This window comes from Megascapheus bottae, unplaced genomic scaffold (assembly GCF_031878675.1).
Source record: "Megascapheus bottae isolate mThoBot1 unplaced genomic scaffold, mThoBot2.hap1 HAP1_SCAFFOLD_58, whole genome shotgun sequence".
Lineage (NCBI taxonomy): Eukaryota > Metazoa > Chordata > Mammalia > Rodentia > Geomyidae > Megascapheus > Megascapheus bottae.
In genome coordinates this window covers 15,371-87,459 of record NW_028327477.1, presented here as the reverse complement: position 1 = coordinate 87,459, position 72,089 = coordinate 15,371, and the positions used below count along the sequence as shown (strand labels likewise).

Here is a 72,089-nt window from a genome sequence, read left to right as displayed (position 1 = left end):
TGGAGGACTGGGCCCCTCCTTCCTGCAGGCGGCCAGCTTGCAGAGGACCCCATGCAGCCCGCAGGCTCTCCCAGCTGCGGTCACATAGCGTGGATCCCATGAGCACCTGGGTATTGTCAAGGTGTTCAACCTTGCCCTTCCTGTCTTTAGGAATTTGTACTCAGGACCTGGATGTTGTTCTAGAGCTCTTTTTGCTCAAAGCTAGAGTGCTACAGCTTTAAGCCCCATGGCTACTTGTGGAGTTTTCAGTGGCTATGTGGCAGGAACATTTCATGGGGACTTTTCTGCACAGGCATCATGATCCTCTGATCTCAGCCTCCCACCAGCACCAACCAGGCTGTCACTGTGGTTTTTATCCCTATGTAAAGAAGTTACATTATTTTCACAGATGCGTAGAATGGTTACAGTTACATAGGACATGGATTGAGTTCTTTTCCTTTTGTCCAGTGTCATTCCTTCTGCAAACTATCAGTTTCCTACTTCTGTTTCTACATGTGACTTGTCTAGATGTCTTTCAGTACAATGTCTATTGAACATCACTGATGAATATTTTCACACTTTTGTCCTGAGTTCTATGTTCCTACCCAAGATAGACACCGAAACAAGAGTATAAAACGAAAGAAGAAAACAGAAAAAGCAAAACCCCACAAGAAAAAAATGTTTTTCTATACAGTGTCGTTCATAGAGATATGTTTCTGAGTACGTATATATACCTACTGTTTAACACATGTATACATCAGTTTATAGCTGTCTATCTATCTATCATCTATCTATCTATCTATCTATCTATCTATCTATCTATCTATCATCTATCTATATGGCAAACAGATTAGTATATGGGGTAATTGTTTTGTCTTATGTTTCAGCCTGGTCTTCACAGATGATTTGGTTGGGTTAACATTTACTTTGCTGAGAGTAGATTGTTAACATCTATTGTTGAACAGAGCCATCGTCTTTGGGTAGCCTCAAGACACTGTTTTAAAGTGTACATAGTTGATTCATGGGTTTGTGCATCAATGTTTATTTACCTCTTCTTGGGTGTTTTCCCCTTAGATCATTCCCATAATTAATATGCAGTGTCCTTCATTATCTGTATCCACTGGTTTGGATCAGAAGTCTATTTTATGGTGCAACCTCATACAAACCCCACATTCAGCCAGATATGAGGAATGATGTGCATGTTTAGTATTTGTTTAGGCAATTTGTGTATCCTAGCAGTGGATCATTGCTGGAGAATGTTCTGTGTGCAGCTTCTTGAATGTGAGTTTCATGGTCATCTGGTGACATACTCCTTTCAGGCCTATTAGCCCCATTGGCATTATTTGAATTCAGAAATATGTTTGTCCATTTTCTGCAGTGAAATCACTTTTCTAGCAATTATTGGACTGCATAGAAGTCAGCATTACAGGACATCATATGACATGGAACATCTGTACAAGAATGAAGCTTGTTTAACAGTGGAAGGGCCTACACACTGAGGAGAGTCATTAGATCTAGGGATGCTGTAACTCTCAACTACATAGAGCAGCTGCTTTCTATCTCCACTGTGTTACATCATACCCTTGAGTTTCTTGAGAACACACATACACACACACACACACACACACACACACTTATATATACTTATATATTTGTGCATCTCTCTCTTCTATGGATATATGCAAGTAATTCTCAGAAGCCTAGACTGAATTGCCAAATCTAATTTTGCTTTTGTTTTACCAGTGTGGATATCTTTAAATGTATGCTTGAGAGCTGTCCTTAAACTTTATATTTTCCTATAACTATTAGTATAGCATTTGAGCCACAGGGTCACTGCCTGCTTTTTGGAGTAGTTATTTGGGGGCTGGTGTTTCCTAGAGAATCTGGCCAAGGCTCTACCTCTTGTTTCTCAGCACCTCTTGCAGGTTTTCCTGTTTCTGTTGTACTGAGGAGTTGAACCTAGGTTTTTGTGCATGCCTGGCAAGCACTCTACCCCTAGGCCACATTCCCGGCCCTGAGCATTTAAATGGAATACCCTGTGATGTAAGTCCAGTGTATGTTCTCTGCAATTCCAGTGACATTTTCTGAGAGGCTGCAGTCCTGCGTGGGTGGGTGACCACGGGTCTCTTGAACCTCATGCCGATGGGATGACCACCATTCATAAGGAGGATTGGATCAAGGAACTCTTATCCCATTGAGTATCCTCCATATTCAACAATGTACTAACGAGGAGTCCACTTATTGAAAAATGAACTGTGATTAAGTTTTACAGGCTCATGGCTTGTCTATCTTACAAATGAGGTCTAGAGTTCAATGCATAACTGAAAAACAAACAAGCAAACAATCCAAAAATCAATCGTCCTGTCATGATTTCATTCATTCCTTTTCTAAGATGAAAGAAACAGGCTCAGTGACAGTGGCTCATGCCTGCACTCTAGCTACTCTGGAGTCTGAGATGTGAAGGAGATTCAAAGGCAGCCTATGGAGGAAATTCTGTGAGAGTTACATGTCCAAGTATCCACCAAGTATCATAATAACGTGTGTCATATGCAGTATGGTACTAACCTGAGAAAGGAAAGCCTGGCAGTATCTGTGTTCCCTTAGGATGACTTTCACCTGGCCTTCCCTTTTGAGACCAAGCATACTCCTTATTCTTCCTCCTGAGTAGTGTGTCATCACATGTTTACTGGAGTGGGGATTACCCAGAGAGTCAATGAATATGAGTACATATCTCTAATTTTTGTTTGTCATTCATTTAGTATGCATGCACATGACTATTGACAAAAGCATACTTAATAGCTCTGTGCTAAAAGAAAAAGGCACGTGGAATATGCAAACATAGGGTCAGGTGAATTACTTAAAAATTATTAACCACACAAACACCTAAGCACACACACATGCACACACAGACACACACACTAACACACAGGGAGAGGAGAGCTGTTAATGACCAGGGGATTTAGATATGTTCAGCTCCCTAGACTCTCACTGCCCTGAACCTCCCCATGTCACCTGTGGGGTCCAATGAGAGCATCTCCAGAAGTGTCCACGGCCAGGCCTGGACTTGTTTGGACACAGGTGGGCCAGGCACCCTCTGTGCTCTTCCATTAGGCCCGAGCCTCTCCCATTTGTGAAAAATCAGGCAAACATCTCCTGAACCTCTGCTAGCCACACAAGTGAGCAGTTGGGGGCTTGTGTTGACTGTGGGTGCCGGGATACCAAGGTTCTAAGTTCCACTGTGAAGGAAGTGAGGTCATCGCTGGAGGTCCCTTCAGTTGAGCCCTTCCTTCTGACACACCATCCCCAGATGACCCCTTTTCTCACCACTTGCTAGTCCTGAGCATGAACTCATCCATTCAGGGTTTCAGCAACTGTTCAATACTACTCTCCCCAGGTAGACCTGGTGCAGCAGCCACATCACCTTAGAGGAGATACAGATGGTCTCTGTGCTTCCTGGTGCCCAGTCCTGTTTCCCTGTAACCACAATTTCCAGTGTACTAAGCTGGTGACTTGTAAGAGATAGAACAGGCAATGGAAATTTGAGGAACCATAAAGATTCTATGGGATGCCCAGTGGACAGGCCTCAGGGCTAAACTCCACCCTGTCCCAAGCTGCCAACAGAAAAGCACTGAGGCTCAGCCCAATATGTTCTGACCACTGATACAGAGTCTCTCAGTCTACAGCCACAAGCCGGTTCTCACAGGGCCCTGAGATTGAGGCCTGGCTAACGCACGTCTGTCTGATGGAGTTAGGAAACTTTGATTTCCTCCAAATGTGTGGCTATCAGCAGTGGGTTAGGGGACACTGTATTTCAGATTGGAAAGGTGATATCATTTCCAGGCCCTATGATATTCCTTGGACACCTGTCCCTTCATGCCCTCTCATCCACACTTACCTCTGGACTGGGAAGATCCTATTTATGCCTCCAGTGGAGCTTGGAAGACAGATATGAAGTGGTTAATGTTTGTGTTTTTTCCTGGTGCCAGTTGTGAGGCTTACATTCTGGTTCTGGGCACTGTCCTTGAGCTTCTTGGCTCCAGGCTGGTACTCTGTCACTTTAGCCACTCTTCTCTTTTTGACCTTTGAGTTTCAGGAACTTTTCTTCTGGAGACAGCTTGGAATCTCCGTCTCCACATCTCAGCCCCTGAGAAGCTATTAGTACAGTGGTTCCTCATTGGCGCCTGGTTTCTATAATGAATTTTCACTGTTGTGTATCACATCTCCTTTTCCTTTCAACTGCTGGACCCACTGTTGTTGTCGTGACTTTCCTGACAGGCCAATATCTGAAGGTCCTTTCCCGGACTCTATGTCATAGACCTTTGCATGGCCTGCTGAGGAAAATACAAGCAGTGATGATGCCATTCCACTCCCTAGGATTCTCCCCTCTGCTGCTTGTCGTGAGCCTGAGTCAGTTCTGGAGTAATTTTCTTCGATACGTCCATGATGGACCTGATATAGCCCATGAACACATGGTATTAAGTTTTTCCAATGCTTTCTTGGATGTTTGAACTCAGGTCTATTTTCTTCCACTGGTCCTCAGTACTGGGGTAATTGAGGAGTAAGGGAAGAAATTAGGTCATTGTGAGTGTGCCCTTAAATGGGATATTGGGATGAGGGGGTCTTGTATTTGCCTGTCTCTGTCTCTGTCTCTGTCTCTGTCTCTGTCTCTGTCTCTGTCTCTCTCTCTCTCTCTCTCTCTCTCTCTCTCTCTCTCTCTGTCTGTCTGTCTGTCTTACTCTCTGTCTCTCTCTGTCTCCTTGTCTATCTTCCTGACACTGTGAGGTATATAGGTCTCCCTTTTTATTATTTATTTATTTTTATTATTTTATTTTGCCAGTCCTGGGCTTGAGCTCAGGGCCTGAGCACTGTCCTTGGACTTTCTCAAGGCTAGAGCTCTACCACTTGAGCCTCAGCACCACTTCCGGCTTTTCGCTATGTATGTGGTACCGAGGAATCGAACCCGGGTCTTCTTGCATGCTAGGCAAACACTTTAACCACTAGGCCAAACTCCCAGTCCCAGGTCTCCCTTTTTAATTGTATTCTATTGTCAGATGGTTGGGGGATTAATGTCACATTCATCACACATTGGATACATAACTTCTTGAACACTGATTCCCCTTCCTATATTGTTTTTTCATTTTTCTTCCCTCAATCCCTACTCAATCATTTTGTGTTTCCCCATTCCTTCTCTATTTCAATTAAACAAGTAAAGTATATACAATATACCATATGCCTCTTTTTCAACTCTCTTGATGTACTGTGCACAAAGCAATATAGCCAACAGATACATTGACCTGAACCATGAGGCAATATAAACAGTTTTCCTTTTCAGTGGGTGTTCTCAATTGTTTGGGGACAGGTATCTGACTCTCCAGGTGAAGTGAGTTTTCCATTGAGATCCCTACAGGAGGCCTTCAGGATACCAATCAGACAAGATCAGAAAAAAGAAGGACTCGATACTTTATATTTCAAACACTGAACATACACAACATGGAATATGAAAATTACAAGAGACAAACTGAAGGAAACAGGGGGACATCATTTCAGATTAATAAAGAAAATGATCTCTTAAGAAGTAGTAACAAGGCTTCCCTGGCTTGGGCAGCCCAGGAGCTGTGCCTCGCGGGTGCCAGGCCCTGCTCGCAGGCCATGGGAGAAGGGGACGCCGTGGTGCGCTGCCGGCCCTTCCCTGGGGCGCTGCGGTGGCACTGGTAGTGGCAGCAGCAGCAGCAGCAGGAAAGGGAAAACAGCTCCTCGGAAAAAAGCTCAAGGAAAAACACAACAGAACCGAAAACTCACAGACTTCTACCCTGTTCGAAGGAGCTCGAGGAAGAGCAAAGCTGAGCTGCAGTCAGAAGAAAGGAGGAGGATAGACGAGCTCATTGACAGCGGGAAGGAGGAAGGCATAGATTGACCTTATTGATGGCAAAGGCAGAGGTGTCATCGCCACCAGGCGGTTCTCCCGCGGCGACTTCGTGGTGGAGTACCACGGGGACCTCATGGAGATCACTGACGCCAAGAAGAGAGAGGCGCTGTACGCACAGGACCCCTCCACCGGCTGCTACATGTACTACTTCCAGTACCTGAGCAAAACCTCCTGCGTGGACGCCACTCGAGAGACAAATCGCCTGGGGAGACTGATCAATCACAGCAAGTGTGGGAACTGCCAGACCAAGCTTCACGACATTGCCGACATTGCCGGCGTGCCTCAGCTCATCCTTGTGGCCTCCCGCGACATCGAGGCGGGGGAGGAGCTGCTGTATGACGATGGCGACCGCAGCAAAGCTTCCATTGAGGCCTACTCCTGGCTCAAGCATTGACCGCAACACCCTCCTGCCAGGACTAAGTGCCCTCAAAGGGAAGGGATTTTTTTTACACATTTAATCTTAGCAGATTACTTCAGATGTTTTTTTTTAAAGTACTTTAAGATGCCTTCTCACTGTAGTATTTAATATCTGTTACAGGTTCCTGAGTGGACTTGAACAGATGGCCTTATATTTCCAAACTTTTATATTCTAGTTGTTTTGTATCTTTTTTGCATACAAGTGGAACGTTTGTGCTTCCCGTGCATGCAGTCCAGGACTCAGCACAGGTTTTAGAAGGAAGAGTCAGACATGAACTAGGAAGCTGGGCGTGCGTGCCCCACCCCTGTCCCGGAACAGGCAAGGGCCCTGCGCCCGAAACTGGCCTGGACGGGATGTCTCCAAGCTCTTGTTCTCGTGTCTCGGCAGGCGCACATTGAAGTAGCAATGTTTTTTCAAAAGGTTTCACAGTAAGCTAGTCTTCCCCTCTGCTTTCTCAAGCTTTCTGACAGCGCTGGCTGGCAAGAAGCATGGCTGGCCCCGAAGCGCCTCCCCAGAGGCCACTGCTCCAGGCCCTGGCCTCGGAGCGTCAGGGTGGAGGCCCCGGGGAAAGGCACTGCTCCACACCCCGGCAGGCCTTCCTGAAACGGGGCTCTTTCTAGAAATGTGAACACTGAGTTTAATTTAAAGAAATCATAATAATAAAAGCTGAAAAAAATTCAAAAATCCACAGAAAACAACTTCCATGTTTATAGGTCTTGCAGTGAGTGAAGTGGCTGCGGTTTTTTGTTTCATTTGGGGTCTTCTTTTTTTGGTTTGGTTTTGTTTTGTTTTGTTTTTGTAGAGGAGAATGAGATGGTACTCTATTCTAATCAACAATAACGTTTTGTAGTGGGACCAGAAATTACTTAGCCATGCCCCACCCGCCCCCTTGAGCTCGGTTGGAGTTCCCAGCCTGCTGTGGAGCCTTCTGCCTGTCAGGAGCCTTGTGTCCTGAGAACACAGCCAGGAAATGAAGCGGGACCCGAGGACTCCCGCCCTGGCTACCACCACCAGCCGTGGCCCAGGACTGAGGGTAAGCTCAGGTGTTCTCGCAGTGTGACAGGTGACAGCAGGCAGCGGAGGCTGCCTCCTCCCCTGCCAGTGGGGACCAGTTCTCGAACTGCTCAACTCCAGGCCAGGGCTCCTGCCTGCCCTGCACCAAGGTAAATGTGAATAGAGACAGGTATGAGGAGTGGCCCTGTCCTCGATCCCCCACCCTGGACCTCACCACGGTGCTACCTAAGAAAGTCTTCCCCCGCAACCCCGCGAGCCTGGTCAGTGATCGTCAGACTGGAGGAGGATCCGACAAGGGTGTGTAAATGAGATGAAATGGCTTGATTGTACCCATTTGTGGTTTAACTTTGTACTTAAGCAAATGAAAAAGGAAATAAAACTTGAAAATGATTTGTCATCATAAAAATGAAAAAAAATTAAAATACTTATTGCCAGGCAAAAAAAAAAGAAGTAGTAACAATTTTCACACATGTACTTTTCATGTTGGTGCATCTAAACTAATGAAGCAAATAGCACTGCATTTGCTAATCCAACCTAGTGTTAGTGGGGTGTGGTGATACCTCAGTCTCTAACAGGCAGGATACCCAGACTACTCCTGGCCTCAAAACATGAACCAAGAAACATCAGAATTGAATGGCACTATGAACCAAATGGACTTAATCGACAGATACAGGCTATTTTTTATTTTTATTGTGATTAATAGAGGGTTACATTATATTCACCAGATAAAAAGTACATAATTGAGCAAACCTTGATACCCTTCTTATGACATGGTCCCCATTTCCCTCCCACTCTCCCCCCGCTTATCTTGATTTCCCCCCTTCCCTATCCAATTTCAAATAACCAATTAAGCACATATAGAATATATCAGATAACAAGATGAAATATTGTACCAATATGAGATAACCAAGGGATGGCAAAAGAGATGAGTGATAACATAGTACATTAAGGATAACAGTCACTCATTATATGGCTTTTGTTTCCTTCTCCTGGAGGTCCTTACATTTAGTGTTATACTATTTGGTCTAATGTCTCTAGATTTTCTTCTATGGTAAATCTCTGCTAGGAGAGCCCAAGGTTTCTACTGATTATAGCAAATGAGGGAGACTTGGTGTTAGAGTGCTATAAACTGACTTACTTCAGTGTTGTCCCACCATACCTTATATGATGTATACATGGTGTAGATTGTTATGCTTTACGCAAATGTATGTTTTATGTTACATTTATTTTTCATTTCATTGTATAGAGGGGTCTTGAACTCTCACTTGGCTTTTTATTTTCTTCAGGATGGCAATCTACTACTCGAGCCCCACCTCCATTGTAGTTTTTTTGTCTGCCTCAGCTGGCTTTGCATGACGATCGTCCTATCTCATTCTCCTAAGTTGTTAGGATTCCGAGTTGTGATGGATCCTGGTCTTTTCTCCCTGATCTGTGCTGTGCCCTGCCTGAGCCTCCAGCACAGCTGTGAACATCTACTTCTTCCTCAGGTCTGTTGCTGGCGCCATGGTCATTACCAGGCAGGCAGTGGATGCCTGCTTCAAGCTGGAGTTTGAGCACCTTGTCCTGGGGAATTGGGTCATTTGAAGTACCAACCTGGATGAGCAGCTGGTGCAGGAGCTGGTGCTGCAGACCTGAGCAAGCTCACTACTGTGGTGGGAAACACCATGTGCACTTTGGACTTGTATGAAGGTACATGGTGTGTGTGGGGGGGTGTGTGTGTGAAATCTAGACTCAAGAGCCCCTCCTTGCCCTGATTCTGCTTCTAAGGATGTCCAGGGTGAGCTGTCGGCACCTTGGCTGTCACCCCATCTCAGCCTTTTCCTGGTGGAGATAGCAGTGGCTAGGAGCCATGCTAGGAGCAGGCAGGAGCTGGGGAGCCACCCCTGCGTCCATGCTGGGTGTGGGCAGAGCGCCACTGTGTGGCAGCAGCTGACAATACAGAGTCCCCATGTCTGTGCTGCAGGAAGAGGCCGCCTGGATGATGCCCTCTGCTCCTACATGGAAATGGACAAGCAGGCCTCCCTTCAAGCTGCCCACGCATCTGGCATCTGAAACATCGAGATGGAATCATTGCTGTTTGCAGCCATATGGAATATGTGTGGCCTTTGTTGTAAGCATGTACATGGTGGCCCCTGGGCATCCTTCTTCCACCATCTCTGCTCTGCTGGCCAATCCTGAAGTCCAGGCCACCTCTTCCTACCCCACCCCAATCTATGTTTTGGGCTTTTATGCACTGGGCTCACAGGTCAGTGTCACACCGAGCTGATACCCTTGCAGCCTTGGGGAAAATGTTGTGTGATGGTGACAGCATCGTTGGTGTCCCCGTAGTCTTCTCTTGGTCAAATCACCTTTGCCTTGTAGGGTGTACAGGACAGGTGAGAGCCTGCCTTGCAATTGGCTCAGACATTAACTTATGTCCTTCTGATAGGCTAAGGTATAAACTCAGAGTTTGATGCCTTGTCTTGCCATGTAGGTGCGCTACCAAGTGAGCCATGCTCCTGTCCTTTTTATTGCTGTGTGTATATTTCAGATAGAGTCTGGAGTTTGGCCAGGCCACTTTGCATTGTAATCTTCTACCTATCTTGTAACTGGGAGTGTAGCCCTGAAACCCCACAACTCCTTTGAGACAGGATCTTAAACCTTTACCCTATTGGCTATGAACCATTTTCCTCCTCATCTCCATCTCCCAAGTAGCTAGGATGACAGGTGTAAGCCACTGTCCCTGGCCTAGTAGGACTTTTCTTTTAGAAGCGAGGAAAGAGGTGGATGAGACCTAGGACAAGGTGATGCTTGTAAGGGCAAAGCTTCTAGAGTTCCTGAGCCAACCATGGTGCCTTTCCCTGCTTGCTTCATCCCCCATCCTCTCCTGAGTCAGAGTGGACATAGCAGACTTGCCTAGGGCATGCACAGGCTGAGGCTCCCAGCTCCCTGCTTGGTCTGATTCTTGTGAATGAAGCTAGAGATCTGTCCCTGGGGTTGACAGGGTCTTTGTGTTTGGCAGTTGCAGTGGTGTGCATCAACCTCCTGGAACACCTACAGGAGTCCAGATCAGCAGCCCTCATGAGGTGCTTGCTGAGTACCAGCAGAGGCCACAGCACTGGTGAGCTACTTCTTCAAGAAGAGTCTGGGAAAAGCCTGAGGCTTAGAGACAAGCTGTCCCCAGTCTGTCCATTCTAATGGATCTCCAATGTCTCCTTGAGTGTGGGCTGGTGGCCCATGCTTTAGGAGGCTGAGATCACATTCTACTTCAGAGCAGACATCCAAGTCCCTACTCAACTAGTTTTTTCAAGGTGACAGGGGTCTCACTAAAGTTTTTTCCATGCTTCCTTTGAAGTGTGATCCTTCTGGTCTCCAGATCACTCAATCTCTGGTTCCAAATTAGTGTCTCCATACATGGGATTACCTGAGTGTTCAATTTCTATTTCATATCCTACTTTGATTAATTTGGAAGAACATATGCCATAAAGAAAATGACTTACATGTCAGATGGTTGATTTATGTGTTCATTTATTTCCCACTGATGGCTTACTGTGGAGCAAGATTACATGAGATACTAGACATGAACGAACAGGATTTCATTTTGCTTCTTCCCTTCAGAGCAGTTCCATTCAGTTCACGATCTCCTAGAGAAATACGAGGCAGAGACCCAAATGTTATGGAAGACAATAGTCTACATTCTTGTGTCCCAGACACAAAACCTCTCAGTTCTCATGTCTTCCCTCGAGAAAGAAGTCCATGTGTGGGGTCCTATTGAAAGATGGGTGGACATCTGACAAGTGCTGGAAGGTCAGTTTTTGAAGCAAACACGGGACAATGACAGCCACAGTCCAGAGTGGGCGACCCCACTAGTAAGAGTGAGAGTATGGTCGTCTAAGCTCCAGCCTCTGTGGGCTGCTTAATATACTGTACCAGACTATGCAAGAATAAAATGCAACTGCTATTCAAATTTAGCTTGTGTCTGTGCCCTGTGTCACGCCTGTCACCCTAGCAGTTCAGGAGGCTGAGTTGTGAGGATCTTGGTTTCCAGCCAGCCTGGGCAGGTGACACATCTCCATTAGCCATCAAAAAAAACCCCTGAACTTTGAGCTGTGTTTCAAGAAGTAGAGTGCTAGCCTTGAGCAAAAGGAACAGTGCCTAGGCTCTGAGTTCAAGCACCAAGACTAGCACACACACACACACACACACACACACACACACACACACACACACACACACACACGTCCAACGAAAAGTTTGACTAGATCCTTGATTTTTCATTACTTTTTTTTTATTTAAGACCTTTATTAACAGGTGCTTGCAAATTGTTGACTTTTTTGAAAAATGAAGTTGTAAACTTTTATTGTGAATTAAAAATGAAGTTCTTAAAAATCTCAACTTGACCAGATATGAAACAATTTAAAAACTTTAAAGGTGTATTGAGAAAAACCAGGCTTTTTAAAAAAAAACACGTTTGACATTACGAAAAAGAGACGTGTTTAGATAAAAATAATAAAAACCCCATGCTGCATAGATAATGCAGATAGTTCTAGTTATCTGGTCAACGGGCAAAAAGCAAGCACTTAAGGTCTCCAGCTGCAATCTTTTGTTCATTTCTTATCGCTGGAATTTCACATTCATGTCTTCGTTTTGGATGACTAAACCGGATGATGGTAAAGATGGTAGGCCGGCTTTTCCTCAGCCCCGCCCTGCTCAGCCTCGGTTTGAGGACAAATCCTCAGCTGGTGGATCGGCTGCTTTCCTCTCTTTGCCATCTGGTGGTTGAGGGTTCTCCGGGCGTCTTGTCGGTCATTGAAGTACCTACAGTGCCAACGTTGAGGTGGCTGCTGGCCTTGGGTCTCACCTCCTCGATTTTCCTTATCCTCTTCATTCCCACCCACTCTAGGCTGTCTTTGGCGAGGAGGCCTCTGCGGAATTGTGGTCTGTCTCCCTGGTCCACCTTGTTCTTCTGTGCCCTGGTTGTCAGCACCCTCCATCCCCTCTCCCTGCACAGGAGGGTTGGAGTACTGTGGTCGATGCCCAGAGGGTCTCCGAATGGAGTAAGGTGGGAACCTGCATCTGCGGTGGGGCCGGCGCTGTTGGGCCTGCCTTCGGGAGCACTCTCGGATCCCTCCTTCTTCTCCCCATGCTCCTCTTCTGGAGGCTCTGCGGGTAATTGCGCGGAGGACCCCGACTAGGTGGATGGCGTCTATAATGGTTATGGTCGGCTGCACATTGACGGCCTTGCCCTGCTGCCCTGGTGCTGGTGCTGAGGTCAGGGCCTCGGGCAGCTGCTGGGTCTCTGCCTTGCTGCTCCCAGCTGAGGTGATGGTGACCGGGGCCAGCTGTGGCAGCTGTGGCTCCCCCAGGGCTGTGGTGGTAACTAGGCCCGCGGCGGTGGCGGGGCTGCTCAGGGCTCTTGGGGGTCGGATTGTTCATTACTTTAATAGAGTTCACTGTGCAAGCCTCTACTTTATGATGATTCACTCATCCTGATAATGGGAGAACAAGGACACAATGTGGAGGGAAGGCAGCTTCTCTGGGCTTGAGGATACCATGTGCAGAGGGCAGAGCCACAGTGTGAATGGAAAGAGGAGCTGTGCAGGAAGTACCCTCAGCCTTTGCCACATTTCCCTCCTTGGCCTGACAGATGTGTCATCGGCTAAAACATTTCAGCTCCTGGAAAGGTGTGTGAGCTGGCAGGGTCACACAGGGTGAGGATAGCAATGGCCACCTCACCAGAATATAGGGAAGACCTCCAGATAGGTGTGAAAGACTTGGTAGGGACTGTAGCCCACAGTAGCATCTCCTAGATGAAGACAGCAGCATTTGCATGCTGGCCTGGTTGCCGTCTCCTTATTCAGAAGACTCTGCTGGATTTTCCCCTTTATTTGTATCTACAGGATCTTAAGCTTCTATTGGCCATAAAAGAAATGCAAAGCAGAACAACTCTGAGATTCCACCTCACTCCAGTTAGAATGGCCATGATCAAGAAATCTAATGACAACAGATGCTGGAGAGGATGTGGCCAGGAGGGATCACTACTACACTGTTGTTGGGAGTGTAAACTCATTCAACCACTTTGGAAAGCTGTATGGCAGTTCCTCAAAAGACCAAACCTACAGCTCCCCTATGACCCAGCAATTCCAGTACTTGGCATTTACCCAATTGTAAACACTAGCACATACTAAAGCCACTAGCACAATGATGTTCATTGCAGGACTATTTACTATAGCAAAGATATGCAACCAACGCAGATGCCCCTCAGTAGATGATTCGATCAAGAAGATGTGGTAATCATACACAATGGAATTCCATGCTGCCATCAGAAAGAATGTCTTTGCCTATTTGTAAGGAAGTGGAAAGATTTGAAAAAAATCATATTAAGTGAAGTAAGCCAGACCCAAAGGAACATAGACTCAATGGTTTTCCTCATTTGTAATAATTGGTTCAAACCTTGGACTCTCCTAGCAGAGGATTACAATAGCTCAAAACCTAGATACATAAGGCCATATAGGATGAGGCTAAATGAAAGGACTTCCAGGATATGGAATCAAGAGCCATATAATGTGTGATTGTGTTCTTAATGTCCTATGTTATTTCTCACCTCTTTTTTTGTCCCTTGGTTAATCTCATATTGTTACTGTATCTGATTTTGTTACCTTGTCATTGTATATCCATTTATTTGTTTATTTGAAATAGGAAAGGGGGAAAACAAGATGAGGAGAGGGGTCAGGGGAGGGAAATGTGGACAAAAACATGAGAAGGGATATCAGTGTGTGAAAAGTAATGCACCTTCTATCTGACAAATGAGACTGTAACCCTTCTATTAATTAGAATTTAAAGTTTATAAGGCCTAGATTCAAGATGCAAGGAAGCATGGAATGTTTCCAAGAAATGAACCAGGAGTCTTGTGATAGATGGAATGCAGGGAAAACTGTGATGAGCACAGAACTTCATGCAGAAGATGAACAGGCCCCACGGGCACTGGCTGGGGAGGATTTCACACGCTCTTGGGCGGCCGGCCGCAGTGTGAAATTCTTACACACTCTCATTTCACTGATTCTGAATCCTCTGAGATAACCAGACATGGTGTGTAAAACAGGTGCTGCCCTAAACACGGTGTAGTTGAGCAGCATGGCCAAAACTCATGGAGGGGAACCCTGGCCCTGTGATGTGCCTGAACTCCAGTCCCTAGAGACTGGAAGAAAGGCTATATCAAGAACATGGTGAACCTCAGGGGTTCCCTGGTCGGAAAATAAGCGCCAGCAAATACGATTATAATGAGAGAGCTACTTCATGGAGTGACAACAGGAAGATATTGGATGTGGGAAGATGTGTTTCTTGGTCTCACTTTCTAGAGGCCAACTGAAGGACTTGGGGTAAACTCTGGAGGCCACAATTGTGTGAGGGAAGCCAGAAAGGTGCATGTAAAACTGTGCACCTGGGAGCCAAGAGAGGGGCCTAGGAGTAGACTGGCTCCCTAGCCAGCACGAAGCCCTAGGTTTGATTCCTCAGTACCACCTAAAAAAAACAAGCTGGAAATATTTCTGTGGCTCAAGTGGTAGAGCACTGGACTGGAGAAAGCCCAAGGACAGTGCTTAGGGCCTGAATTCAAGCCCCAGGATCTGCAAACAAAAGTTCTTTAATATAAATAAATGAAAGGACTGGAAGTTTGGCCTAATGGTATAGTGCTTGCTTAGCATGCACGGACAACCCGGGTTTGATTCCTGGGTACCACATACATAGAAAAGGCTAGAAGTGTTACTGTGGCTCAAGTGGTATAGCTCTAGCCTTGAGAAAGTCCAAGGTCAGACATCAGGCCCTGAGTTCAAATTCAGGACTGGCAAAAAAAATTGAAAAAGAAACTGCACCTGTCCAACTATACCAAGTCCCACACTCTCCCCAAACTAGACCAGAGTTGGATGGGGCTGGGACTGCAGGAGCAGACTCCACCCATTCTGCCTGGATCACAAGATTCTGGCCACACCCCCTATTAGTTCCTGTTTCTCCCTGACCAATGGGATAGGAGATTTGGGGCCACGCCCACATTCCACGCTGCCTAGCAATACTGGTATTCTGTCTGTTGACTTACACCACTACCAGCAACTGTTGAAGAGAGAGGTGGCTGAGTGGTGATCGAGAGAATCCAGGTGATTTGGCGATAGACTTGGATACTCGCTACTTGTTAGTGATTGGGAAAGTGCAGGAGATTTCGAAGAGCCTGGGAATGTGGCTGGTCCATCTTTCCCATCCCAGAGCTGGCACGTCTGAAAGATCAAAACCAAGAAAGAAATGACTGCAGGAACATCAGCAGAACTATCTTCATGGGTCTGAAAAGATAAGGAAGAAAAATAAAAGGGGAGGCAAGCCCACGACCAACACCAGTGGGGTCTGTAATTCACGTGAGGGTGCAGCCAGAGACCAAGCTGACCCTGAGCCTCGCCTGCCTTCAGGCACAGTCGGAGCAGCCAGGGTCAAGAGTGTAACAGGTCCCAAGAACAACAAGGATCTGGACAGGGGCTACCAATACCTGCTGCTAGCCCTGGACTGGAGCAGATTACGACATCAACAGCTCTTCAGTGAAATCCACCAACTAAAGCAGGTAAAGAAAGAGCTGCAGGAACAACAGCAGGAAGAAAATGAGAAGCTGGCCCAGGTGCAAGAAACACTGAAAGTAGAGTTAGAAGACCACAAGGTAGCCACACAGATGTTTCTTTCAGAAAAAGACCACTTACAATCTGCCCTGGCCCACATGGAACAGGAAGTCAAACGAAGTCAGGTGGAGCATGAAGATCTGACCAGCCGCCTGCAGGCTTCTCAGCAACGCAGCTTAGACCTAGAGATGGCCTTGTCTGCCCTCACCACCACGCAGAAGGACATTGAGCAGAAGAACAGACAGCTCATCCAAGACCTGGGTGATGTGAAGCTGCAGCTCGAGGAAAAGAGCAGAAGCTGTGACAACCTGCAGGAGCTGAATGCAGACTTACAGGGGAAGCTGGACGTGCTCCGCACCCAGAAGTCCAACATGAAATTGAAAATAGAAAAATTCCAACGAGTGCTAGAGGAGCGGGCAGTGCTGAAAAGAAGAATAGAAAATGTGCAAAGTGTGGTGAGTGCATTGAGGTTGGAGAGGGACAAGATTGCGGAGGACCTGAGGGTGGAGAGGTCCACGTGGACGGAGAAGGTGTGGCGGCTCTCACAGGAGATGAACCAACTCACAGACGAGCGCGAGGAAGACCTGTGGCAGATGGTGGATCTAGAGAACAAGCTGGCAGAAATGGAGAACAAGCTGGCAGAGGCACAGCCCCCAGCAGGACCATCTCAGGCTGACTTAAAGAACCTGGAGCAACAACTTCAATTCCAGGTTCAGGAAAACCAAAGCCTCAGTCTCCAGAACCTGGAGCAACAGGAACGGCTGCTGATACTGCAGAAGAAAGTGGACAACAAGGCTCAGTCCAACATCTTTGAGACCCAGAAATGCACAGACCTGCAAATGAGAGAGCTGAAAGAGCAGCTGGAGCAGCTGCAGGAAGCTTTTCATAGGCTGAGCACGGAGAAGGACCAGCTCACCAGCCTCCTGACCTCAGAGCAAAAGGAGAATGGACACCTTCTGGAGAAGCTGGAGCAGCGAGAGATGGAATTAGGAGAATGGAAAGAGGTGGCTGAAGGAAGTTTTCAAACAGCCCAGAGTCTTCAGGAGCTCAATGCTCAGTACCTGGCCCAGCTGCAGGAACTCAAAACCACCTGTGAAGAGAACATGGCCTCCATTCAGCAGCTGAGTGCAGAGAAGGAGGAGCTGCAACAGCACCTGCTGAGGCACGCCCAGCTGCTGGAGCAGCAGCAGCAGCAGCAGGACCTGACCCTGACCCAAGAGTTGCAGGACACTCTCCAGTGCCTGGAAGCCACTACACAAGAGAAGGAGCAACTCCAGGCCCAGCTGAGCTTCCTGGCTTTCCAAGAAGGTAAAGAAGGGGACAAGGAAGAAGCAAGGGCTGAGGAGGCAACTCCAGCCGCCGTGACCATCCCAGAGGCTGTGGACAGCCCACAAGTCATGAAAGCCTTTTACCGAAAGCAAAATCAGTTGCTGAGGTGACAAAAGTGAAACTCAGCCAACAGCTGCAGGAGCAGCAGGCCCACTGCCAGTGCCTGGCCAAATTGGCAGCCCAGTGCCAGACCAAGCTGGAGCAGCAGGCCCTGTTTCCCAAGAGCAGGAACCATGGTCCCTCAGGGGACAGGAAGCAGGACACGCGGGTGTCTAAGAAGATGAGAATGTGCTTCCTCCAGGCCCTGCCTGACAAAGTGGAGCACCAGAGTCCAGCAGGGGGCCTCCAGCACCGGTGTGCCCAGCTGTCCAAACACATGAGCACCCTCGACGACTCCACAATGCTGTACAAAGAACAGATGGAAGTCCTGGACCAACTCTATAAGGAGAAAGATGAGTGTGTCATGGAACTCTCCCAGGAGAAGATGCAGAAGGAGCTGCAGGAACTTCTGGTGCTCCTTGTGGGTGAAGGCACACAGTGCCAGGACCAGATGCCTGCAGACCCTGAGACCCCTGCTGCTGAGGTCACTTCACACCTGCCAAGCCCCTCAAACATTGAAGACAGCAAGGAGCAGAAAATCTTTGCAGATTCGCAACTCAAAAACAGTGTGCAGCCTGCCCAGGTCGGGGAAGGGGGGCCTTGTCCCCAAAAGGCCTCCACCCCAGAGCCCACTGTGATGCTGTTGCATGATAGCCAGCCCCCTGAAGAGCTTTCGGGCCAGGGCAATGAGCAATCCCGATCCTCTCCTTTCTTCTCCCGGCTGAGGAAAATGATGTGCTGGCGATAATGGTTCTTTAAAGACTTGTTAGCCACCATGGCAATCTTTTAGGCCTGCACCTAATGGGTGATGACTGGACTTCAACCTCAGGCCAGATAGGACAGAGACTGTGGGAGGTGGCCCTAACTCTAATTCATCTAAACAGCCACTGGTTGCCGGGGAAGGAGGGCCCTTGATATAGTTTTCACAAATAATCAATTTTTACAAAGAAAAGTAAAATGTTATATTTACCGAATCCATCATGTTCCTTTTTTATGACTAAACACAATGTATTCTGTGAACATAAAAACAAACGACTCAGAGATTGGGCCAGACAAGAAAGAAAAGTTGCATGCAGCAGTATCCTGAGGATCACAGAACAGAAATAGCTCCTTAACTAAAAAACTGAAGCAATCCCAATAAGCTGAAGTTTACTTACCAGCATGGTATCAATTCTAATTGTCTGTTTTTATAATTATACAATGTTTATGGAAGATTTTGACATTAGGGAAAGTAAAATGAAATGCTCTACTACTGCCTATGGACACTGTTACCAATTACTTACTAGAACTTTCTGAATAGCATTACAATAATTCTTTCTTTCCTTCCTTCTTGGTGCAGGGGCCTAGGTACTCTCTCTGAGCTTTGTTACTTAAGGCTAGTGCTCTACCACTTGATCAACAATTCTACTTCTAGCTTTTTTGTTGGATAATTGGAGACACGAGTCATATGCTCTTTCCTCTCAGGCTGGCATTGAACTGAGTTCCTTGGATCTCAAACTCCTGTGTAGCTAGAAATACACGTCTGAAAATCCAGACAAACTGGCTTCTTTAAAGTTCTGAAACTCAGAAGTATCACTAAGTGAACGTCAAGATGTCAGAAGAGCTGCCTTACTTCTCAAAACTTAATCTGATAACTGTATGATAAGCTACATCAGACAGACATTACTTTAAAATCACAAATTCAGATTTTCCAGGTTGAAAGACATAAAGGTCTTTCTCTTATCAAACTTGGGAGTCTTTAATGGTAGTGCTGTCTGAAAACTACCCCAGAAGGTATCTGTGAAAAATGCCATCACTGACCTGAGACTAAGAGTTCCTTTAGTGCTACAGTGCTTGGCTTAAACCCAGCTGTCCACTGAGACCTATGACTCCCTGCTCTCTATAGAAAGACCTGTAACTTTCCATAGCCTCCCTGAGTCTCCAGATACATAGTCTGACATAAAAATATCTGATATCAGATATTGTGGACTGGAGATCAAACATTTCCCATGATACACCACTATTGAACAATAAAAGAACTAGAAATAAGAAGTTGAAATCTGTGCTAAATCCTCTCCCCAGGAACATAGCCACAATGTGTCACACTTTGGCTCTGCCATGCACTGTTAGCTCACACCTGTAACACCAGCTACTCAGGAGGCTGAGAGCTAAGAATTGCAATTCAATCCATATGAAGCAGTGAAGCTTGTGAGACTCTTATCTCCAGCAAAAATCCCAGAGTTGAGCTGTGGCTTAAGTGGTAGAGTGCTAGCCTTGAGCGAAAAAGCTCAGCAACAGTGCCCACATCCTGAGTTCAAGCTCCAGCACTGGCATGAAATAGACTCTTGGCCCAATGATATCCTTGAAGAGTATCAGTGGGAAAAAGGCTGCATTTTTATGTCTTATCTTATAACATCCCCTAATATCTTTATTTTATTTCAGCCCCAGATATGCTTATTATTTATTATCAAAACCTCTCCTGAAGAAATTATTTTTATTATCTTTGAGTAATTGTCCAAAGGGATTTCAATTCAACAGAATAATTTATGAATAAAAGCAACTTGATCAATGTCATTCCTTTCCCCAATCTCGCCTAACTCCACCCATCCTCTCAAGTTACTGGGTTCCTTTTTCACATAGATGCATTGCATGTTATTATTGTGCTCACATACACCTCATCTCTTCATTCACAAGTCCCCTGCTCTTGACTTCCTTCCCTCCCCAGCAACACACATTTCAGCTTCCTGGTATTTATTTTCTTACACTATTAGTTATTCAAAGGAGTTATACCATTACAATACTCCCCTACATATACCATACTTTAGATAATACATTTAACTCTATAGACATGTGACATCTCCTCAATCATAAGGAAATGGAAAGACTTGTAAAAACTCATATTAAGTGAAGCAAGCTAGACTCAATGGAACATAGACTCCATGGTTTCCCTCATTTGTAATAGTACACATCTAAGACTCTCCTAGTAGAGGATCACAATAGCTCAAAAGCTATGCGCATGAGGTCATAGAGGATGAAACTAAATGAAATGAATTCTAGGATATGGAAACAAGAGCTTTATCTTGTGTGATTGTTTTTCTTAATGTACTATGTTATTTCTTCCCTCTTTTTTCCCCTAATGGTTAATTTCATGTGGATACTGTATCTGACTTTGTAACCTGGTATATTGTATATCCATTTATTTGTTTATTTGAAATAGAGAAGGGAAGGGAAGGGAAGGGAAGGGAAGGGAAGGGAAGGGAAGGGAAGGGGGGAAAATAAGATGTTTGGGAGGGGGTTGGAGGAGGGAAATGGGGACAAAAACATGAGAATGGTTATCAATGTGCGAGAAGTAATGTACCTACTACCTGATGAATATAACTGTAACCCCTCTATATAATACCCCGATGATAAAAAAGGAAATGAAAACTGCATAAAACCAAGAAAAAAGTAGCATTGTATGTGTGTGTGTGTATCATGTTTTCTAATATATCCTTTCACAATATTACAATATGGTTTATAGAATTTATCCTTGCCTATTTCATTCCATAAACATGAGAAAAAGCTTATTCTGGAGAAAAAATTGTATTTTTGATTATTTAAACCATATGTTCATTTCCCAAGAATGAAGAAAAGAATGATACAGGAGTTATATTTCTCTTTCTCTTGAACTGCAGGACAACCACTTTAAGGCTACTACACACTGAAAATTCAGAGAAGACGCAGGGTGATGTCTTGCAACCTAGGATGAGTAAAATTCCAATGAACGTGACAGATGCAGGAAATCTCTGTGCAACCTCTTTCACCAATAAGTGTTCTTTTTCTGACTTGTTCCTGGTCAAAATGAATTGAATGCTTCTTTTGGATTTTTGCTTTTTGACTTTTTAAGAAAAATTCGATGGCTGGATAAATGGCTTTGCAGTGAAGAGCTGGTAGATAGAAAAATTCATAGAATGAAGTCAAACAGAGAAGACATTTAGCATCAGGCAAACTCTGAATCTTAATAAGAGGAAAAGCACCCCCCCAAGATAATGATCTATGTAAAAATGGAATAGTTAATAAATTACCTTATATTCTGAATAGATTATAAGATGTGGCTTTTAAGAAACAACAAGTGTCATGAAGAGAAATATAAAATCTGTCTTGTCCCCAAAACATCTATTACTATCACTAAAAACCAGAAAAAATGCTTGATAAAAAATGCTTCAATTTCCCCCCAAAATTTTTGAATCTTCAAGAATAAGAAAAGGAGATGAAATTAGATTGACAAAGAGATCAGAGTAGTACAAATGGAAGCTAACATCCCAAAACAATGAAAATAAGCATAATTGATTATTAGCTTACTCAAAGGAAGCTCAAAGTTCAAAATTAAACACACACACACACACACACACACCAAAAAAGAGTAGACCAGAATATCAGCCAAGTAATTTATTTAAAATCTAGGTTCTGCAAAACTACAATAATTATTGACCAGTGTTCTTAAAATAATTGAGCTTCTGGAACAAAAGGCCTTTGACCTTCTGTCAAAACCAGTGAAGTACCATCTGAAGGAAGTAGTTAATGTGCTAAGAGATGTCTTCTAATACAAATGTGATGTTCTTCCTGTAAAACCAATAGAGTGTTTCACCCTAATGCACTTATTGAAAATAAAACTTTTAAAATAAGAAACACAGCGGGACTAGGGCATACTAAATCCACTACCACAACAATGTTCATTGCAGCATTATTCACCATAGTAAAAATATGGAACCAACCTAGATGTCCCTCAGTTGATGAGTGGATCAGCCAGTTGTGGTATTTGTACAAGTTGTGGTATTGTGTTAGGAAATGGTAAGTCTTAGAAAAGATCATGTTAAGTGAAGTAAGCCAGACTCAAAGGAACTTAGGCTCAATGGTTCCCTTCATTTGGCATAATCAGTAGAAACCTTGGGCTCTACTAGCAGAGATCTGCAATAGAGCAAAATCTTGATACATAAGGCCATATAGTATGAAGCTAATTGAAAGGACCTCCAGGATATTGAAACAAAAGCCATATAATGAAAGATTGTTGTCCTTAATGTACTATGTTATCCCTCATCTCCTTTGCTGTCCCTTGGGTATCTCATATTGTTACAGTACCTCACTCTGTTATCTGATATATTGAATTTATTTGTATTTGATTATTTGAAATTTGATAGGGAAGGGGGGAAAACCAAGACGGGGGGTGGGGTGGGGGGATGGTAAAAGGTACCAAGACATGTGAAAGGGTATCAATATATGTGAATTAATGCACCTTCTATATGGCAAATATCATGTAACCCTTTTATTAATTACAATAAAAAAATGAAAAAAATGAATGATTGTTATCCTTCATGTACTGTGTTATCTCTCATCTCTTTTGCTGTCCCTTGGTTATCTCATATTGTTACAATATCTCACTTTGTTATCTGATATATTGGATTTATTTGTATTTGGTTATTTGAAATTGGATAGGGAAGGGGGGAAACCAAGATGGGGGGAGGTGGAGAGGAAGGTAATGGGGACCAAGACATGTGAAAGGGTATCAATATATGTGAATTAATGCACCTTCTATCTGGCAAATATCATGTAACCCTTTTATTAATTACAATATATATATATATATATATATATATATATATATATAAAAGAAACACAGTGGGATAGTGGAATCAAAGACAGTTTACCTCCCAAACAGAAGCCCTGGTGTTCCTTTTTTCTTCTTTCTTTTTTTTTCTTTCTTTCTTTTTTACAAGTCCTGTACCTTGAGCTTATGGCCTGAGTACATCCTTCGGCTTTCTCAAGGCTAGAACTCTACCACTTGAGCTACAGCACCACTTCTGGCTTTTTTCCATAGATGTGGTACTGAGGAACCGAACCCAGATCTTCATGCATGCTAGGCAAGCACTCTATCACCAGGCCAAACTCATGGCTCATACCCTGATATTCTTTTGATGAAGGTTCAAGCCTGTCACCCTGCCACACTCCCATAATACCAACAAAGTAACAAGTCTATGCAAAAACCTCTTCCATTACCCCAGAATCCACTATCTGGGCTTCCATGGGAAAAAGAGATTTGTTGGAAAACTAAACCTTCCTTAAATATTTATTTGGGAAGAATGGTGGAGACTTGAGGAATTGGATAGAAGAAATCCATATGTTGTGAAGCATGTTATCAATGAAATCCAGATATATAACACACTAGTGTATGTATGAGAAAATACCACATAACTGTGCCCCCCCTCAAAAAAATTTAAAAAGAAGCTGCTTTAAACACTCCTCTCAAAATCAAATTTTCTAAGTCTGTATTTAAAACAAAGTCTCTACTGATTTTATAAGACATCACCAAAACCAAATGGAACTGAAACATTAAAATTAAAAGGTTATAGTAGCTGTCCATTAATGATTATAACTCAGAGGTTCCCATTTAAGTATCAAAGTAGAGTCCAAGACAAAATGCATTAACTGGAGAAAAGGTTACTTTCTCTAGATAGAAAGTACAGCCCATAATGAAGACTTCACAATCACGAACCTTTGAAAATGAATTACAAAGCATCAAAGTACAGAAACCCGACTATTAGGATTGCAGGAGAAAACTGACAGCCACTATTAACAGTAGAAGGCTCTCAGTGCTATAAAATGTCAAAGACAGATTAATTAGGCCAAAAACAATCAAGGAAATAAGTAAAAAATGAATAAGGATGTAGAGATTTCACACCACATAATAAATACATGTAGAGAAGTTTTATGACATGGACTTTGGATAGTAATGTCCTCTTCTCTTTTCTATCTTAGTCACCTCCCCACCATCTTCTATCACCTATTGTTTTCAAGCATATTTTTCTTAAAGGAAAGCAGTGTGTTGTGAAAAAAGAAGAAAAAATACTACAGCATGCATTGATACATTTGAATTGGTGCAAGTCCCTTTAGAATGACAGAGAATGTAAATATTAAATAATCAAATGAGAAAAATGTTACAAATGGGTAGAGTAAAACACTCTAATGAGGGGCATGAAGCAGAAAAGCAAGCCACTGGAGTTGTCTCTGCCCTTGTCAATCAGAGCCCTGATGAGGATTTCACAACCGTTCTTTGGTCTCATTACTACTTTCAAGGCACAGACTGCCTTGACCTCTGCTCAACTCCTGCTGTCCTTCAAGTCTTTTGCTTCCACGTGAAGGTAAGGTGTTTTGTCACTATCTTAGATTTGATTCACTTTCTCCCTCCTAGTTGTGAGTTTTGTTTGTACCTTATGAAGACTGTTGGCAGTTCTTCTCAAGCTATTATGATCCAAAATGAATTGGGAAGCCTCATTTTGGAGCATTTGAAGTCAGACAAATAAAGGACTAGGACACTGATTCCTCCCTTAGTTGCCACCAGTTTTAATTACGGCATGTGGAAAGTGACAGAAAGGATGGCCCAGCCTCAAAATTCCACTCACAGTAACTGTGCAGCTGCTTCTAGAATAAATATCCATAAAGGAAGGAAGTGGAATTTGCCTAGCTCCACAACTAAGAAGACTGTCTAGCAATAAATAATTGCCAAGTGAATGTAATTTATTTAAACTAATATTCATTGTCTAGTGTCAAACATACTAGAAAATACATATAACTCATAATGATCTTATAGAGAGGAATAAATGACTGCAGAAGGTGGTTGGCACACAACAAATGCTCTGTACAGATAGCAATTATAGTCAGTAACATCATTATCAATATAATCAAGTTCAGAAGGACAACAAGCTTAGATATGGATGGAAACCGCCTGTCTTTGTCAGTTTTCAGCTACTGTAACAGGATATAAAAGGCTGATAATATATGAATAGCAGCAACTTACTTGGCCCACAGTTCTAGAGATTACAAGGGGCCAAGAAAGCAGGGAAAGACCACAGAAGACAAACGCCTTACTTCTGTGACAGAATTACAAGCTAACCCATGTTAAACAGAGGGAGAATGAGACCAGACTGGTCTTTTTTACAATCAGGAACCTGTTCCCCTATGGTCCAGCAATCCCACTCCTGGGCATTTACCCAAATGATCACAACTAAGGCCAACCTTAGGCTACAAACACAACCATGTTCATTGCAGCATAATTCACCATAGTTAAGAATGGACTCAACCCAGATGCCCTTCAGTGAATGAATGAATCAGAAAATGTGACATTTATACACAATGGTATTCTATGCTTCCATCAGAAAAAAAATGACATAGACATTCCTAAGGAAATGGAAAGGCTTGGGGGAAAAATCACATTAAATGATCTAAGCCAGATCCAAAGAAACACAGGTTCCAAGGTTTCCCTTATTTTTATTAGTATCTGTCTAGCGTGGTCCCAGCAGAGGATTACATACTCAGTGGATTACTTATATAGTTCAATAGCTACGTACATATGATCATATAATATGGTGTTAATCAAAATGAACTCCGAGATAGAAAAAAGAGAGTATTTGGGTGGAGGACAGTTACGTATTTTTCTTTTTTGTTTTAATGCATTGTGTGAAATTATTTCTTTTCTCTTTCATTTGATTTCCTTTGGTTTATCCCCTCTTGCCACTGTTTGTTTTTTTTGCCAGTCCTGGGTTTGAACTCAGGGCCTGAGCACTGTGCTTGGAATTTTTCAAGCCTAGAGCACTACCACTTGAGCCAAAGCACCACTTCTGGCTTTTTCTATGTATGTGGTACTGAGGAATTGAATCTGGGTCTTCATGCATGCTAGACAAGCACTCTACACTAGGCCAAACTCCCAGCCCTGCAAATGTTTTTTTTTGTTTGTTTGTTTGTTTTGGTACTCTGTGCTTTGTATATACATTTATCTGATTTGGGGAAGGAAAGGAGAATAACAAAATGATGAGATGAAAAACAAAAGGTGAACCAGTGGAAAAGCAAGACTCAGATGACACTATGTTGGAAATAAACTTTACAATTTGAGGGGAAAGGAGGAGTGTTGGTGAGTGGGAGAAAACAAAGGAGAGGGTACCACTGTTCAATAAGAAATGTACCCATTACCTTAACATATAACTGTGAACCCTCTGTAATCACCTATTTAACTATTTAATCCTATTTTTAGTCATTCCTTCTAACATCCTCCTAGTTTACCATGATATACTGTTGTTCTTTGAATTTCATAGATAAATAACTATATTTATATTTTCACTTTTAAAATATATAGATATTTGAAACTATAAAAAATTCCTCCTAAACAATCTATCATAGGTGTGACTGGGTAAGTTATATGTGAACAGTATGTATTCTATGAAACAAGTATATTATTTTATTTATTTCAGTGGAATCTCACAGAACTTAATGAACTTGGAGATGCTGCTTTGATTTTTTTGTTATGAGGTTTCATGTGATTACCTATATGTGCAAGCATAGGTAATTTCTTTGTTCTTTATGCTGGCCTTACAAGTACGATTCTATCAGATGGAGGATTTGAAAGGAAGAAACCCTATTAGGTACATTTACATACTTTGATGCCATAATTATACTTTTCATACTCTATTCTCCAGAAATATTTCTAAATACGGAGACATATTTATTTACAGAGATATTTCTTATATTCTAACTTATTGATGAAAATGATTATTGAAATAACTTAAATATTCAACAATTGCTAGGCAATTTTTATTATTCCCATCTGCTGCAATATTATGAGTCACTAAAATTGTTTATAACGAGATGGTAATAACCCATAATGCAAAACCAACTGTCGAATAAAAAATGGTAATTAGGAAAAAGCAGGCAGAGAAAAAATGAAAAGAAATTTATTTAAATGCTATTATTTCTTATCTTTGGGTAGTAAGATTCTGGCAAATATTTCTCTTCCCTCTTCTTTTTTACTTTCCAAATTTCATGAAGTTTGTTTTTGATAGGACAATATTCTCTCTGTTTTTATTTTTTAAAGAAAAAATAGAAATGTATTTAGTAAAAGAAATGGTAAAATGTGTTTAAAAAGACAGGTCAGCTCAACAAAAGTTAGGCAAAGACACCATCGACTTAAAAGACACCATAGCCCAGCTAGGCTTAACAGATATACACAGTCTTCCATCCAACGCCGAAACTTTTTACATTTTTCTCAGCAGCACATGGAACATACTCCAAAATTGATCGTATAATAGTTCATACAGAAAACTTAAGAAGATACAAGATGACTGATATAATCCCATGCATTCTATCTGATCACAGTGGGGTCAGACTAGTTCTGAACAATGCAGTAAAAGTCAAAAAACATTCAAATAATTGGAAGCTGAACAACCCACTTCTGATTAATTCCTGGGTTACAGATCAGATCAAAGAAGAAATTCAAAACTTTCTTGAATGTAATGACAATAAAGAGACATCACAAAGGAACTTATGGGACACAGCAAAGGCAGTTCTGAGGGGCAAATTTATCGCACTAGGAGCACATATTAAAAAGACAGAAGAGCATGTAAATAACCTAAAAAAACCTGAAACACCTAGAGGAGCAAGAAAATGTTAATTCTAAAACAACTAGAAGGACAGAAATAAGAAATATAAAATCAGAAATATCAGAGGTTGAAATAAGATCCACTATACACAAAATTAATAAATCAAAAAGTTGGTTCTTAGAAATACTTAGGAATTAACTTAACCAAAGATATAAAGAAATTATTTAATGAAAACCATAAAAGCTCAACAAATAAATTAAAGAGGACACTATGAAATGGAAAGACATCCCATGCTCATGAGTAGGGAGAACCAGCATAGTGAAAATGGCTATACTGCCAAAGTTGATATACAAATTTAATGCAATCCCCATCAAAATCCCAAAGGTATGCTTTACTGAAATAGAAGATACAATCCAAAGGTTCACATGGAAAAAGGAAAGACCTAGAATAGCCAAAAATTCTAGGCAAAAAGAGCAATGCAGGTGGTATTACAATACCAGATTTCAAACTCTACTATAGAGCCACAATAACAAAAATAGCATGGTATTGGCACAAAAATAGACCAGAAGATTAATGGAACAGAATAGAAGATCCAGAAATAGAACCACATACCTATAGGCAACTTGTATTTGACAAAGGAGCCAAAGATATACACTGGAACAAACATAGTCTATTCAATTATAGGTGCTGGCAAAACTGGGCAGCCACACGCAGAAAACTAAAAATTGACCCTAGAATTTCGCCATGCACAAGCATTAATTAAAAGTGGATCAAAGACCTCAATGTCAGACCAGAAACGGTGAAGCTGCTACATGATAGAATAGGAGAGACACTGGAACTCATAGGCACAGGCAAAAGATTCCTGAACAGAATCCCAGGGTCACAACAGATTGGAGAGAGACTCAATAAATGGGACTACCTAAAAATAAAAACTTGCTGCACAGATAAAAGCATAGACACTAAAGTAGAGAGACAGCCAACCAACTGGGAAAAGATATATACCAATAATTCATCAGACAAATACTTAATATCCAGTATCTACAAGGAACTCAAGAAACTAATCCCTCCCAAACCCAACAAACCATTCACTAAATGGGCAAGGGAACTAAAGAGAGACTTATCAAAAGAAGAGAATAAAATGGCAGAAAAGCATATGAGAAAATGTTAATCATCCATGGTCATAAAGGAAATGCAAATAAAAACAACATTAAGATACCACCTTACCCCAACAAGAATGGCCAAGATTTTGAACTCAGACAATGACAGATGCTGGCAGGATTGTGGAGAAAAAGGAACTCTACTGCACTGCTGGTGGGATTGTAAGCTAGATCAGCCACTCTGGAAAGCAATTTGGAGGTTTCTTAAAGAACTGAAAATTGACCTTCCCTACGATCCCACCATAATATTTCTGGGCACCTATCATTAACATCATAACCCAAGATATGATAAGGACACCTGCTCAGCTATGTTCATCTCTGCACTATTACAATATCCAGGAGATGGAAACAATCCAGATGCCCTACTGCAGATGAATGGATACAGAAAATGCGGTATACACACACACACACACACACACACACACACACACACACAATGGAATTCTACATAGCCAACAGACAAGGTAAAATAATGGCATTTGCAGGGAAATGGATGAATCTAGAGCAAATCATGTTGAGTGAGACAAGTCAAGACCAAAGGAACAAACGGCACATGGTATCCTAAAATAATATGTGACTATTAGATCCAAACAGCACAAGAGCGAGGACTCAATATTTGTGTACCCAGTGCTATGGACATGGTACTGGAAATAAAAACTCAACTACATAGACATAAAAACTTATGACTCTATAGACATAATGTTTTATTACATAGATTAATATGTATCTATGATATACAAACCCTTCGCCTAATTTTGATTATATTCCAAAAAGTAAGTGCCCGTGAATATACATAGAGATTCCCTTCTTGAATACTTGTTTGTCAAACACATCATTTGAAATATGTAAAAATCAATGTTAATAAATTCTTTAGTAAAAAATAAAGGAAAACTCCCAGCATCTATACAATGGCTAGGACTTGAAAAGGCTAGAAGACGAATTTGGGAAAAATGAAAGGATCGAGAAATTTTCTACCTTTCAGACTTGCCTCCATTCCTGTCCTACCCCTCCAAACCTTATACTCTATTCTGCTCTCCAAGTCAAAGTCTTCCCTTGGACAGCTCACATTTCAATAAATTTGTAGCTATTTGGTTTATCATCACTGGTTCAGGGACAATTTAGAGCATACTTAGGCAGGCTCTTATAACAATCCGCCCCGTGGTGTGCCTTATGGAAGACACCTGCTTTGCCAAGAAGATGCATTAGCTGTGGGTGACTGAGTAAGAACACAATTAAGCTGTCAAAGATTCTGCCAGACCTGGGCACCTGCTAAGCCTGGGCACTATGCATCTCAAGGATGCCTTGTCTCATGTTGGCCTCAGTAACTGTCCAAGCAGAGGGTGGGGCTTCTTCCTTCCTATATTTTGTCTCATGAAACATCAATACTGTCACAAGTTTCTTAGGATAGCGAACAGGGCTGATTGATATTTCATCCTCCATTCCTTCCAGACTCATTCTAACCTAAAACAATCCTGGAGCTTGCCTAGAGCAAAAGCAGCACCTAGAAATCTGAACAGAGCCAGAATGGGCTTATATCAGGGACCAGGTACTGCTTCAGTTGGGTCTTCACCTAGGTCAACTATTGATGGATGGAATGACAGCTGAAATTTTTTTCAGCAGAAAAATGGCTATTTTGGGAGGAAGAGAAGGCCAGAAACTTCTTGAACTTTTACATCATTTTTCCCCTGACCCCAGCCTAGTTAGATTCATGAAGAAATTGTTTTTGCTGTTGTTTTATTGGTTGTTTTGTTTTTTAAAGGGAAAAAAGCCTCTTTGTATTTTTTACTTTTATATTTATTGTTTTACATTTGCGTTTATTTTGATCATGTTTTAACTATCTTTAAGTAGTTGTGAAAAGGAGTTTCTACTCCACATGTGAACTTATTTATACAATATTTCTTGATAAATGTCATGCTTTTGGGATTTTTTTTGCCAGTCCTGGGACTTGAAATTTAGACACTGTCTCAAGGCTTGTGCTCTACCACTTGAGCCACAGCACCACTTCCTGCTTTTTCTGTGTATGTGGTACCGAGGAATCTAACCCAGGACATACAAGGCAAGCACTCTACCACTAGGTTACACTCCTGGCCCCGGTGTCACAGTTTCTATCATTCTTCTCCCTCTCCATTTTATCCCAACCTTACTCATCCCTTCAAGGTTTCTGGTTCCATTTTCAGCCTGTACATTGTGTCTTATGACTCATCTTGCCTGTCTCCATTCTTGGTTTTGCCCTCTCTCATCAATGCCTCAACTACCCAAAGCCTACAGTTTCTGAGCCTCTAGTATAGCACGCGCGCGCACACACACACACACACACACACACACACACACACACACACACACACACACACGCACGCACCTTTAAATACCATGTTGTTGATGGAAAGGGCTGGCAGCTGCAGATCTCACTCTGATCCTTTAAAGCTGCAAGGCCGTGACCTCTAAATATCCTATACATTCAAATGTTAAGTAAATAAAATTATATTGGGAAAATACCTGATAATGGCCTGATAGGTAATAGTTCCATCATCATACACTCAACCAGTGTATGATACTTACAGGAGTACCAGAGTATTTCGCCTCTTGAAAAATGAACTGAGAAATCCTCATTGTATAGCTGGAAAGGAGCTGACCTGGTTTTGTGATGGGGCAGGGCTTCCCGAAAGATGCATAAGCACATTGTGGCCATCTTTCTCAGCAGTGGGTTTGGCTATTGGGAACGTATAAGTCTACAGCTGGCTTTACTGTGCTACCACACTCTTCCACTGTGTCCCTAGATGAAGCTCAAGGGAAGACTTACTCAGGCTGTGGATCCCTCAGAAGGCACCCACATCTCACCAAACAAGGGAAAGCCAGACTATTTCTTTACATTAGAAACAGAATGAACTAATTGCATGTGCTTCTCACCACAGAGACTGAAAGCACAGATCTTGAGCATGTGCCACAAGACACCTTCTGCCTGTGTGGGAGCCAGATCTGGCCCCAGTTATCAAGTATGCCTAATATTTCTTAGTTGGGAAAAGAAAACATCTCCCTAGTAAGAAGAGAGAATTATGTTGTTATTCCTTAGAGAAATGTAAAACGAATAAAGTAATAATTTAAAACCTCATTAATCAGCTAGAATCTACATCAATGAAGTATCATCTCCTTCATAAAGTCAGAAGAATTCTCCATGCCGACTAAGATGAATGGTGTAACTCAGACATTATATATTTTTTCCAGTCCTGGGCCTTGAACTCAGGGCCTGAGCACTGTCCTTGGGCTTTCTCAAGGCTAGGGCTCTACCACTTGAGCCACAACACCACTTCTGGCTTTTTCTATGTATGTGGTACCGAGGAATCGAACCTGGGTCTTCATGCATGCTAGGCAAGTACTCTATAGGTAGGCTAAACTCCCGGCCCTCAGATGTTATTTTTAAGAGAATAAATTTCTATAAAGTTTTAAAAGGAATTTGGAACCTGGGATATATTTTTATATTTATATTTATATTTATACCCAAATATATATGCCACTATGATTTTGCAAATTGTGATTGATTTATGGAGTTCAAGGCATTATCCATCCATCTTGGAAAACATCTAATAAAGTTACTGAGACAATCCTCCTGTAGGTGGCAGTGGACTGTCTGGTGGACAGGGTACCTGTCTATACTTTATATGAAGTTGCCTTCATCAGCAACTGGCAAAAGTGATTTATATACATGAACATGGTAGCTCTATTTTTATGACAACTATGCAAAGCAACAATTTTCCCCCATGTGGGAAATGTTTTATTTACAAAGATGTTCATCACAGCATCACTCAAATAATGCAAACAACCTCAATGTCCAATAGTACAGAAATGATTAAATCAACTTTAGTATTCATAGTTGATATTTATGAACTGCTTATAATAACATGGGAGAAAAGCCTTGCTATGCTATCATTATAATTTTATACTTAAAGGATAGAAAACTGCATATGCTGCATAAATACCACTATGTAATGTAAACAAAGCAAATTAAAAGCTATTCATAATGAAATTGTAGAAATGAAATATATATTAGCAGCAGTTCTGTAGGGGGTAGGATTACCCATGCTATATTTTGCCTCTCTAATTTGCTCTATTTTCCATATCTTTTAATGAGTATGTATTCATTTTTATATTAGAGTCTACCAAGAAGCTTTAGAAAAAGAAAATATGCATTAGAGGTGGAATTAAAAGATTTCATTGCTGAAGCATAAAGACATTGAAGCACCTGATGTAGTATTTCAACATTTGTAGGAGATGCCTCAGTACCTTGACAGAGAAAAGTCTTCGTACTAACTTCTCCAGAAATCTTCATAAAGGACACACCTAGGAGAATGAGAAGTTCAGAAGAAAAGAGATGAGATTTCTGTAACAAGTGTACCATAGTATGATTTTCCTCAGATTTCTAAAACATTTCACCAGTCCCTGGTGAAGCACAATATCAACTAGCATGAGATCAGTAAGGAAGGAGCATGCATCTACACTGAAGGATGGGAATGAGCCACTTACGCCAAATTCTGGCTTAATTTAGAGCTTTCACAGATAAGCTAGTGCTTTCTATACCCTACAAGCACAGATCATTGCAATCTCATTACTTTACTTGAATTTTGCCATGCCTGTTTATGGCTTCCCTTTCTCCAAGGGCTTTTCTTTTATTTCACTGATGTCTTATTCATGAACCTATCAAAGCTATGGCTTTTGCAAGAACTAGTATAAGGAAGTGACCAAAAGTAGCCATGCAGACAGAGCATCCTCGTCTTTCCTAAAAAGTGAGCTCTCAGATATTACCGGATATACAATAGTTTTACTGATATAGATTATTTTTCCCAAGAGATTTTGACTCCATATTCCTGGATAAAGGTCAGGAATCTAAATTATTCATTTTTTTATTGTCAGGGTAATGTATGGAGGGGTTACAGTTACATTTGCCAGGTAGCAGGTGCATTGTTTCTCAAAGATTGATCCACCTTCTCATGTTTTTGACTACCTTTCCCTCCCCCACCTCCTCCCAATCCTCTTGTTTACTTGAATTGTCTTAAGGCTTGAGCCAAGGGCCTGGGACTGTCCCTGAGCTTTTATGGTCAAAGCCAGCACCCTACATTTAAGCCACAGTTCCACTTCTGGTGCTTTGCTTGTTCACTGGAAATAAGAGTCTCTTAGACTTTCCTGCTCAGGCTGGCTTTGAACTGCCATCTCAGGCTCTAAAGTAAGAGGTAGGAAAAAATATGCTAATATACAGGAAACTAATATTAAAATTAAAATTAGTATTAATTGATCAATTAATAAATAGTTAAACCAGTATTACTAGTATTAAAATGCTTTGGGATGCAGTGGGGCATAGTAGTTCAATATAATGGAGCTGAGAGTTGAGAAAATCCAACTTAAACTTTGATTTTAATTCACTGTGACCTCAGACAATAATCTCTTTTCAATGTACAAAATGACTAGAAATAAACATACCCATTAAGAAGACAAAAAAGCGATAGTGTTTCATTGTGAAGAGAAAATAAAATCATGTATAAAGGCATTTGCCAAAGAGCCTGCTACTTCTTAAATTCTTAACAAAGCTCTGTTTGATGGTAATGATTATGGTGATGATTGTGACAGTTATGATGATGAGGATGGTAGTAATTGTAGTGATGATGACAGTGGTGGTGATATTGGAGGAGGAATACTTAAATCTACAATGGGCTGTAAAGTATGATTGTTCATTCTGAGTGTGTCTCATTTTTCCCAAAGAAAGCATCTGGTTTCTGAAGTTCTAGTCTCAGAGGAAAGAAAACTTACATGAACAAAATGGAGAAGAACAAAAAACAAAAGTCCCTCAAAAAATGGCCCAGATGTCACACACAGAAGACAAAATGTCAAAACTGGATAGAATCATTAGATGTATAATCTAATATTTTGTCATCATTGTTTCTTTCTCTCTTTTGTGCTGGGCCCAGAACTTGAACTCAGGGCCTTGTAATCTCATTTGCCTTCTTCACTCAAGGCTGCCACTCTACCAGTTCAGGTACAAACTCTTCCCCCATCTATTGGTCAATTAGAATTAAGAGTCTCTCAGACTTTTGATTTCCTTACAAATGGTCAATGTCATTCTTTCTGATGAAAGCCCATTGTGTATATGTACCATCTCATTTTCTTCCATTGAGGAGCATCTGGGTTGATTCCATATCTTAGCTATGGTAAACAATGCTGCAATAAACATGATTGTGCTGGGGTAGTTTTAGTGTGACCTGTTTTATTGCCAATTGGAGTGCCCAGGAGTGGGGTTGCTGTATCATAGGAAAGCTCTATGTTTACTTTTTCAGGGAACCATACTGCTTTTTTTTCCAGAATGCTTGAACAAGTTTATATTCCAACCAATAATGCAGTAGTGTTTCCTTTTGGCCACATACCCACCAGCATCTCCTATTGCTAGTTTTCTTGATGAGGGCCACTGTAACTGGGGTGAAGTGGAATTGCAATATTTTCTTGATTTTCATTTCTTTTCTTTCTCTAGAGATGTTAAAACATTATATTAAGTGAAATAAGCCAGACCCGAAGAAGTGTAGGTTGCATGGTTTCCCTCATTTGTAATAATTAAAATGTGGCTATACCCCTAAAAGTAAATTCAATGAAAAGTAAAAGACAAAAATAACAGCTGGACATGATAAAACAGGACTCTAAACATTCGCACAAAGGAGGATATTTTCAGGAGAGGATCATGCCGGCTCAGTAGCTAGGTGCTTATAATCATATAAAATAATGTTTGCTGAAATCAACTCCAAGAAGTGGAAACTAGAGTGGCTTTTTGTGGTTGTTTATTTTCTGTTTCTTCCCAACTTTGTCACTGTTTCTTTTCTTTTTTTTAACTTCTCCACTTTTGTCCTTGTATTTAAGTTTATGTGATTCGGGAGGGGAAGGGAAAGCACAGAAACCATGGGACAACCCCTACACTCCCCCCCCAAAAAAACCCAAATAGTAGGAAATCATGTCACTTCTTAAAACAAAAAACGTTTCCAGACTTTTCCACCCGAGCTGGCACTGAGCTATGATCCTCGAATCTCAGCTTCCTGAGTAGCTGGTAGGCATGAACCATCAGCTCATTCTTTTTTTGTTTGCAGCATTTGAGCACTGATTTTTTCTTTGGAAAGCCTCTCTCTCCCACTCTCTCATCCTACATATGTGGTTACACTAAAATCACTTCCAAAATCAAAGCGTGAGTTCTAGAACCAAGCTTCTCTGACCTGTGTCAGTGGGAAATGGCTGGCCAGGTCACTCAACCACAACATGTCTAGATCAACTTTTAGAATGCTCCCTGAAGTTTTCGGGAAAGAAGCTTGATGCTGCTCATAGATTGGGTTTATTAGTTTTAGACTTATCACTGCCTCAGTGGTGAAGATACATTCTTAAGAAAAACCCAGATATAAGCCAACAGGCACATGTGCAAAAGCTAGAGGTAACGTTAGAGAGAAGGAACACTCACCATCCCCACAATATGTTTGTGCTTCTGATTATAATTGTGTATTAAGCCAGTCTTGGGGCTTGACCTCAGAGCTTAAGCACTGTACTTGAGCTATTTTGCTTGAGGTTAGCACTATACCACTTTGAGGCACAGCACCACTTCTGTTTTTTTGGGTGTGTTTTTTTTTCTGGTTAATTGGAAATAAAAGTCTCAGGGACTTTCTTGTCCTGGCTGGCTTGTAATCACAATCCTCAGATCTCAGCCTCTTGAGTACCTAGGATTATAGGTTGAGAGTCAACAGCACCCATTAACAGTACCTCTCCATCTCCAGCCATAATTCAATACTTTCAATCTATTTATATCTGAATCAATTCTACCCCTTGGCATCCCACATCCACATGTGTTCATCCATAGGAGTTTAAACAGGGTTCATTTCACTTATAAATAAAGTATTCTGGTCCAGGATGGAGCTGATGCCCAAGAATAAAGAAAATTGAGATGAGAATGCATTTTAGAGGACCTGTATTGGAGTCTGAGCTCAAGGCTTCACACTTGGTTCCGCTGATTCTCTATAATCTAAGCCATGCATCCAGCTTAGCATTTTGCTGGTTATTTTGAAGATGGAGTCTCATGGACTGTTCTGCCTAAGCTAGCTCCCAATATGGATCCTCCAGATCTCAGCCCTCTTAGTAGGTAGGATTACAGGCATACCTTACCGCTGGCCAGGCACCTGCGTATGCTCTCTGTGCCTACATACATACATGTGTGTTCAGATGTTCATGAATAAGGAGTTCAGATGAATGCATGTGAACTCTTCAGCTTCTCAACAAGCTAGAGCTAGCAATTATTATGTATACTCTCAGATATAAAGAAGAAACATTCGAAGATATAATGGGTTTGGCTACTAATTAAAAAGGATGGACTTCAAGTCATGTTAATTGGGTTTTAACGCCCATATCTGACACCAGTTCTGACAACTACAGTTTGAGAGAATTAAAGGGACTGGTCAATAGAACCTGTGTGACAAATGGATAGGGCTTAGGTGAGGCAGTGGTACTAAGTGATAACAAGAGTAGCATATTGTAGGATTCAGAACAGAAGAGTTGATTGTCCTTTTTTAGAGAGAAGCCAGCTGGGCAAGAAACAGACGTAGAGAGCAGATTTCAGTTCATACTGTTCCTTCATACACATTTGAATGATCTTGGAGAATTCCCTATATCTATTTCTTCAGTGAATTCTAAGAGTCTTTAACAATAGTATCAGAGATCAGGTACATATTAGAGAACAAGTAATAGTTACACGTGAAACAGGCAAAAAATTGATATGTTTGTTCATTCAACAAAACTTACTGAAAGCCTATAGATAACAATAATGTATTTCAGAATGACACTAGAGAAAATTTTGAAAGTCTTCAATATAAAATAATGATAAAGTAGGGAGGCACGGTGACTCAGGCCTGTAATCCTAGCCTCACAGGAGGCTGAGATCCGAGGATCAATGTTCAAAGCCAGCCTGGGCACAAAAAGACCTGAGACTCTTATATCCTACTTACCTCTAGAAAATGGGAAGTAGGGCTTGGCTCAAGGGTAGGGTAGTAGCCTTGAGCTGAAGCGCTCAGGGACAGCACCCTGGCCAAGTTCAAGCCCCAGGGATATAAAAAAAAGTAATGATAAAGTGGGAGAAAAACATGGGAAGGGGTAACAATGTTCAAGAAAAAATGTACCCACTACCTGATAAATGTAACTGCTGTAACCCCTCTGTACATCACCCCAACAGTAAAATAAATTTAAAAATAGGTAATGATAAATGTTTGAGAAGGCACATATGCTTAGCTGTATTTAAGCATTACGTGGGGTATATATAAATGGGAATATTTTGTGACAGTTCATTGATGACTATATTTTTTATGTTCATATGTATCAGGTTAAACCACTTTTTTGTAACTGCCAGGTGCCAGTGGCTGACACCTGTAATCCTAGCTACTCAGGAGGCTGAGATCTGAAGATAGTTGTTCTAAACTAGCTGGGGCAGAAATTTATCTCCAATTAACTACCCAACAAACAGAAGTGGCTGTGGCTCAAGTGGAAGAGCACTAGCCTTGAGCACAAAAAGGCTCAGGGACAGTACCCAGGCCCCGAGTTCTGTTCTAATGAATAAAGAACTTTAATTTTAAATAACTGAAGGGTAAAAAAGAAAATCAAGTAAAAATTTACCACTGAGTTTGCTTTTAAAAAATTGGAGATTCTTGGATTATTGTAAAAACTTCTCATCAGTCCTCATTCCTGAATGTCACAAAGAATGGCATCGGTTTCAGAAGATGGCCTGGAAGGTATAACGGAAAATTAATAAAGGCTAGTGTTTCTTTTATTACTCAGGTAGCCAGTGAAGAAAGACAAGGAATTAATGTAGTGCCAGCGCAAGTACCTCAGCTCCCTGTATATGCCTATGATTTATTACCATTACCTCTCTTCCACCCCACTTCTGGCCCACCTGCACACAGGCAAGCCACAAGACTATGGAGAACTGAGCCAACATTCTAGGCTTGTCTCTTCTAATATCGACACAGCTGGAGAGATGAGTTATTTTGCCCTACCTCTCATCTTTACCCTGTTCTTTGTAGTTGAAGATACAGCTCTGCTTAGCCTAGGGCTCCCAGATTCAAAATGATAACTATGCTTGAAAAGAATGCCCACAGAGCTCATATCCTTCCTGTTCTAGGCTGCTGGAGGTATGAGCACCAGGCATACATATGAGCCCCTGTCAAAGTGGGCCGTGAGTCCCAAATACAAGGCCTTTCCAAGAACTAAGTGAGTTGCCTCTCATTGCAAACCAATTGGAGGAACCTTCGCAGGCTGAGCTGTCACCTGCGGAGGATAGGGCGTGCTGCAAACACCTGCTCTGGCAGGTGAAAAACTAGCTGGTAACTTGCTTCCATCTGGAGGGAATGGACATTTGAGAACATAATTCCTATTTGGGATTTCGTTCCAAGACTTAAGATCAATAAATCAGTTGTAGCAGTATAAAGAGGCAAGAAATGTACTTGTACTTGACTATGGTGCTACATGGAGCTTCCAGATTTTCTGACCAAATCAAGAATGCTTGATACCCAGGGGCTCACTCTTGTAATCCTAGCCTGAGATCTGGAGGATGGTGATTTGAGCCCAACCTCAGCAGTAAAGTCTGCAAGATTCTACCATGAAAGAAAAATAAATTTCAAAACCTTGAAACTGCTGGGGCCAATGCTTCACATTTGTGATCATAGCTATTCAGGAGACTGAAATCTGAGGACCCAAATTCAAAACCATCTCAACATCTCAAAATTGGTGAGATTTTTCTGTAAAAAGCCAGAAGTAGAGCTGCATCTCAGGTGGTAGAGCACCAGACATGAATGGGAAAAGCTAAAGATTAGTGCCCAAACTATGAGTTCAAGTCCTGATCCTGGCACAAAATATGACAAAATAGGACTGGAGGCCTGGCTCAAGTGGCAGAGCACCAAAAAAGCCACCAACTAAGGTCAGGTTGACCACTTTATGTTGGTTAATGGATATGACAAGAACAAGAAAGAAGTGACTCTACTTTTACAAAAACTCTGAATTTCTCATTGTCTGCATTACTGATAGGCCCGCTTTATGGGCTACTTTCTTCTCCATCATTAGCTTGTAATGATAAAACTCAAAGCATGTCTTTCCATGCTAGGTGAAAGAAAGGTAAGTAAAATAAGGAGCACTAAGACATTTGTTAGTTACTTTTTCTGCACCAGACACCTACCAGACACTTTTTATTAATCACTGTATATTCTCACAAAAATGCCTGCAAAAGATGATGAATCATTTTCATTTGCGGATGAGAAAGCTATGAGTGAGAGACCTAATGTTGCTTAAGAGCATAAGGCTAAATAAGAGAAACATTCAATTCACAAATCCAAACCTCTCTGATTTCCAAATGTCTACACTCAGAGATCTTCTACTCATGGGAATACACACATATTTGCACATCTGAACACACACACACACACACACACACACACACACACACACACCTGGAACCCTTTTGTTTTAGGCACAGAGGCACACTATAGGAAGAGACAGACAGGCTGTGTATGCATACCTGCCTGTGTACATATTCTCTCTAGGCTTAGTGTTCAGCTCTTGAAATAAAAGCTCATGCTCCTGTGAGTGAATGATTTTACTCCAGTTGACTCCAATACTAGAAAAACAAGTTAAAAGTAGACAAAGTGGTATTGCCACCTTCAAAGGGCTGGATACTTCACTGACTGTGTCAACAACTGCCAAGGGATTCCCAGGAGCTCTTGAACATCTGGATCTACAGCTACTCATAGACATTTACCAAGACTCTGGGATTTTCCTTCTCCCAAGTCCTGAAATGCTTCTATGAGGAAAGTAATGACTTTGGTTTAAGTGCTGAATTACATGAGGACTGAACCCAAAAGAAGAATACTTCAGTCCTTAGGCAGGCCTTAGTCTAAGCCCCACACAGAGTAGTAAGTCACTGCTCTGTGTAGTAGCTCCACTCGCAAATCTTCTTCTGTGAGTGAAGATGTTTGCTATACTGCAAGTCGGCAACTGCTCAGAAAAAAATCCAAATCGATTTATCTTTAAGCACAATTTTTTTGGATGAGAAAGAAGCCTTTGGCAGCTTGGTTGAGTCTCTCACTTTCCAGATGGCATGGGCATCCTTCAGTGATGCCTGCCTGGTGATTCCATCAAACCACACAGGCCCTGTGCCCCAGAAATAGACTTCAAACATGAGCACCTGAGGCAAAGTGCTCTCTGCTTCCTTGGGCCACTTCTCTCTCTCAACCCCAGAAGACTGACTTACTGTCTGTCAGTTCATCTGCTTCCATTTGGCTACCTTTGTAATCTCCTTTAGGTTTCATTCATTTGGCTTTCTGCTCACATATAATTCTTTGGATTTACATTATTTCTAGCATCTGCTGGAAGATTTTTGTATGTGTATTTTTTGTAGGTGCTAGGGCTTGAATTTGGTGCCTGGGTGGTATCCCTTAGCTGTCTTCCCTCAATGCTGGCACTCTACCAATTCCACACCTCCACTTTCAGGGTTTTGCTGGTTGTTTGGACATAACTGTCTCTCACACTTTCCTGCAGGATCTGGCTTCTCACTGCAGTCCTCAGATCTCTACTACCTTGAGGAGCTAGGATTACAGGCATGAACAACAATGGCTCAAAAACATTTAAAACAGATCTAACAGCCTCCTCGCCCCCCAGAATCTCAATAAAAACGGCTCTTTTTCCGTTTCCCATCTTGAAGATCACTCCACCCAATATGTCACAAGCTACCGAACACACAAGTCCATACAAAAATTTGAGAAAAAAAGGGAACTAGGAATCTGCTAGACCCATCGTTGTCATTACGAAAGGGATGTACAGTCTTCCATTCCTTGACAAGTCTACTCAGTTGTACAACTTCCAAATTATATGTAAGCATAATTTGCCCTTATAAAACACAGCTCCTCCCCGACTCCCACCAGGGACTTTATCGGTAACCACGGCAACAGCCCAGGTGCAGTAACAGAGCCAACAATTCTATAAAGATAGAGAGCCCAGAGGAAACAAGAGGGAAAAGTTCTGGAATGCCCCACGAGCCTGGGACTGCCCAGGAGTCATCCATCCTCACTTAGTTCTGCCCAAGAGAGGCGAGAAACATTCACATCTGTTTCACCAGGTAAAATAAGCCTCTACGAGTTGCAAAATCCTTCTACCTGATAGCAAAGCCTCAGATCCATCAATGTACTTTACCTAAAAGAAATGGTCAGTTTCAGGACCTAAATCTCTAAAATCATTGGTTGACCCTGGAAAACAAAGCCCTATGTGTTTCAGTTTGCTTTTTCAATGGGATGAGATATTGCTTTCCATCTTTCTCTGGGTTTCTGTTTCAGTCTGTCCCTGTCTATCACTGACTCTTTCCTTCTCTCCCTCTCAATAACAAATGTATGTACACACGCACTGGCAGAAGGAAGGAGGAACAAGGAAAAGGTATGATGAAATTCCCATTACCTGATCACAAGACACACTGCTAGTGCTTTACAAATAATATTTTCTAAGTGCAGCAGCCATGCTCTGGTGTGTATGTGTCAGTCTCTACATCTCTATGTACGTGCACATACATAACTACACAGAGATTTAGCAACTCTCCTAAATTACAATAACTGTCAGAACTAGGCATACTCAAGGTTTATGGCTACAGGAATTTCTTTTTAAGATGCTCTTATTCAAAAGAATATCAAGAACTGAGCAGAGGCAATAAATTAATAATGACTTTTACGGCAATTTGACTAGCATTCTAAGCACATCACTGTTGGTGAAGAGAATAAACAGGATATCACTTCTGATGAGACTCGGGACTAGACATGCAACAGACATGTCCGTGGGTCATGGCTGTGCTGGCCCCTGGGAAGGCTCTGTGACTACACATGGATGTCCTCTTCCTGCAGGCACACACTGATTATTGGAAGACATTAAGGAAGAAGAAGCCCTTGAGGACACAGTTACATTTTTTTAAAAAAATGCCCGAAAATAAGGTATTAGAAAGGATTCTCCACTAAACACACACACCCAGAAATCATTTTTTACCTTGTGGTGAGGATCTCGTGATCTCCACCTTGGTACTGTCCTTTGTTCTGACAGAGTGACAGCCATTTGTTATGCATCCCTCATAGGGCTTGACTCTCAGCTTCACCTCATTTACACTGGCGACTCTGACCACTCAACCAGTTCAGTTTCCAGCTCTATTACTGATGTCTAATGGAAACTCTGCTCCACAGAATTGGAGAGCAAATCGCTCCTACACTTGGGACAGTTCCTTCCAGATCAACTCAGTCAGGTCAGGGTGCGGCACTTGACACTTGCCGTGGCCTGCTCTATTCTGCTTCATCACGACACTTCAGTAACAGGATGTTAAGTGGGAATCTTCTTTTGATTCAGTACATCAGCTACGCCGCTCAAGTTGAGAACCTGGTAGTAAAGAAGAGATCCCCAAGAATTAAAACCAATCAAGAGGCCAGCAAAGAAATTCCTTTAGGGTTGGAAAGCTGATTCAGTTTTGAGTTCTACATGGTTTTGAAATCTGTAGAATTTTTAAAACCTAAGTATATAATTTTGAGAATATTTTTAGAAATTTTATTGTCGGGATAATGTATAGAGGAGTTACAATTACATTTGTCAGGTAATAGGCATATTACTTCTTGGATACTGACACTCGTCATGTTTTTGTCCCTGTTTCCCTCATCCCACTCCCTCCCAATCATCTTGTCTTCCCATCTTCCCTTCCCTATTTCAAATAAACATACATACAATATACCAGGTACGAGATTTTATTTTGGAATGAGGAAAATGTTTTGGGATGATGTAGTGGTGGTATTTCCATAAACTCTGTGAATAGTGTTTTGAAATATTGAATTATATCCTTTAAAAGATGAATTTTCCAAAAGTGAAACTAAATTCAATAAAAATGTGTAATCTCAGTCTAATCATAAGAAAATGGTAAAGAAACACAAACTGAGAGTTTTATATTATAAAAGAAGTCTGAATGGGGCTGGGAATTTGGCCTAGTGGTAAGAGTGCTTGCCTAGCATGTAATGAAGACCCGATTCCTTGGTACCACATACTTAGAAGAAAGCTGGAAGTGGTGCTATGGCTCAAGTGGTAGATCTCTAGCCTTGAGATCAGGAGGCTGAGATCTCAGGATAGCAGTTCAATGCCAGCCCAGGCACTGAATATTAGAAGACTCTTATCTCCAATCAATCACTAGAAAATAGGAAGTAGGGCTGTGGCTCCAGGGTAAGATGGTAGCCTTGAGCTGAAGAGCTCAAGGACAGCACCCAGGCCCAGAGTTCAAGTCCCATGACCCACCAAAAAAAATGAAAGTAAGAAAAAGGAAAAAAAGGTAAAAAGAAACAAACAAAAAATGATGACACAAACCTGCAATCAAGCTATAGAATGTGGCTATAGTAAAACTAATGTTGCTTTTTTGTTGTTTAAATTCATCACCAAATTTCAGGTAGCCATTACATCTGTCTTGAACATCTGCTTGAAAACATTTTTCCCTCATCCTTATTCTTCTCCCTTCTCCTCCATCACAGTTTCTCAACTCTTCCCCCAAACTTCAGGAGCTTGTTCACTCCAGGAGGAATGAGCAGACCTTTACATAAGAATTCCCAGGTCCTGTCTACATCTCTCCTATCTCTTTATACTGGCTGCCATTGTCAACTTTCCAAATTCACATCTCAACTTCCAACTTCAACCTATATTCATGCACTTCTTTTATCAGACGGTAATATCTCTCAAATCAAATTCCACCTTCCCCTCAATTACAAATAAATTATCTCTACAGCCTTCCCCATTACAGTAAGTATCAGACATTGGCTCAGCTGCTGGTAGCATCGAATAGAATCCCACTTTTCATCTCTAAGATTAGCCATCAATAAACCTTGGATTTTTACATTCTGGAAATTGCTCCTGAAGCTGTTATGAGAGTTAACTGAAACACAGGAGCAAAAGTCACATTTGCCTACAAACGTTGACTTTATTCTATTTCATTTCCATGGGATCATCTGCATGGGCCTTTTAATGTTTTCTTCCCTTCCACAATCCAGGCCTCTACGTAGTCCTTGCAAACTATTAAAGCATTTGATCTTCTCTTTATCTCCCTTTGCAAAAATCACTACCTTCTCTCCATGATCAATGCAAACCATGCTCTTTGTTCACTTACATCTCTATTCAAGGCACTTGGGTACTTTCTACCAGATTTAAGGATTTATGAAACTCCATACCTCCCCCTTCTAAAGAAAATCAAGACTGGTACTGTGCAAAAATGCAGCCTCCGCTTTCTAAATAGATTCCTAGAATTTCCCAAGTCCCCAAGCTTTGTGAAACAATTCCCTGAGGCTATTTTCATTTAGGGGCCTAGTAAAATAGTCCTTGCTGATAATACATTGAAAAGACACTTGCATGTCCTTATTAAGAATATTAATAGGCATCATCCAGATCAGTAACATGTCTGCTGCCCATTGTCCAGGCTGTTTATGGTTGTATTCATCATTCAGCAGAGTGCTTGCCTCCACACAGACTTAGCCCTGAGACTGCCAGTTCATTTCAGAAGCTAGAACTGCTGACTCTATAGGTTGCAGTAGCAGCTTTGGAATAACTTTCTGGTAAAGCCAAAAAGGAGAGCTTCCATGTTCATTCTACAGGTAGAGCCCTGTAAAAACAAAAAAACAAAAACAAAAATAACATTAAGGAAGACTGAAATGGTTCGCAAGAGTATAAGCAAAGCATATTAAAAACAATAAAAATGGGACCATCATAAACTCTAACTTGGTAGTATCCAAATTTCCTTCTAGAAAAGCCATACTCAGCACATGGTAAGTAAGCAAATCAACTTCCCACAAGTCAAGAATGTGTCTCCAGAGAAAACCCATGGGAACTAAGCTTTCCTCTATCTGTTTCATTGTCAATAAAAATAGAGTGTACAGTAAGGGTCATTTGGGATTCTTCTTCTAGTAGGTGGATGTGCTGTGAACACAGATTGTAGATTTGGATGTACCACATATGCTTACTTAGCTCTGAACTTATCCAACTGTATATATTAAGTATTGAGTGTTTGTGTGTCATTCTGCCTATAAGTCATTTGAAAATATGTAAAAAAATGAAGTGTACCTAACTAGTCATGTAAAAGGTCTAGGGGCAGGCTCTAGTGTGAAACTGTGGTGAGCCCAACATACTCCATCATATCTGACATGCCAGTAGATCCAGCATATCCCACCCACACAAAAGAAATACCCAGGGTAGACATACCTGGATATAAAGACAGGAAAGAAGGAAAGAGAAGGAAAATCAGTCCATTTTTGAAGGAACAGAAAATAAACTATCCTTTAAAATAAGAATCAGAATACAAACTACAGGGCTGGGAGCATGGCCTAGTGGTAGAATGCTTGCCTAACATGCATGAAGAACAGGGTTCAATGCCTCAGACCAAATACATAGAAAAAGCTGGAAGAGTTGCTAGGGGCTCAAGTGCTAGAGCTCTAAGCCTTGAGAAAGCCCAAGGACAGTGCTCAGTCCCTGAGTACAAGCCCCAGAATTGGCAACAACAACAAAAGAAATACAAATGACATTGCAGATTTCCATTTACAAACATGAGAGCAAAAGCAGAGTTGACCAAACTGTACAATCCTGTATTCTTAAGGGGCATTATTACCAAAATGAAGGAGAAAAAGAGTTTCTGGCAAAAATAAAAATGAGAAAATGACATAGGTCAGAAACTCAATTCTACACAGATAAAGACAAAAACAAACATTTGGGAGGGTACTAAGATTTAAACTCAGAGCTTCCACATTTGCTCAGCTTGCTGCTTAGCTGGTGTTCTTCCACTTGAATCATATCTGCTTTTTTGGGGGACATAGAATCTCACTGTTTTTTCTGCCTGGCCTGACTTTGAACTGCAACCACGGCTCCTAAAGTGCTAAGACTACAAGGGTGAGAAAACAGTGCAGTATATTTTCTGATTCTTATTTGATTAGAGAGGTTAACAGTTTATTCAAAATGATAGCAGTAACATAAAGAGTATTTGTAACTGTGGATGAGCAAAATGAATAACAGCAATGTTATAATAGAAGGGGGTTTTTACTTCTTTTTGTTATGAAATTCCCAACCTACCTCTGGAACAGTGCAGTATCATTTAAAAGTGGCTCAAGTTAGTTACTGACACACTAATCTCTTATTTCCTACAATCTTGGCTTCCATAGGTTTAATTACCCATAGTCAGCTGAAGCCTAAAAGACATTAAACGGGAAATTTCAGAAATAAACCATTCATAAAGTTTTAATTGCATCCCACTCTCAGTAAATGCGATGATACCGATATCATTTTATTCTGTTCCACCTAAGACCTGAATCCTTCTTTGGTCCAATAAAACCATACTCTAGATTTTATATGCCCATTAGTCCTTCAGAAGCCTTCTCAGAGGTCACCTCACTTATGGTAACCTTACTAAACCTGTGTATAAGGTTTAGTGTTATTAACAATTTTAGGCATCTATTGGGTGTATTGGAACATACCTTCTTATGGGTAAAGGTAAACTATGATATTACACACTAAGGTCTATTTTTTAACCTTTACATCCGAGTACTTTCCAAACTAATAGCCTTCTCTCTCAACCCAGAACATTAGAATATAGAAATGAAAAATAATAGAGAAATAAGTACCTAAGATGTAGGATCACTTTAGTGATTGTTTCCTGGGTGACAGTGGAAAAGACAGGCTACAGAAAGCCACTCTTTAGAAAGGCACTGACTCCAGCCATATACTGCCTTCACAGTTAACCAAGCACTTCAATTTCGCACTAGCCTTCCCCCAAATCCACTGGAATGCAGTTTATCTAACTTTATATCTCCCTCACATACTCCCATCAGTCAAATGAAAGCCATAGGCAGACACCTTAAATAACCCCCAATTCCTGTATGCCCCATCCAGAGTCAGGGTAGAATGACTTTAGTCTTTTTTTTTAGTGCCATGAATTAACAGCATTAATTCCTAGCTATAGTCAACCCTTTGTGCACAAGGCTTCTGTCCTTCACACATACTCGTAAATGTAGCTCTCCTCTGGTGTATCATAATTTTTCCCCTTTCTAGTGGACATTCAAAAGCACAATGTCATTTCTCTCTTATTAAAAAAGAATGCTTGACTCCGACCCCCAAATTCCATTTACTACCAAAGTTCTCTTTATAAAGAAATGAATTTGATGAATTACATTAACTTACTGGTTCAATTTCTCTTGCTCTGTTTTGCTCTGGACACTGTGTGATCAGGTTTTACAATTCTGCCACTCTTATCAGAATCTCTAGAAAGCTCTACATTACCAGACCAATAGATATTCCAGTCTTCATATGCTTAGCCTTCAATTTTTATTTGCACATAATCCTATAAAGGCCTATATAATGCAATTAATTTATATAATATGACTATGCCAATGATTCTTATATTTATAGTTCCAGCTAAGGCTTCCACTTGGACTTCCAGACATCTTCATCCATCCAATCACCACTAAATCTCAACTTGGTTGGCTAAGAGGCAGATCACACATAACAAGAATAAAGCCCCCCCTACTATTTCTACCATCCTAAACTTTCTAGAGCCTTCAATGAAATTAATAGTGATTTCATCTTTCCAAGAGTTTGACCCATAATCATTTTTATCTTTCATTTCCAGATTTAATCTATCAACATCAAGAAAGCCTTCCTTCCCTTACCTACTGAAAACTGACTTTCCATCTTGTTTGTTTGTTTCAAATATATCTACCTCCTTCATAATGCAGGTTCCACAAGGTAGAACATTTTTGTTTCAATTTTCCTTTGCACCATCCCCAAGATATCATCCAGTATATAAAAACTGGAAAAAATTCTAAGAAATGACAAATATTTTCGAATTAATATTTAATCATTTGTTTTCTACTCCTCCATATATAGCCTTCTACTCCTTTAACCTGTCTGATAAAAATTTCTTGGCCTTTTTCTGGAGATTGAAGGCCTCTTTTGCATTGCAAACCATTGAAAGTGGACAGCTTCATACAATCCAATTAGTGACCCCTGATTTTCACAGGAAACCCATCATAGATGGGTTGCAATTCTCCATGAAAAACGTTTACCTTCCGGGAAGCTGCTGCTTTTGATGTGGCATTCCAGGAAGGTGTTAGAACAGCCTGTGTACCTCTGGTGTTTCAGAAACTTCCCAAATTCTTTTGCGTTCAGTGATTATCCCAAATTATTTAAATTGGTTCCCAGTCATCTTTGATGCAACTCTGGAATCTTTTCTGAATGTAAGAAAATCACACAAATAGCACAGAGAGAAGATTACAGAATCAGTACTTCCCAGGGAAATTCTATCAGAACCAAATAGCAGGTGTTTGAGTTGAATTTGAAGCTCCACAGCCACACTTCTATTGTACCTTTACCCACAGCTCATAGATGAGTACATAAAAGTTCACAATAATTGCTCATAAAAAATTCTCCACCCAAATGAGGAGCAAGTAAGGCAATCACCGAAGTTAATGTAATTATACAATCAAAATTTTATTAATATGTCCTCATTTCCATTCCCCAGTTGTCCCATATCATTTTATCACGCTGTATTATTCTCCTTGCTTCTCCTGTTTTGCAAGCAAAGGAAATGTCAAGTTAAGATACATCCATTCAGGGGGACCAAAAATAGCCATTTCTCACTTCCCATGATGCTTTCTGTTGTCATCTGTCATTGAGCCTGCCTCCTGTATGAAGTGTTATTCTTCTGCACTTAGTAGAGTCTTTTTCTGCCAGAGGCCTCAGAAAACTAGGTTCCAACACACACACACACACACACACACACACACACACACACACACACACACACACTCCTTAAATACAAAGATATTTTCAGTAAGTGTTCTAGTATGTAGATGTGGGATTCCCTCAGAGAGGTCTGAGGAGTCATAGGTATGGAACACTCTAGTAACTATTTCCCTTTGACCAAGGCCAATGTCACCACCTGTGTGACATATGTCACACTAGAGCTGCATACTAGTAAATTTTCAGCCCCTTTCCAGGAATGCTGTAGGGAAGAAATCGTTTTGAATTTGAGTTACACATTAACAGATTTTCACTAAATATAAAATCTTAAGTAGTTTTATCATCCCTATTTAAATTTCTGAATAGGCATAATTTGGTCACTGAATTTCCTATAATAAAAGAAAATGCACAGTATGCTCAGTGGAATAAGACAGATGAAAACGAATGAACACTGTATGATATCACTTGTACATGAAATTCAATAAAGTTAATTTCATAGAAACTGAGTAGAATGGTGGAACTACCATGGTGGTACTACCAGAGAAAGTGAGATATTGATCATGGGTAAAAAGTTTTAGTAGGGGGGCTGGGAGTTTGGTCTAGTGGTAGAGTGCTTGCCTAGTATGCACAAAGACCTGGGTTGTAGAAAAAAGCTGGAAATGTTGCTGAGACTCAAGTGGTAGAGCTGTGATCTTGAGAAAGCCCAAGGATAGGGCTCAGGCCCTGAGATCAAGCCCAGGACTGACAAAAAAAAGTTTTAGTAGGACTTGAAGAACAAGCTACGATATGAGCTATTGAAGTACTCTGTGACCACAATTAATAATACTGTACAATTCAAAATTGCCCAAAGAATTGATTTTTAACATTTTCTTCACAAAAATGGTGAGTTAGAAAGGTGATGGATATATCAGTTACCTCTATTGAATATTTCCATACTGTATAGACAAATCAAATATTATGTTGTACTCTATAAATTTGCATAAGTAATGCCAATAGGAAGGAAGGAGGGAAGAAAGGAAGGAAAGAAGGAAGGAAGGAAGGAAGGGGGAAGGAAGGAAGGAAAGAAGGAAAGAAGGAAGGAAAGAAGGAGGAAAGAGAGAGGGAGCATTTCTAGAATGTACATAGCTGATCCAAGAAACAATCTCTTTTCCAAATGTCTGAAATTCTCCACTCTACTAAAGCTTTCCTTCCATGCTATCCATGCTGTACACTCCAAGCTTTGTTATCACTACTAGTAACTACTTTACCACCGAGCAATCTCCAATACATGGATCCTCTTTATCGAGCCTCCACCTGCTGTCGTTCCCGCATACTGTTTATGATATTGCCCCCCTGCCATTCAATGATGTGATTGGGACCAGGAATCCTTCCTGTGACTTCCCTCAAGTCTTCCCTTCCCTTCTTGCCAAGCTGGGAGCCAATTGCAGAACATACTAACCTAAAAGTTTCATAAACACCCTCCCTCTTTTCATTGTCCTCTTGGCGAAAAACACTACATGTATCTTCTGCTGTCACTAAACTAAACTAGATGCCAGTAAGCTATAATTTTGGACCAAATACAGACCACTGCCAGGTTTTATAAATGAAGTTTTATTGGAATAAAACAACATTCATTCATTTCTGTATTATCTATTTCATGCAATAATGGCTGTGTTAAATACTGGGACCAAAACTGTGGCCCACAAAGTTAAAAGTACTTTATGTGCGTACTGAATACATTTGTGAAACTCTGAGTTAAATTATTCCTTAAATCCAGATTTGCCAACCATTCTTAGCTTTGATTTATAAACTCAAGACTCTAATCAACACCCAACTCTCTAGCTCACATCTGTATTCCTGACTACTTAGGAAGCTTAGATCTAAGGATCCAAGTTTGATGTCAGCCTAGATAATCATGACTATCATGCCTCAGTTTCTTAACTCTAATTAATCAGCAAAATTTGGAACTAAAGACATGGCTCAAGGATAGAATGCCAGCCAGGAATAAAACAGAAAACCAAGCATATGAGGGCCTGAGTTCAAGCTCCAGTAATGACAAATATGTTCGGATGCATATTCAGGCATGTATAACACTGACACACGGACAGACAGGCAGACACACACACACACACACACACACACACACACACACACACACACAGAGATAGAGACAGAGAGACAGACAGATAGAGACAGAGAGACAGAGACAGAGAAAAAGGTAAATCAGAGGTCTTAAAGCCAAAGCATGGGAATGCCTTTTGGAATTTCTCTCCTTGCACTCTCCCTATTTACCTTTGCTAAGCTGTGTTTCAGTATTTCATTATGTTCTGTTTTGTATTCTGTATTTATTTGAGACCAAGCCTTGCCATGTAGCCCAGACTGGCCTTCAATTCACCATGTTGTCTAGGCATGCCTTAAGTTCTCTGTCTTCCTGACTCAGATTCCTGAGAGTAGAAGTATATATTACCATACTTCACTTTTGCTGATTTTTTCCCCTATAAACGGTCACAGCAATGTTCTCATCTCATTTGCCCATTGAGTGTGATTTTAACAAGTCTTCCACAACAACTAATATCTAGATGCCCTCTCTTTGTATGAGAACATGCATGTATGGACTTCACAAGTAGAATGTGACCACAGTGGTGCTTCCCGAAGCAAGTCATGAAAGAAATTACAGGTGTCCTTGGTTCTCTCATTCTCAGAGCCCAGCTGCCAAGCTGTTAGGAAATCTAAGCAACCCGTGGAGTGTCTCACAGAAAGCTGCCTATATAGAAAAGGAACAGAACCCCTGGCTTTCTACCTAGCCAAGCTCCCAGCCAATAGCCAAGAGTATCTTACCATCTGTACATCTCAGAAGTAGAATATCCATGCTAGGTACCAGTGGCTTACCCTTAACGACTCAGAGAACTGTGGTTCAAAGCCAACCTAAGCAGAAAAGTCCATGAGACTCTTATCCCCAATTAAACATCAAAAATGGCAGAAATGGACTGTTACTCAAGCAGTAGAATGATAGCCTTGAGCAAAAACGCTCAAGCATAGTGCCCATACCCTGAGTTCAAGTCCCAAGACCTGTACACAAAAATAAATGAAGTAGAAAAGCCAGTTCTGCTCCAGTTTGCCCATTACACAAACTACAAATTTTTGACGTATAAAATTACAGCTATTTTGGATTTCAGTTTTTTAAGATTAGAAGATTGGGTATATACAAAATGGTAAGACCCAACATAATTCACAAGATTCATTACATTTGATGTGCACCTTATACAGATAATCTGAAAATAATTTTATATAGTATTTGACTGGGTCTGCAATTTGACTATGACTCACCAATTGGGTGTGGAATTTTCCACTTGCAGTCATGTCAGCATTCAATATGTTTCAGATTTTGGAGTGTTTCTGAGTTCAGGTTTGGTGGCTGTTCATCCTGCACCGTTCTGAGTGACTATGGGGGAGGGAAAGGGCGCTCATTTGTTACACATGGCACAAAACAAACCAAAACAGCAGCCATCTGGTCTTTTCCTCTCCAGGCCTAGCTTTCTTATCATACAGACGAGGTGGTGCGTCCTTTGACTCCTCTCTCAATCATCATGGGACAGTTCTGGCCTCTCACCTCACTCAGAGTCAATATGCTATTTGTCTTTCAGCTTCTGAACTAAGCACCACTACTAGGTCATTTCTGTTCCTGACATGTATTATTTTAGGCCCACACCCAGCTTCATGACCTCCTTGGGAAGCCAAGTGTGGGAAGCCATACTCTCATAGGCCCATACCTAAAGTGGTGGGTTGTCTAGTTTCAGATGCACTTAAGATTGATGCTGTTGAAAGCATAGGCTGAGAAGGAAAGGACAGGTCTCCAAAATTTGATAGTTTCTCTGTATGAATTATTAGTGCCAAGACAAACTGTGACACAGTCAGTCATCAGTAATGGGTGACGGGTTGGCAGCACAGCATACATAGAATCCAATGTGAGTCAGAGCAGGGTTGTAAGCAAGGCAGTAAGTAAATGCTTGAGAAAAACTCATCAAAACAACAACATTCTACTAGTAATCGGTCCTTGAAAGAGGGTCTTGAGTGTCAATCACTATCTCTGGCAGTAATTGCTGAGGTCATTCTCTTGGTAACTTGTCATATTTAGGAACTCAATCAAATAGATTGCTGTAGTAAAGCAAATTATGTCTTAGTCACCACATCTTCTTTAACACATGCACAAATGTCCCCCATGTCTCTTTATGTCTCTCTTATTCCTGTCTCTCTGTCTCTGTCTCTCTCTGAAATGTGCATACATGGATATTTACACATGCATGTGTGTGTGTGTGTGTGTGTGTGTGTGTGTGTGTGCTTGTATGTGTGAGAAAGCAGATCCTATGTCACCACCTGGCTGAGCCAAATATAAGAAAGACAGTTCATACTGATCTTCCACCTCCAAATTATGGAGACAATTGGACAATGTGTAATGCAGATTTTACCATTTATCAGCTATGTGACCTTTGGTTAGTCACTAAATCCTTCTGAGCATCTGTGTCTTAATTTACAAATGAGACTTATATTAGACAGAGTATGACAAGACTGTATGGTGTGTGTGTGTGTGTGTGTGTGTGTGTGTGTGTGTGTGTGCTCACACATGAGTGCATGCAGGTCCTTGGGCTTGAACTTAAAGTCTGGTGCTATCCATGAACTTTTTTTGCTCAAGGCTAATGTTCTACCACTTGAGCCACAACTTCATTCCCAGCTCTTTGTTTAGAGATGAGAGTCTCATGGATTTTTCTACCAGAGCTGGCTTTGAACCATTTTTCAGTCTCTTGAGTAGCTAGATTATAGGCCTAAACCACTGGCACCCAGATGAACTTATTTTTGTTTTTATGACTAAATAAAATCACAAGGAAAGTATCAAGTATTTCTAGTGAATGGTTCATACATGTTGAATTTCCTTCCTCTGCTGGACAAAACAGCCTGGTCTAGGACTGCTGTACTAAGCCATTTGTCCCCACATTTTATTTAAAGTTTAACCTAGCATATCCTAACTTTCAGGTTTAATCTAATTAGTCACTTCTAGTCTGTAGCTTTAGGAGTCCTGACACCATGCTAAAAACACTCATCAGAAATTTTCTCCCTTACTTTGGCCATTAGTTGCTTTCTCATTTTATCACCAACAAAATCACATTTTCTTCCTTAGCCCTGTCGAAAGCAACAAGCTTACCACTGAGATGCTTGGTCTACATCCTGCAAAGCAATCCTGCCCCAGAGCCAGGGCCTGATTTAACATGGTGCCAGTGGCTCTCTTAATGAAAGGCAGGTGGCAAGGCCTTCAGAGATTCTGTCACAGTGGGAGCACAGCAGGAAACAGATTGGGTTAATTCTCTATGTGCCTCCTGATTTGCCAAGCTTTCAAGCATAGCAAAACTGAAAATAGCCTACTTTCTCACATTTTCACATAGGCATTCCCTTCTAAATCATCTCTCCCCGCCCCCCCCCCCCCACCGAATGCCTCATCTTTAGGGATATATATTGTTAGCTAAGACAGGAAGTATTCTGGGAAAAACCTTCTCTGTGTTATGAATTCTGATAAATTCTACAGGTTTGAACAGGCTATCCTACTATAGGTTATCTTTGTACACAAAGGACAACTCTGTCTTAAAGAAAATGCCACAGAGGAAATGAACATGGGGGTAAAAACTCAACAAGGAAACCATCTTACCAAAGAAGCCCCAATGTGGTAGTTCACAACTTTAACCCCAGCTACACTGGCTGGCAGAGATAAGCAAACCACAGTCTAGGATAGCTCTGAGAAAAAACTGCATGACATTATCTGAAAAATAGTACAAAAAGGCACCAAGGACATAGCCTTGATGGAAGAAACACCTTACTAGCAAGCAAGAGTGCTGAGTTCAAACCTCAGTACTACAAAAACAGAAAAAGAAAGAGAAGGGGGAAGGGAAAAAGGGAAGGAAGGAGGAAAAAATGAAAAAGGGAGGAAGGGTTACAGTAAACCAGAATAGAACTATGCTTTGTATATGGCATTATTCAGGACTCAAGAAGCTTCTTTATGAAGAAGCTCATTAACTCAGCCTTAGACAGGAATGGGATGCAAAGATCAGCCCTGATGGAACCCTGCTCTTACGGAATCCTTCACCAAGGAGGTTAAAATAGGACAAGTGCCAGGATCGTCAGGACAAGTTTGGAAAGTCCCCTCTGGAAGACTTTTCCACCACTGCTCTCCCAGCTGAGTTTGGTTCTGCTTCTGACAGCCTTCATTCAGAAAAAGTCCCAGGTCTGCCTGTCCACAGCCAATCATCTGTATCGAGGGTTGCTCAGTTCCAACTCAGATCCAACACTCAAGGGAGTCCCATACTCAGGTTTCCTGGAGTCCCTGCAAAAGCCCAGAGAAGCAGCTGGTGTTAGAGGAGGAGGGATCTTGGACTTAATTATCTTGGGACTTTGTGGAAGTCCTGCTCTGGGCTGGCATCCTCCTATTCCAGCTCTGTTCACAGGAAGAAGGCTGGCAGTGATCCCTAGTTCCGGTTCCAGTCTTACCCATCCTTGCTTACTTGTCACACATAGTCTGGGTGGACCCCTTTTTTCTTGGTTCTCACCTAAGGCTTCCATTCTGCAAATTTGGGTCTTACTTTTTCTGATTAATGAAATTAAAAGGTGGAGAGCGCGGAGGTAACGGACTGCGGCCTGCTTCCCCGGGGCCCTTGGGGCCTGGCGGCCCCAGGCCAGAGGCTGAGCGGAGGGCCCTGGGGGCCGGTCCACACCCAGCCGTCCTCCCGCAGGCTCAGGGGCACTCGCAGCAGCGAGCTCTCCGCATCCCCGCGCCCCCCTACCCCAGGCCCCACGATGACTTGAAGGCAGCGGTGGCTTCTCGGAGCCCGGGCTCCATCTTGCCAGGCCCAGACACAGGCTTCACCTGGCTGCCTAGGACGCGGCTCCCTTGAGTGGTGGCGGACGGGCATGGCGCAGCAAAGCCAGAAGAATGGCGGAGGCTTTGTGGGGCTGGAGGATGGAGACCTTAGGCGGCCTGGGAAGCTCACCGCGGAGCCCGCCGGTCCGGAGCCTGGGGTGACCTCCCTGCCCCGCCACCAGGACCGACTAAGACCCTAACAGTCCTGGAAGGTGAGTGGAGCCCCGGATGCCAGCAGGTGCAATGGTTGGTGGCCCCGGCGGTTGGGCTGGTGCCACCGGAGAAACGGTGGTGACGACCACGGGTGCCCACGGAAGCCCGCGAAGACTTACTGGCCGGTTCTAGGCCTGTGTATATAATATGAAAAGGCTGCTCTCAACCTCCCCCAACCTTCAAAAGACGACTTTTAGTCCTTCTGGACTTTGCAGACGTGAAGAGGTTGCCGACGTTTGACACAGTAGAGGTAGAAAGTCACCCTTGCTGTCAGGGCCCATTTTCTGTAAAAACCATAGAAATGTCTTCTGGAAGTGACTTTGAATGGCGATGGTAGACCACCTCTAGGCGAGAACCAGAGCGACACTCCATCCGCGTTTGTTTTGTGGATGGAGGACGTGGAACAGAAGAGAAGAAGAGGCTATCGACCAATACGATCCAGTGACAGTCACGGATCTGTGTGCATCTCATTTCCCTCGCTGTATATAGAGTCGACTGTGCTTAAGTATCTTTTATGTTCTGAAGTGCCTGATGTATTTTTAAAGTAGGAGTAGGGGAATAACACATTGTGTAAACGTCTGTCTTATAAGCCTTGTGGAATGCATGGAGTGGGGGGAAGGGGGGGATGGTCCAACGCTTGAGTTGTAGGCATGGTGCTTTGTAGGCCCTGGTTCCAAGGAGAAAGAAATGTAAAGAGGGCCACACCAGTGCTTACAGTGAAGAGTCACATTGTCCCATTTTGTTCTAATTTCTTGTGTATATAGTGTATATAAAGGACAAAGAGGTCCTAAAGTACATCTAGGCTTTCTAGATGTTAAAGAGGTTGCCAGTGTATGACAAAAATAGTTAGTAGACTTTGTATGTTTTGTGTTAAATCCCTAAAAAAGGTCTTCTGAAAATTTGAGCATTCTAGCATACTGGGTAGGTGGACAAAGGTTCTAGAATGCTCATATTTTGAAGACACTTTTCAGATTATAATTTGTTACATATGTGCAGTCAATGAAGCCTGCTATGTATATAGTGGACGAACTGAGTCCTTACTTGAAAACATCTAGTCTGTCTAGATGTTTAGAAGTGCCCAACGTATGTTGTCTTTAAGGAATGGAATGGGGAAACCACCATGTCATTCTGTGAGCAGAATGACATGTACTGCCTGTACTCATTCATTGGTTTGGAGGAGGTGGAAGGGAGCAATTGTGAAAGGTCATATGCTAGTGTGTTCATACCTGGACATCCTCAGGTGCCATTTTTCTATAGTGTGCATTTTGTTTTGCTGTGTATATAGTGTATATATAATGGACAAATAAAGTCCAAATTTTGCAGCATCTAGTCTCTAGATGTTAAAGAGGTTGCCAGTGTATGACAAAGTAGTAAAATTAGCACATTTTGTGTACTTTGTGTTGCATTGTCATAGGAAGCTTTCTCTCTACAAATGACATTTAGATATGAATTTAACTATCTCTAAGCATTACATATACCTGTACTTGTCCACTGGAAAGAAGGAATTGAGGGAATGGCCATATTTAGAAGATACCTCGGACCATAACCACTGCTGCATGTGCAATTGTATTTACCAGTGCTGTGAGCACAGCATGCAAGTTCGCAAATGAAATAGCCAGTTCTAAGGTATTTAGAAGTGCTTGGTGTACTTAAAAAGTAGAAGTAGAATAATACTGTAAATAGCTTTGGAAAGTTTGGGAAAATACTGTCTGTTTGGAAATGGAGTTGCTAAACCACCTCTGTGAACAGTGTACTGTCTGTTCACTGGGTTGAAGAAAGTGGCAGAAAAACTGCTGCAAAAGTTGTGTGTGTGTGTGTGTGTGTGTATGTGTGTGTGTGTGTGTGTTTGCATGTGTGTGTGTGTGAGAGAGAGAGAGAGGGGAGACATTCAGCTTATCCTTTCCCTTGTATGTTACGTACATTTTAAGTTTGCTGTATTGTATATAATGTGTATAGACTGGACAAATGAGTCCTAATTTTATAATATCAAGTCTCTAGATATTAAAGAGGTTGCCAGTGTATGACAAAAGTAGAGTTAGTAAACTTAACACATGTGTATGCATTGTGTTAAAATTCATAGAAAGGCTGTCTTCTGAGAAAGACTTCAGAAGCAAAATTGTAACATCTGTGACTACGTACCTGTATCAAGTGTGATACTAGAGAGGAGTTGGAAGAAATGAAAGGTTCTAGGCTAGAATGCTCCTGAATGCTCTTGCTTAGAAGATACTTTCAGACAGAATCATTGTTACATGTGTATGGTTTATTCAACACTACTGTGTATATAGTGGACAATTAAGTCCTTATTTAAAACATCTGGTCTCTCTAGATGTTTAGAAGTGCACAAAGTATGTTAAAAGTAGAGGTAGTAAATAATTCATTTTGTAGATATAGTTTTACTAAAATTCATAATGAAATTTTGTCTTTTGGAAATGGAATGATAAAATCACTCCTGAGCAGTACATAAGGTGCTTGCACTGCTCAGGGAGGGAGGAGACGTGCTGAGGTCTTTCAACCAGTGGGTTTATGGTGAAGCAAGATTGACCATTGTCTCTTGTGTCTATGCATTTTAATTTTGTTCTGTATATAGTGTATATAAAGGACAGGTGAGTCCTAATTTACAATATCTAGTCTTGCTAGACGTTAAATAGGTTGCCAGTGACAAAAGTAGAGTTAGTAAACTAACACATTGAGTATATTTTAAAGTTTAAAGACGTTAAACATTGACGTGAAATTATTAAAGATCCCCTTGAAACTTAAAAAAAAAGAAATTAAAAGGTACCATGCAGTTATTTTTTAAATGAAAAATCACAATTAAAATAAAAATTGCCACCTTATTCCTCCCCCAAAATAATGCATCCCTTGGGTAAAGTTGAATGTGTATTTTACACCTCGAAAGGGAGATTTTGGAAATGTAAGAGACAGAATATACCGGATTCTAAATCAAGAAACTCTGAGAAGGATGATAATTCTCACAATTCTGCATTTGGAACAGGCTCTAGTAAGAATGAAAGGCCTAGTACGCAATTAAACAATTGTGTGGGCAGGAAAGAGCAGTACAGAGTCCAAATGCCTCATCCATGGCATTCAAACTCCTCTCTGTATTACAGTTGTCAGATCCCCCAAACTGAGATGTGACATTTATGCCCATGTGTTTACAGTGATGACTGAGCAAGATAATACACTTAAAGTGGCCCCTAGTAAAAGCCCAGTGGATTGGGGCTATTATCCTCTTTTGTACCAGATCTATTCTAGGTACCAAAGACAAAAGAATGAGGCTTAGTCTCTGCTTTCAAGCAATTCTCTGTCATTTGAAATAACTAAAATGCAATGGGTATTGATCAGTACAAACTAAGTTGTCTCAAAAGATCCCAGCAATCCAACTGGAGTAAGTTAATAATTTTGTCCATCAAATAACAAATTATCAAAAGGAAACAAGGTCTGCCCATTGAGGGATAATTATTCCAAACTATAAAATTAAACATTGAGGTGATGAAAAGGAAGTACAGGAGAAGTTGGGTACAGTAGTTTATGCCTGTAATCCTAATTACCCAGAAGGCTGAGATCCAAGGATGGGGTTCAAAGCTGTCCCTGACAGAAAAGTCAATGAAAAATATTATCTACGATTACCTGCCATAAAAGCCCAAAGAGAAGATGTGGCTCAGGTCGTAGAGTATCAGTGTTGGTGGTAAAGATAACAGTGCTTGTCCAGGCCCTGAATTTAAACCCCAGTAGTAACACAAAAACAAACACAAAAACTTGAAGTACCAGATGAATCTTGACAATTGCAGCGACCCACAGTAAGCTCATTCTTGATTGTTCTGAGATTGAGGAAGTACAAAGAATCAATAAACTAAGAGTCAATAGAAGTGAGTAAAGAAAAATGGACTCTCCTAACTTTGCTTCTTCAATGGCTTGATATTTGGACTAAAAGGAATGATATAGAATTATCATGAAGGAATGAGGGCCTTAAAAAGCATTACAATAATCTAAAAGCACCTATGATCCCATAGTGTTTTTAAGTCTGTTGACTAAGACTTTAGAGCTAAAGGAATAAAGAGGGCTTTCAAATGAAAGAGGCAAACTTCCCTACTTAAGGATAACGAAATAATATGAAGAGGAAGATTTCTAGCACACTGAAAGTGGACAAATGCAGTAGCAATTTCAAAGGAGCAGAATTCTGCAAACTAGAGACAGAGGCTTGGCTAAGGTGGTATACTAGAATAAGAAAAAAATTGTATAGAAGAATCTAGAAGTAATGGATGAATTTCTAGTCAATATTAACATACCCGTACTGACCAAAGAAGACCTAATGCAACAAAACAGACATATTTCAAGCAGTGAAATAGAAATGGCAATAAGAGACCTCGCACCCAAGAAAAGCCCGGGGCCAGATGGATTAACAATTGAATTTTATATGGTCTTCAAAGCAGAGCTTACACCAATTCTCCTCAAGCTCTTCACGAAATTGAAAATGAAGGCTCTTTGCCAAACTCATTCTACAAAGCCACTATAACCCTCATCCCAAAACTAGACAGAGATTCATCAAAGAAAGAGAACTATAGATCCATTTCTTTGATGAATATTGATGCAAAACTTCTCAACAAAATACTGGCCAACCATCTTCAGCAACTCATCAAAAAATTATACAATATGATCAAATAGGATTCATCACAGGAATGCAAAGCTGGTTCAACATACGCAAATCAATTAATACAATTCAAAACATCAATAGGAGCAAGGACAAAAATCACATGATTGTCACAATAGATGCAGAAAGGGCATTAGACGAGATCCAACACCCCATTTACACTAAAAGCTCTGGAGAAACAAAGAATCCATGGAATATTTCTCAGTATAATAAAAGCAAAACCTTGATACAAAAGGCCATACAGTATGACAATAAATGAAGGGACCTCTAGGAAATAGAAACAAAAGCCATATAATGAGTAATTGGTGTCCTTAATATACTATGTTATCTCTCATCTCTTTTGCTGTCCCTTGGTTATCTCATATTGTTACAGTATTTCACCTTGTTATCTGATATATTGGAAATATGTGTATTTGGTTATTTGAAATTGGATAGGGAAGGGGGTAAAACAAGATGAGGGGTGGGGGTAGGGGAGGGAAATGGGGACCAACACACGAGAAAGGGTATCAATGTATGTGAAGAAATGCACCTTCTATCTGGTGAATATAATGTAACCCTTTTATTAATTACAATAAAATATATGAAAAAAGAAAAATTATATAGGAAGGGAGCCAAAAGAAAAAAAATATTCCTAAGGGGAAAAATGATGAATTATTGTCCAGTGCAAGAAAATAACAGAGATTTCAAAACTGTGTGTATGCTATATACCTGGTGCTATTCTAGCTACTTTTATATGCACGATCTTTTTAAATTTCCCAGTAGTCAGTATATCAGTCTGTTCACATCTTATAGATTTGGAAACAGACATATCGAGGAAAAGATTGAAGCTAAAATCAGTATTCAATAGTCTACCACTGGTCAATGAGCACTAGGAATCCCAGATATACAGAACTTCCTCTAAAAAGGAATAAATCCTGCTAAGCGCTAGTAATCCCAGCTTCTCAGGAAGCTGAGATCTGAAGTTTGAACCCAGCTGGGACAGAAAAATTTGGGTTGAGATTCTCACCTGCAATTAACCACTAAAAAAACTGAAATAGAAATAGGGCTCAAGTGATAGAGTACTAGCCTTAATAGAAAAAGCCAAAATAGAGATTAAGGCCCCGAGTTCAAGTCCCAGTACCAGTACTAAAGCGGGAGTTGGGGGAGAATGCCGCCAATCATGTCCAATGAATTGTGGCAGGCCCCTTTTTTATTTCCAGCTAATATACTCTCTTTTCTGAGAAATACCATCTTAATTTCAGACATAAGGGAGAAGTCAATGAGTGTTTTCCTCGGAAGGAAGGTTTGGATATTTTGGAGACTTTAGTTAGTCTCACTTGATTGAATTGAACTGAACTAGAGTTGGGCACTTTGTACTTATGTCACTGGTATATATGATCTTAGCCATATGTACAAAAGCGATACAAATGAGTAGATGGCAGACTACAAAAGACTTAGCAACTCTATAAAATAACTCTTACTCTAGTTGTTTCTTCAGGTCTTCGATTGGTGTGTGTGTGTGTGTGTGTGTGTGTGTGTGTGTGTGTGTGTGCAGAGAGAGAGAGGGAGGGAGGGAGAAAGAGGGAAAAGGAGATAGAGAAACACACACACATATATTGCGGGTAGATTTTCTGACAATATTCTTTTTTAACACACAGAAAAGAAGACATATTTATTAGGCTAAAGAACAGACGGTGTGGTCATGTTTTCTGAGAATATTCTTTCGGATTCTCATAAAATTTTGTTTCCCATAATTAAACTAGCTTGCTTGAGCTTTGGGAAATAATCATCAAAATACCTACTTTGGATGACCATCTGTTGCTGTGACAACTAAGGTCTCCTAAGACACAATTCTGAGACATGACAGAGTATAATGATAGGCACTCATGAATCATGGAGTTCCCTCATATCAAATGAAGGAAAATTAGAATCGAAAGAACATGAACCATACATCTAGAAATTTAGAACTCTGAAGTAAACCTGAAGTTACAGAGATGGAGGTGATATTTTTTCTATCTACCAATCTTGTCTTTGATATAAGTATCAAAATTCAAACTTACACATGGCTTCATTTCCCAACTCATGTGTTCATATAGCAAAAGGAATCATGAAAAAGGAGAGAGATTTCTGTCATAAGGGACGAATGAAAGTCAGTAGGCATAAAAACAGTACCGATGATGATAATAGGCAATGCTATCAAAAAGGTGAAAACTTCATCACAAAAATAGGCAACCAAAAAGTCAGAACCCAGCAGACATGTCGCAGAAATGATTTTCAGATAAAAATAACAGGTGAGGAAGTGAAGAAGAAAGCATATTGTCATTCTTGGAAGATGGCATTATGACAGAATTCAGATAAGTCCCCTTTCCCTTTTCTTTCTCAAAATATGCATGACATTTTCTGTCAAAGGGTAAAAAAAACATACAGTAACACCCAAAATGTTTGACAAGAATTTCTAGCATATTTCATATTCTGTAGCAAATGAATACTTTCTCTTACAAAATTGGAAAGGATTAACTTAGCACCAGATGCCAACCCAAGTCTAGAACACTTGGTAGAACATAGTCAGAAAGGACCTAGGGTCAGGATAGAAAGACTGTTTAGGGTCTGTAAAGTCTTGGAGCCAGTTCCATGTTAATAGATACACAACTAAGGCAGGCTTGAGAATCCTTGAACTGGAAGCTTCCAGCCACATTCTGAACATGTTTGCTTTCATCTAAGAGGCTGTACCAACTAGCCTGAGCACTAACAGAATTGGTACCATGACATAGGAAAAAGCAGGCCTTTTTCAACCCTTCATCCAAATGGAATAGAACCCACTCTCCTGACCTATTCTCATTTAGAAATAGTTGATATTCTGAAAAGTGAGGGAAAAAATGACAAACTTCTTACATTTGGTAAAGACTTGAAATCCTAAATATAAAAATAACATTGATTGTGTCTGGAGTTTGGCCTCCTGGTAGAGGGTTTGCCTAGTATGCACGAAGACCCGAGTTCGATTCCTCGGTATCACATACATAGAAAAAGCCAGAAATGGGTGCTGTGGTTCAAATGGTAGAGCTCTAGCCTTGAGAAAGCCCAAGGACAGTGCGCAGGCCCTGAGTTTAAGGCCCAGGACTGGCAAAAAAAAGTAACGATGATTATAAACATCAATGAAGTAAACTAATGTTTTATATTTCAACAGCCCCAAGAAGCCAAAACAAGAATTAAGAATGTCCCATCACACCGGGAGTTTGCCCTAGTGGTTAAAGTGCTTGCCTAGCATGCATGAAGACCTGGGTTCGATTCCTCGGTACCACATATGTAGAAAAAAGCCGGAAGTGTTGCTGAGGCTCAAGTGGTAGAGCTCTAGCCTTGAGAAAGTCCAAGGACAGTGCTCAGGCCCTGATCTCAAGCCCAGGACTGGCAAAAAAAGAATGTCCCATCACAAAAGATGCAGAAATGCAGCCATGGTACTCAGTAGACACTACCTGGAAAATCAACTAGATAACTTGTCAGTGGGAAGGGAGGGAAAACTGTGAGGGAATGAGTGACATTGCCCCAAAAGAATGTCCTCATTACCTAAATTATGTAACTGTAGTCCCTCTGTATATCACCTTTAAAATAACAATAAAAATTAAAAACAATCGGTATACACAATAAGCAATGGCATTTCAAAAACAAAATCAAGACTGACCCTTCAATAATACCTTTTGACAATAAAAATAAATGCAACTGTGTAATCTGGGACAATGTGGCTAGACCTGGAAATCACTGTGTAAAATAAAGTCAGAGGGGCTCAGAAAGGTAAGTGTTACTGTTCTCATTTATTTGTAAAATCTAAAAGTCTTGACTGGTATGTAATATACATATAGTCCCATCTTCTCAGGAGGCTAAGACAGGAAAATCACTTATGCCCAGGAACTTGAACTTTAGACAGCTTAGCATGACTTTAGGAGAAAGAAGCAATGATCAAGCAGATGGACATGCTTAACCTGACTTAAATGTATACGATTTTGACATTAGTACATTGATAACTAATAAGGTAGGAATCAAGAGGACAGCAGTTAAAGATGAACACAGAAAGAAAGCTGCACTTTATCTGAGCCAATAAGGCTGGGTGTGATAGTGCAGAACTGTCATCCCAACTATGGAGGATGTATAAGTAAAAGTACATGATGCAAGCACACACACACACACACACACACACACACACACACACACACATACACACACACACAAACACACACAATCCTTTTTAAGAATGACAGAATGACACAACTCCAAATTTAGAGCCTGAGCAATTTACTGTATTTTTAAAAATAATGTATAGAGGGGTCACAGTTATATTTGCCAGAGAGAGGGTACATCACTTCTCACACATTGATACCCCCTCTCATGTTTTTGTCCCCATTTCCTTCTCCCCACCCCCTTCCAATCATCTTGTTTCTCCCCCCTTCCCTTTCGTATTTCAAATAAACAAATATATATATATATATATATGTATGTATATACCAGGTAACAAAGTCAGATACTGTAACAATATGAGATTACCCAATGGTCAAAAAAGACAAAAGAAATAATATAGTACATTAAGAAAAGCAATCAAATAATATAAAGCTCCTGTTTCCATATCATGGGGAACCTTTCATTTATCCTCATCCTATATGGCCTTATGTATCTAGGTTTTGAATTATTGTAGTCCTCTGCTAGGAGAGTCCTAGGTTTGTAATAATATTACAAATGAGGGAAATCATTGTGCTTATGTTCCTTTGGGTCTGGCTCACTTCCCTTAATATGATTTTTTCCAAGTCTTTCAATTTCTTTACAAATAGTCAATGTCTTTCTTTCTGATGACAGCATAGAATTCCATTGTGTATAAATACCACATCTTGTTGATCCACTCATCACCTGAGGGGCATCTTGGTTGGTTCCATGTCTTTGCTATAGCAAATAGTGCTGCAATGAACATTGTTGTGCTAGTGGCTTTAGTGTGTCCTACTTTCTGGACCATTGGGTAAATGCCAAGTAGTAGGATTGCTGGGTCATAGAAAGAGCTCTATGTTTATTCTTTTGAGGAACTGACATATTGCTTTGCAGAGTGGTTGAATGAGTTTATACTCCCACCAACAGTGTAATAGTGATCCCTCCTGGCCACATCCCCACAAGCATCTGTTGTTACTAGATTTCATGATCATGGCCATTCTAACTGGAGTGAGGTGCAATCTCAGAGTTGTTTTGAGTTGCATTTCTTTTATGACCAGAGATGTCAAGCATTTCTTCATGTGTCTATAGGCCATTCTTGTTTCTTCTTTAGAGAAGATTCACTTTAAGTCTTTGGCCCATCTTTTAATGGGATGGTTGTTTCTTTGGAGATTAGTTTGGGAGTGATTCAATTTTTTGAACTGTTGATATATTTTAGGTATGAGGCCTTTGTCAGTTGTATGGTTATTGAAGATCTTCTACCACTCTGTGTGCTTTCTGTTTAACTTGCTAGCTATGTCCTTTGCCATTCAGAAGCTCTGAAGTTTAATGCAGTCCTATTTGTCCGAACTTTCTTTAATTTGTTGTGTTTCTGGGTGTTTATTAAGAAATTTTTGACCTGTGCCAAGGAGACCTAGTGTATCTTCTATTCCTTCTTGTAAAGTTTTCAGTGCATCTGCTTTTACCTCGAGGTCTTTGATGCATTTGGAGTTAATCCTGGTGCAAGGTGATAAAGAAGGATGGATCCAACTTTAGTTTTCTGCAGGTGCTTGAGCAGTTCTGCCAGCACCACTTGTTGAAGAGGCTTTCTTTCTTCCATTCTATTTTTTGGCTCACTTAATTTATTGTCTTTAAACATATGAACAACAAAAAGATAATTTTAAGGCAGCGTCTCAGGTAACTTGATTACTCAGAAAATTAGAAAAACCAGAAAACACACAGACACACATACACACAGACGCACACACACACACACACACACACACACACACACACACACACACACACAGAGAGAGAGGAAATTCTTTGGCATTACTGAAAGGGTTACAGAATGAACTCAGCTCTGACTACAGAACAATTAAACTATTAGAAGTGAAATTGATTAATAGTGGAATTTTGGATAAATAGGCACCGTAGGAAAGAATATATATAAATTCTTGTTTTATTCCACCTGACTCCTCAGGCTGATGAATCTTAAACACAAGGAATCGGTTTGCAAATGCTGTCAAGGTGGTACTACCCAGTAAAAAAAGATAAATAAATAGATACTACCCTACATGTCACTAGCTAATTTCAGTGCATTACTCCAGAATGTTAGGAGTGCATGATTAGTTTTTGCCTGTTTTGTTTTATTTTGTTTTGGTCAGACACACTTGTAATATGGGCTTCTCAGGAAGCTGAGCTCTGAGAACTGAGGTTTGAAACCAGCCAGGCAAACATTTTTGTGAGACCTAGTGAAAAGCTGTAAGTGGAGGTGTGGCTCAAATGGCACGACACTAACTTTGGTGGAAAAAGCTCAGGAAGAGGTTGAGGCCCTGAATTCAAGCCTCAGTAAGTGTGTGTGTGTGTGTGTGTGTGTGTGTGTGTGTGTGTGTGTGTGTGCATGCGCATGTGCAAATAGCATGTAAAAAGGGAAATTAAACAATTAAACATACTGCTGGGCACCGAAGGCTCACACCTGTATTCCTAGCTACTCAGGAAGTTGAAATCTGAGGATCATAGTTCAAAGCCAACCTGGGCATGAAAGCCCTTGAGACTCTAATCTCCAATTAACCAACAAAAAACCAGAAGTGGCACTGTTGCTTAAGGGGTAGAGCACTAGCCATGAGCTGAAGAATTCAGGAACAGTGTCCTGGCCCTGAGTTCAAGCTCTACAACTGCAAAAACAAAAAAATTAAACATACTATTACAATACTTTGAACAGAAAAAATTTAGGCTTTGTTATTAGGATACATACTACTAATTCACCCCAAATTTGGAAGAGTCAGCATTAGTCTTCATGCTGAATAACAAGATGAAAATTAAGAGACAGTCTTTTGGGAGGAAATGGTAAAATTTATAAAACTATGTATCCCTAAGTATAAATAAAGTACAATTTTATGCAGAGAGAAACAAGGGCACCATTAATATGTTTATCACCGTAAATGATAACATGATACAGAAATTATCATATGGAGATAGGACAGAGAGTGTTTAATGAACCATGGAGAAACAGAAAATGCTCAAATATTAATAAAATAGACAAGATAAAAATTCAATCATAAAATAAAACTATTTTTTTGCCAGTCGTGGGCTTGAGCTCAGGGTCTCAACACTGTCCTTGGTCTTTTTCAAGGCTAGAGCTCTACCACTTGAGCCACAGAACCACTTTTTCTATGTATGTGGTACCAAGGAATTGAACCCGCATCTTTGTGTATGCTAGGCAAGCACTCTACCACTAGGCCAAACTCCCGGCCCCCATGAAAAAAAAATTAAATAAAACTATTTTTAAATCACAGCAAATCCCTTTTTCATGCCTTGGTCGCACAAGAAAAGCATTTTTCTGGTTTGAAAGTAGTTTGCAATAGGTGAGATATGAGAGAAGAAAGTAAACATCTGAGAATACAAGAATCTCTAAACATAAAACACTATGGAATTTCTGCAGCAAAATACTCAGTAGAGGAATTCATTTCACATATGGTAGACGTGTCTAGTCTTGACTAGTTGAGTCTACCGTTTTCTCTCATTAGATGCAACTACAGACCGATCAGATTTTTCAAGAATCTGAAAAGTAAATAATGCCAGTAAGTTTAGGGAGCAGAATAGAATTCAAAGTAAAAGCACATTAGCACAGAACCATGGTTAATCAGAGACTTGAATCATGGTGACTTCACCACTCCCATTCTCACAGTCAATGTCAGAGACATATGGTGCTCAGTTTTATCAAAACACTAGACTAGGAGTAGAAGCAGTTTCCCAATGGCACCCCAAGCATTATGAAAATACAACCTGAAACACTGAATTTGGCACGAGGGTGATTTTTTTCTAAAACACTAAAGGAAGCTTTGTAGCTCTAATTTATTGAAACACCTCATATTCAAACAAAATATGAAAATCTTGGCCTCTGCCTAAGCATGGGTGGCACACACACACACACGCACACACACACGCATGCACAGAGGACAGCTCCAAATGCCATCAAGATGGCCTTGAAAACAGAATCAACTGTGGGACATTCCATGGAAAATAGAGTGGTGAGTTCAGCCTAAATCTAAATTAATTAATTACCTGCTTTATAGCAAACAAAGCATTCTCCATAGGATTACTGAATGTCAAAGCCTCATAACATAATAGTCAACATTGCCAGGATAAAATTTGAATTTACTCAGTATTCAAAGAGCTAGAGAAACATCAGTTCAGATAATGGGAAATAAAAAAGATGCTAATGAGAAATTATTCTTAAAACATGTTAAAATTGTCTGACAAGGAATTTAAAGCAACCACTATAAAAAATATTTCACCAGGCAATTACTAACACTCAGGAAACAAAAACAGGAAGTCATAAGAAATAGAAGAGAAAGAAGAATTGAATGGAAAGATGAACATTACAAAGTAAAATAACTACATTTATTGGTCTTCATACCAGGATGAAGATAACAGAGGAAGAGCCTAGGATCTCGAATGCAATTTGTTAAAAAGAAAAATATTTACTCTTAAAAGGAGAAAAAAATTGAAACAATAATCAGAAACTAGGTGACAGAATACTAATTAGTGTGGTAACCTGTCAATGGAGGGGAGACAAGATGGTAGACTTAGATAAATAAGCTTAAAGAATTAAGGGCTAAGATTCAAAGGATCATAGGCTCAAGGGTTTCTCTCATTTGTCATAATCAGTAGAAACCTTGGGCTCTACTAGCAGTGATTTACAACAGAACAAAACCTAGATGCATAAGGCCATATAGTATGACGATAAATGAAAGGACCTCCAGGATATAGAAGCAAAAGCCATATAATGAGTGATTGTTGTCCTTAATGTACTATCTTATCTCTCATCTCTTTTGCTGTCCCTTGGTTATCTCATATTGTTACAGTATTTCACCTTGTTATCTGATATATTGGAAATATGTGTATTTGGTTATTTGAAATTGGATAGGGAAGGGGGTAAATCAAGATGAGGGGTGGGGGTAGGGGAGGGAAATGGGGACCAAGACACGAGAAAGGGTATCAATGTATGTGAAGAAATGCACCTTCTATCTGGTGAATATAATGTAACCCTTTTATTAATTACAATAAAATATATGAAAAAAGAAAAATTATATAGAAAGGGAGCCAAAAGAAAAAAATATTCCTAAGGGGAAAAATGATGAATTATTGTCCAGTGCAAGAAAATAACAGAGATTTCAAAACTGTGTGTATGCTATATACCTGGTGCTGTTCTAGCTACTTTTATATGCACGATCTTTTTAAATTTCCCAGTAGTCAGTATATCAGTCTGTTCACATCTTATAGATTTGGAAACAGACATATCGAGGAAAAGATTGAACTAAAATCAGTATTCAATAGTCTACCACTGGTCAATGAGCACTAGGAATCCCAGATATACAGAACTTCCTCTAAAAAGGAATAAATCCTGCTAAGTGCTAGTAACCCCAGCTTCTCAGGAAGCTGAGATCTGAAGTTTGAAGCCAGCTGGGACAGAAAAATTTGGGTTGAGATTCTCACCTGCAATTAACCACTAAAAAAAACTGAAATAGAAATAGGGCTCAAGTGATAGAGTACTAGCCCTAAAAGAAAAAGCCAAAATAGAGATTAAGGCCCCGAGTTCAAGTCCCAGTACCAGTACTAAAACGGGGGTTGGGGGAGAATGCCGCCAATCATGTCCAATGAATTGTGACAGGCCCCTTTTTTATTTCCAGCTAATATACTCTCTTTTCTGAGAAATACCATCTTAATTTCAGACATAAGGGAGAAGTCAATGAGTGTTTTCCTCGGAAGGAAGGTTTGGATATTTTGGAGACTTTAGTTAGTCTCACTTTTTTGAATTGAACTGAACTAGAGTTGGGCGCCTTGTACTTATGTCACTGGTATATATGATCTTAGCCATATGTACAAAAGCGATACAAATGAGTAGATGGCAGACTACAAAAGACTTAGCAACTCTATAAAATAACTCTTACTCTAGTTGTTTCTTCAGGTCTTCGATTGGTGTGTGTGTGTGTGTGTGTGTGTGTGTGTGTGTGTGTGTGTGTGTGCAGAGGGAGAGAGGGAGGGAGGGAGAAAGAGGGAAAAGGAGATAGAGAAACACACACACATATATTGCGGGTAGATTTTCTGACAATATTCTTTTTTAACACACAGAAAAGAAGACATATTTATTAGGCTAAAGAACAGACGGTGTGGTCATGTTTTCTGAGAATATTCTTTCGGATTCTCATAAAATTTTGTTTCCCATAATTAAACTAGCTTGCTTGAGCTTTGGGAAATAATCATCAAAATACCTACTTTGGATGACCATCTGTTGCTGTGACAACTAAGGTCTCCTAAGACACAATTCTGAGACATGACAGAGTATAATGATAGGCACTCATGAATCATGGAGTTCCCTCATATCAAATGAAGGAAAATTAGAATCGAAAGAACATGAACCATACATCTAGAAATTTAGAACTCTGAAGTA

General features: G+C 40.9%; 2 long non-coding RNA genes and 3 pseudogenes across 4 annotated transcripts; 2 read left to right on the top strand and 3 right to left on the bottom strand.

Moving 5' to 3' along the window:
• LOC150039769 (uridine phosphorylase 1-like) overlaps positions 1–10,476 on the top strand; it is an 11,247-nt pseudogene extending 771 nt beyond the window's left edge.
• LOC150039770 (N-lysine methyltransferase KMT5A pseudogene) lies at positions 2,985–6,391 on the top strand (annotated as a pseudogene).
• A 1,495-nt stretch (positions 10,477–11,971) lies between the features above and the next one.
• Positions 11,972–12,752, bottom strand: LOC150039768 (Y-box-binding protein 1 pseudogene; annotated as a pseudogene).
• Positions 12,753–27,161: 14,409 nt separating this feature from the next.
• Positions 27,162–43,086, bottom strand: LOC150039767 (uncharacterized). 3 transcript variants are annotated; one of them, XR_016534243.1, is made up of 5 exons: positions 43,005–43,086; positions 40,501–40,599; positions 38,607–38,715; positions 33,175–33,272; positions 27,162–27,256 (listed from the first exon to the last, which is right to left on the bottom strand). It is a non-coding gene; the product is annotated as an uncharacterized LOC150039767 (long non-coding RNA). The 3 variants fall into 3 exon arrangements; XR_016534244.1 differs by having other exon boundaries at positions 33,216–33,272; XR_016534242.1 differs by lacking the exon at positions 27,162–27,256 and having other exon boundaries at positions 33,122–33,272.
• Positions 43,087–49,159: 6,073 nt separating this feature from the next.
• On the bottom strand, positions 49,160–56,316 carry LOC150039766 (uncharacterized). The gene is made up of 3 exons (XR_016534241.1): positions 55,849–56,316; positions 53,058–53,172; positions 49,160–49,240 (listed from the first exon to the last, which is right to left on the bottom strand). It is a non-coding gene; the product is annotated as an uncharacterized LOC150039766 (long non-coding RNA).
• Positions 56,317–72,089: the final 15,773 nt, after the last annotated feature.